The following is a 72,089-nucleotide window of genomic DNA, read 5'->3' as shown; positions in this document are numbered from 1 at the left end:
CAGAGGAGTTGTTTTGTACCATGATGAGACCTTCCATACAGGGCATGAGAATCCAAATGACACTCTGGGAGATGCATGCCTAGGGTTGGTGAGTGGAGGGTATGGATGGTGAACCCCTCCTGCCCACAGTATACGACTCCCCTGACCATTGTCCTCCACACAAGTCTACAGAGAACTTGGGTCATGAAGCCACGAGTCTGCTTTAATTGATCCTAAGAGCTTTCTCCTTCAGTGTTTATCCCAGGAGGCACCAAGACAAACACTTGTCCCTGTTCTCAGAAAATCACAGGTATTTCTGAAGGCCAGTGACCTCTACACAAGGAAGACAGAGGTTCAGAGGGACACTAAAGACTCAGTGCTCACAGGAAAGGAGTCTGTGCTCAGCAGTGTGCTCCTGTGTGGGAGCCATCTGTCACCTGAATTCACTGTGATAGGAAAGGTGAGTGAAACCTTAAATTCCACTGTGTGACTCTTCTGGACAACAGTGGAGCTCCAAACCAAAAGTCTGACTATAAAAGTGACATTTGTCCTACTGTTTGGCCATCAGCACAGAAGAACACAATGCATGTTTTAATGAGGACTGAGTTTGAGGAAGAGTGAGGGGTCAGAGAACAAATTATGATAGACTTGGTTTCATGCCCCCATTGTATAAGTAGCACAATGTCTCACTTCTGATCATAGAGTTTATTCATGCCTGTTATTTGTGCCTTTTATTCAAAGATGGACTTATTCATGTCTGACAGTTGTCACACTAATTTAGAAATGAAACCAGGAAAGTTAGATGAATCTAAGATCTATATTGGTAACTAGATAGGACTTGAATGTTGTCTTCTTGGGCTGTAATATCCACAGAGGGTAGTGAAAAAAATATCACAGAGAGATTTTCATACCCTGTTGTCCAGAGCACACTGTTCTGGGGCAGAAAAGACCTCTGCCCTCCATGGAGTTAAAAACATCAGCCCAGCCCTGCTGGTGCTAAATTGCCTTATTGGATATAGGTCAGGGCTAGCATGACTGGGAGTCGCCTAAAGAAACAATTACAGCTGTCTAAACATAAGTATCAAGAAAAATGATCAAACAAAGACAGGGAAGGCTGTAAGTGTAGATGTTTCCTGTACCAATTTTTCTGAACAGATCATGGGATCGGCAGACAACTCCAGTTCCTGATCGTGGTGAGGATCCCCAGCTTTTTGCTCTTGGTTGAGGCTCAGCTTCAAAAGGTTTTCAAGTCAGTTCTGGTTTCCATGTAGACATATGGCACTGTTGTGAATTTGTCCACAATATCTCCCCATCTGGATACTAGATTCTCCTGTGACCATTAGGTACAAATGGGCACACTAGAAATCAAAATTAAATTCCAAAAAGAGCAGGATGGAATTATGCAAAGAGGGCTTGAGTAGACCAAGTTCATCTCTCTGCTTCATAGTGTGCGTGGATGAGCAGTTGGGAATCATTGATAACTTTCCCCTCTGTACAGCAGTATCACATCTGATGGAAATGATAGGCATCAAACTATTGCTTGTTAAACACAGTGTTGTGAAAAGACTAATTATTGATTCATAGTCTTACAGAAGTGTTATTCTCCTCCACACTATGTGTGCAAATTATTTCTCAGATAATCTGTGCATTTGTTTGTTGGATGCACCAGTATATGGCATGTCCCAGGTGGCCAGCCCAAGAAAAATGGCATTCATCATCCACAAAAGTGATCCCCCACAAACCTCTTCTCTCTGTACTTTATCTTCTATGATGAACTGCAAATGTGGAGTAGGATTACTATCCTACAAACTCAGTACAGAAACTAAGGCTCCTTCATGACACCCTGCAGGGGATGCCTGCTTCGATCCTGATGAGAAGCAGCAACTGGTACCACTTGGTGAGGAGCGCAGAGTGAAGTCAGTACTTTTCCTATGAAGACATACACAGCACATACTCTGCAGGGAGCTGAGACTGTGAAAGTCCTGGGTCTAGTCCAGCCTTTGCCCTTCACAGTTCATAGTCATGATGATCCTCTAATCTCCTCCCCGCTGTTTGTTCTTGAAGAACAAAACTCCCTCCAGTTTGCTAGCCTGTCTCAATGTGGACTTGGGAATCCCAGCATCAAGCACCTGTCTAATGTCACTTGTTGTCCATGTTCTAGGAGCTTCAAGGTTCACAGTCAAGAGCCCTTTATGATGTCTCAGTCTCCTTGGACAGGTCTTTCTTATTCATCACAACACTACAGGATCTTATAGGCTGTCACCACATTGTCAATACCAAGGCCTTGAACCTGTCCTTAGTCCCTTTATTGAGAGTTCATGTTTATCAGGCTTCAGACATTCAGTGTTAATTGTTCTGTTCTTGCTTCTAAGTGTTCTCATAGGACTCGGGGGGAACATGTTATTTATCAGTGTGGTTGATATTAATATGATCAGAAATTTTGGCACATGTGCTACAGAATATTGATGTTTTCTTGTGTTCAGTTTCAGACCTGTCTTCTGCTGTGCACACACTCACATTCCATCTCTCACTTGTGGAAAGTGAATGCAAAAGTGTATGTGTTGACACTGGATTACTCAGGTGCCAATGGCATTGTGACACTGTTCAGAAAACATGTCTCCGTAATAATCCTGCTCCACAGAGGTCGCGCTCTACACTTCCTCAGTGGTGTTTCTTGCCTCCACCTTAAAGCATGTGCTCCCACTACTCTTGATAGGCATTCCATTTGCTCTAACACACTCAGCCACTTTCAAGATAGATGCCAAAGGTTCGGTGAAAGTAATCTTTCTTTACACTTTTCAAGGTATGCTTAAGGAAGTGGCTTGAATTCTTTTTTTTTTTTAACTGTTCAATGCAGTTTACAATACACTTCCTTTATGGAACCCAGTTCCATAAAGATGCAGGGCATTTTCATGATCCTGGATGTCCTCTACACATCTTGTTCAGGTTACGATAATTAAGAGGTAACACAGATGTGCATCTTGTTACAGATCAAGTTGTGAGTGCATTTCCCTCCACATGAAAGCACATAACTTCATTGTGAACAGTTATTGTGCTCAACTTAAACTTTGGACTCCATCCATACTGTTTTCTGTTTATATCTGGCTTTTCTGTGATATATTTTTCTGAATTGGTATTATGAATACCAGTAGCTCCTATGAGTAGTGTCAACCAATGCTATTCTTTATAACAAGTCACTACATATGTTGATGGGCATAGGTTGATATTTAAATACATTCACACAAATTCTCATAAATGTTTACATTTCTGTGACTTTGTCATCTCTACCTTCTCAAGCTTTGAGCTCCTCCCTTCTTGGTATTTGTGAATATATAAGAGTTGGTTGTGGAGTGCAGACACTCCTGATGTAGAGTCCTAGAACTCATGGTTCTGTCCAAATGTGTTTGGTTCCCATCATCCTATCTTCCTTAACACTTATTCAACGTTGCCATTAATCATTTCCATGAATCATTATTCTACTAAGATAGAGTTTTGTATTTGGACATATGAAAGATAAATGTGCTATCTATCTTTCTGTGCCTGGCTGATATTTCTTCACATATTAGTCTCCATTCCCATCAATTTTACTGTGCATGAAAGGGGTCATGCTTTTTATGGTTGAATAGCAGCTAGTTACTTTCCTTGTAATTAGATTTTCATCGATGTACTATTGATACTAGAAAAATTCTATCATGTAGGACATGTTTTCCACAGGTTTTGATTATTTTTAAATCTTTCCCTCTAGCTCAGCCTACAGTCAATCTTAATGAACACTCCCTGTACTCCGAGGAAAGTGTATCTTGGGAATAGAAGTTAATATCACATATAGATTGTAGGTACTACCAGGAAAGTATTTCACAATTACAGGTGTAGTTGGATTAGCTGGCCAGATCCAAAACTTCCAAGAACATTTGAGGAATTCACTTATGTAATTCTGTTTCTGCAGAACCACTTGAGATACTACTAAATATGGATTGGCATTCTCTCTAGTGCAAAAGAATGAGAGGAGGGAAGGGGACGTGATCAGACATAACATAACGTTGTCCACATGATTCTAAAGGGTAAATACAATACTTGAGTATCTCTAGTTTGAAATGGAGGCATCTATAATGTTTAAAGTTCAACATTTACTATTATGTTGGGGAGAAAATAAGTTGTGAACCGTACTATGCAAAATACATGTGAGTTAAAATGTGATCAAAGAAAATGAAGTGGTATAAGGCTGCTGCTATAAGGCAAAGTGGCGAAGTGGTGAGTGCCCGTGGATTCAGTAAATGAAAGGCCTCATTGAAATATTGCTGAAAAACAAAGGATATTTCCAGATTAAGAGCACTATAAATAATTTCCAAAACTAGGCTTATAGATGGGGTAGAGTGTGTTCTCATATGAACTCATGTAGGAACCTATGGAAAAGGCTAATAGGTGATGTCAGATGTACCTCATATGTCAAGCTACAGTGTGTGATTTACTGAAGGGCTGGGGAGAGACGTGGTGAATTTGCACTAGGGACATGGGGCTGTACTCCCCATGTACACAGTCTGTGCTCCTCGGGTGATGGAATAGGTAACTAGGAATGTTGGAAATGAAAAGAATCCAGAATTGATGAAATAGATGAAGATACTGGGAACATGAGGTGTAATGTTGGGAAAGATATAGTTGCAGGCTTTGAGAACCAGTTGGATGAGAGAGGTAGGAGGATGCAGAGCACGATTCTTTGCTCATGGAACGTGAACCTACTGATGACCTATCAAGACTAAAGGTAACATGATCAGCCAGAGATATGGAGTGCCGTAGAATAAGCATCTTGAAACAGTGGGTAGCAGAGAGTGAGCTTCTGTGCAAGGTCATTAACACCACACAAGAACAGCTGTAGACAATGGTTATGACTTCAGTTGTGGGTATGTTGACTTTAATGTCACTGTGGTTCATTGAAAAGCCCCAGAAGTACTTTGTGTTTACAGGCTTGGGTTTTGAGAAATGCTCTCTGGGGTGATAGATTTGAAGTGGGTTGGAGTCAGGATAGCTCCCAGTTCAGAAGTCACAGATCACAGTATATAAAATTCAGAAAATGCATGGCTACTTGGTCATGGAGGATACCATTATCAGGTTGAGATGGTTCCTAGAGCAACCACTCCATATATTTAAACAAAAAAAAGTGCCTGAGAACCTAAGAGGCCAGGTGTGAGGAAAGGTACAAGAGTCTCCTCAGTGTGTTTCCATCAGAAATTGTCATTGTGTGGAGAATACCTGCTGTGGAATGGGGTGTACAGCTGTGTTTCCAGCACTGTTAGAAGACCACAGTGCTTTCAACTGATAGAGGCAGGTCCTGAGTGAGGGATGCCCCACTCCACCCACATGCTCAAGATTAGGGAGGAGCAGATGTCCCTCTTGATTCAAATCTACAGGGTGAAAGTTTCTAGGTGGGAAATCAAAAGTAATAAAACACATGTTGTTTCAAATGGTGTGGTACAGGCAATAAGGGACAAGAGGCTTCCATGAAGGAAATACATTCACTCCTTCCCTTTCTGACAGTGGACAAGTTTGAGACGATCAAGTTTGGAAACCAGATTTTGAAGTGGTAAATTGTGATATTTTCTGAGAAGCCAACAGACACAGCAATGCGGTCAATAATCTCCATCATGATGTTGAGTCCCAACCAGACAATGGTGACAGAGTTTGTGCTGCAAGGGTTCTCAGAGCACCCTAGTCTACGACTGCTCCTGATAGGCTGCTTCCTGACCCTCTACACAATGGCTCTAATAGGCAACATTGTGATCATTGCTTTGGTCACCTCCAGCAATGGGCTACACAGTCCCATGTACTTTTTCCTGTGCAACCTGGCCACCATGGATATTGTCTGCACCTCCTCTGTGCTGCCCAAAGCACTGCTGGGCCTGGTGTCTGAGGAAAACACCATCTCCTTCAAGGGGTGCATGGCACAGCTCTTCTTCCTTGCCTGGGCTACATCCTCCGAGCTGCTGCTGCTCACGGTCATGGCCTATGACCGCTATGTGGCCATCTGCCATCCTCTGCACTACACCTCTAGGATGAGCCCACACCTGTGTGGGGCCCTGGCTTTGGGTGTGTGGTCCATCTGTGCTCTGAATGCATCTGTCCACACTGGTCTGATGACACGGCTGTCATTCTGTGGCCCCAAGGTCATCACCCACTTCTTCTGTGAGATCCCCCCACTCCTCCTGCTCTCCTGCAGCCCCACATATGTGAACAGTATTATGACTCTTATGGCAGATGCCTTCTATGGAGGCATCAACTTCTTCTTCACCCTACTCTCCTATGGCTACATTATCGCCAGCATCCTGCGCATGCGTTCTGCTGAGGGCAAGAAGAAGGCCTTTTCCACCTGCTCATCCCATCTCATCGTGGTCTGTGTGTACTACACATCTGTGTTCTGTGCCTATATCAGTCCTGCTTCCAGCTACAGCCCAGAAAGGAGCAAAGTCACTTCGGTGCTGTACTCAGTCCTCAGCCCAACCCTGAACCCCCTCATCTACACCCTGAGGAACAAGGATGTCAAGCTCGCCCTGGGGAGACTCTTGTCCTCTTTCTCTCATTAGGTGAGATGTTCCTACACATGCTTTCCTGAGAACAGCTTCATGCAGATGAGGTGTACCTGTTGCTGTTTTAGAAAACCATTTTCTAGTGCAAGGACTGGACAATTCCATTTACTGTAACCCCAAAAATAAGATTCTTAGAGGTGATGTAAACAAAACACTCAAGCTTTATTTCCTGATAAATACAAACCATTTCAAAAATAATTAAAGTTTATCTAAATGGAGATTCCATGTGCCTGGACTGGAAGTTTTCAGTGGGTGACAAATGTGACAGTCACAAAATAAAACCCTTTCATCCTGTGCCACCCTCTAAACATCACAGGGCTTTGTTTCAGAACTATGGCTTAGAATCTAAACTTCATAAGGAAACTTGAGGGACAAGCAAGGCCACAGTGTCTAGGGAAGACCAAAGCTGAGTGGCTTGGGTTCTCCATTTCACAGCTTCCTCCTGAGCTGTGGAAGTCAAAGTTGACATGGAGAATGCAGAAATCTACAGAGCAGAGATAAAATTTGTTTCAAAAATGAATTCACATATTTGAGTCCAACTTGTTTATGGCAATGATAACAATCAAATTCATGGAAGTGATTGTTTCCAACAATGTGTTTTGGGGAAACTAGAAGAATGTCTTAAGTGCAAAGGCTAAAGTAGAACTCTTCCTTCGCACCATAAAAGAAAATTGACAACTGCTAGGTGTTGGTGGCACACGCCTTTAATCCCAGCACTTGGGAGGCAGAGGCGAGCGGATGTCTGTGAGTTTGAGGGCAGCCTGGTCTCCAGAGCGAGTACCAGGATAGGCTCCAAAGCTACACAGAGAAACCCTGTCTCGGAAAAAAAAAAGAAAAGAAAGGAAAGAAATGAAGGAAGGAAGGAAGGAAGGAAGGAAGGAAGGAAGGAAGGAAGGAAGGAAGGAAGGAAAGATAGACAAAAATGCTAGGATGAAACTTTTTCACACATATTTTAATCATATTTTCTCCCCTCCCACAATTCCCAGACCCTGCCTGCCTTCTTACCTACAGACTCAATACTCTCCTTTCTCTCAAACAAAATACAAAAAAAGAAAAAGAAAAAACCAAGCCAATAAAACAAAAAATTACCAACACAAGACAAAAAAAAAAAGCACACACTAAAAGTGGAGTCTGTTTTGTGTTGATCCATTACTCCCAGCTAAAATTCTTCAAACACTCTGAGAACAGGACTGAGGAGGCTGAGGAAAGAATGGAGACAGGAAGCGCATCTGCAGCCACCGCTGAGACAATGGTAGGAAGACAACTCAGTGGAGAAAGGGTGGCGTCTGCAGCCACTCCTGCAGAAATGATGCTGGATCCTTTTCTGACTAAACACAGTCTTCATCAACTTCCTTATTCTTCTTAGGTGCTGGACCACACCAGGACTTGTGATGCAAATCAGGTGTGTGGTGTGAATCAACTCTTTATCCTTGTGAACAAAATCCCTTTTCAAAACATTTATTCTGTCTCATGTTTCCAGAAGAATCAGTCCATGGGTAGTTGGCCCTTTGCTTCACCCTATCTATTGTGAGACAGGGCCTCATGGCAGTGGGGGTATGAGATTGAGGTGCTTCTTCCCATCATGGCAGCCCAGAACATATAGAAGAGGAACACCTGTGCTCAATGGCCTTCTCCTTTTCCCCTTAGCCCAAGCATTTTAGTCCACTGTCCCTAGGGTGCTGCTGCTCACATGCTCTTCCGTAAAACTCTTTGGAAACACTCACAGGCTCCCTTCTATTGAGGGGGTGCTGGAAGAATACAGTCAGAAAGGAGGCTGTGCAGTTTAGGAGGCAGCAAGAAGGGTTTTCTTTGATGCCTGCTGCTGACTTCTGAATATGGAGAATAACAGACATGTTCTTCTGCAGATGACAGACTCCAGGGACAGACCCAAGTGTGGTCCCTATGACAATGTGGCTCTTCATCCACATAACAAAGAGGGAGTTCTGGGCACGCCCTTTAGTATCTATTCTCTTGACTCACAAGTTGAATTAAAGAGCAGGTGGGGACATAACCCCATGGAAATAGCTTATGAATATGGGTTGACATTTATGTCAAATTCCTTATCAAACTGTGTATATATCAAGGACCTGATTCTTCTTGGAGACAGAGTTGCCCACGTTCCAGGGAGCTGGTCATGTGGTAATGCTAGGAATGGGAATAAAATCACCAGTGGGATTTGAATAGTGAGATATTGTCATGAGAGGGATTTGCTTTGATGCTGCTGTTGACCCCTGAGTGTAGGATAAAACGTTCAGTGTGTTAAACCAGTGACCGCTTTCCAGAGACACAGTATGCTACCTCTGGCAACACAGCTTGTGATCCATGTGGCAGCAAAAAGTCCTGCACCCCCATGCCAGGAGCTTTATTCTCACTAAGACATCAAACCAGGGTAAGACACCTAGAACACAAGCCTAGCCCAAGAAGGAAGGTTGTTCCTCCTTGGGTCCAGGGCCTTCTAGCTGGACAGAGTATCTCAGGTGGCTCAGATTCTAAGCCACAGCAACTAGGCTCATCCTCAACCCAGAGTCACAATAGTTTTCCATGCAGACAAACAAGGATCTCATGCTGACCCAGGAACACAACTCTGATAGTCACATACCAGTCCAACATGTGCTTGAACCACATGAGCCCACACAGAACAGACAATATGCCTTTGTCAGCTGGAGTATATATGGAGGGAGACACCGTAACCATGCCTCCTAAGGACGGGCTACAGGTGTGCTCAACCATGCCCATCAGAGTGTTGTCAAGGTAATGTCAGGGTGACGGGGGAGAGGTTTTAAAGGGACAGACAAGGCACATGGGCACTCTCTTGCCTTGCTGCTTTTGGCATGTTGTAGCTTGCTGTTGGCTGGCGTTTATCTATTAAAAGTTATCTTAACCTTACGGATTTCATATCAGTTATTCTCCTCGATAACTGGCGCCCAACGTGGGCCACGAACCTATGACCCTGAGATTAAGAATCTCATGCTCTACCGACTGAGCTAGCTGGGCATCCAAGCATGTTGTTTATCTAAAGTTTAGAGTTTCTGTATTGTATCAAGAAGCCAATTGATGTAATACAGAATAAGAGAAGAATTTGGGGACTGTTTTTGTCTTTTCTTGGCTCTTTCCTTCATGGTATATACCCTCTCTTAATTGTTATTTTCCCATGGTTGCCTTTCCCAGTAAGCATACATATACAAGCAAACATTTCTCTGCTAACTCTTATGTTTGAGTCACACACAGCCAATGAAGACCCACCTGACAGCAATCCCTGGACACTCCAGAAAGAAATTGGGTCATACCTCCTCGACTGCACTGGATCCAACTTACTCCATTTCAACTGACACTCCGACCAGAGCTTCGGGTACTGACTTCAATCAAGTTGAGGGTTTCAACCTAGATCTTCAATCAAGCAAATCCCATCTAACATGGACTGGATATAATCCATTCAAAGACTTTCACTATACTAACATTTTCTTCCTACAGGACCCCACAAGGCTATCGCCATCCCATTTCAGCAGGAAGTAACTTAGAGGATGCTACGTCCCCTTTCCCCATTGTAGTCACTTAGGATAGTGTATATACCTAGTTAGGGATAGCTTCCTATTGTTTAGGGTTGGGATTGGAAGGAGGTGTTCAGGCTTGGACACCTCTTTCAGATGACTTTAGGGTTTAGCTGAAATAGACATAGTTAGGATGTGACATAGCAGATTATTGTATCTTCTTCTATTTCACCTTTATGATTGTTAATTTTGGATACTTTACACTGTTAAGTTTTAATCCTCTTTTAGACTAAAAGGGGAATTGTAGGGAGACACCGTAACCATGCCTCCTAAGGATGGGCTACAGGTGTGCCCAACTACTCCCATCAGGGTGTGGTCAAGGTGACATTAGGGTGACGAGTGAGAGTTTTTAAAGGGGCAGAAAGGCACATGGGCGCTCTCTTGCCTTGCTGCTTTTTGGCACACTCTGGCTTGCTGTTGGCTGGTGTTTATCTATTAAAAGTTATCTTAACCTTACAGATTTCATATCAGTTATTCTCCTCGATATATATGTACTAACAATTAGCATAGAAGGGGGTGTCCTGAAACCTAACTTGGACAATTGGAATACAATGAACACTAGGCTTTTCCCTGTGTGTGAGCCATGAGTCTACAGTGGGGGCAAGGTTGGAGCTACAGTAGTGTCTATCCACTGTGGCCCCACAAGGAGGGTACACAGCATGAACAGACTGTTTTCAGCCCACCATAAAGGCCAGTACAGGAGTATCGATCTATCCAAGTACAGTAGTGTCCATCCACCATGGACTCACAAGAAGGGTGCACAGCATGAGCATTCTGCTCCCAGCCACCCATCAAGATCAGGTTAAAAATGAGATGCAGTCTCCTAATGAAAGTCCTTCATCTGCTTCCACAAGATCCTGTCCTGTACTAGAACATAGTGCCAGAGATTCAGGGTGTTAGGTGCTTATTAGTGAAGTTCCCACCACCCTGTGACCCCACCCTGATCCCAGACCACTTCTTACTGTCCCACTAGGGTCTTGTGGAAGGAGAGATGTGGGCAGATTATGTTATGCTGGCTCTGCTTCCATTTACCAATCAGGAAATCAGCATCAATGTGATAAAGATCCCATCAGAACTGGCAGTACACCTCTTCCTGGGGTGAACCTTCATTCTGTTTGTTTCTCAGCCACAAGGCCCTCAGGACACTATCTGTTTGTCCAGGCTGGCCTAAGTTTCATGAAGTCTGTTACTGGCCAGTGGCCAGGGTATGTATGTGGTGTCCCTGAATACCACATGCCTAGATCCAGCTACCAGTTTTAAAAGAAGCCCAGACAAACTTTAGTACCTCTTAGTAAAAGTGTGTCCCAAAACCTGCCTGAGAAATTCAATTATAGAGTATCTGCTACTGATCTAATACATGGGTGGAAGTAGATATCCAGTATTTTCTCTTGCAATGGTAGCTGAGCCACTATCAAATGCCATACTATTTCTGTGCCTTTGAGGCCAGCAGGAATTGGTAAACCTCCCACCTCAAGATTCAGGTGTGAGAGAGGTGAACCACAATGCCATAGAAACTTGACAATTCCTTGATGCCATCTAATTTCACCTCAATACCTACTCTCTAGAGGCGTCAGATATAGTCCAGGGTCATTCTTCCTGCATGGGGAAGTAAGGCGATTCTTTGCATGCTGCCCCTGCTAAAGAAGGGATGAGCTAGACATGGTGTGCAGGTCCTCCAGATAGACTAATGGTGTCACATAAATGGTGACAGACAGGTGAGAGACAGAAGCTGCTGCTGAGAAGTTTTCCTTGCAAGCCCTCTAAACCTCCTCTAGTTCCAGCGTCAGTGGCTTCAACCACTCCTGAATCATAACTGATATGTGTCCCCTGTATCTTTATGTATTTGTGGGTAAGGCACATAAACTCCATGGGGGGAAATAATTCAATTCCAAAACAATGGAAGTCACAAGTGTGAACTTATCTATCTAGAGCACAGGCGTGGGGATGCACATCCAGTAGTCAGTAGACAGAAACCAGATAGATGATAGATAGATAGATAGATAGATAGATAGATAGATAGATAGATAGATAGGACGGAAGGAGAAAGATAGATAACATGAACCATGTGACTTCCTCAGCAGACATCAGAACTATTCACAGATGTGTGTCCATATGTTTTCTGATACATCCCTATTTTTCTGACACAGCCCTCATGCTCTTAAGTCCCAAACTCTGTCAGTACATCTGCTTATGGAATAGCTGGCAGATGAGAGAAGGCCCTGCCTAATTTTAAACATCATCAGTGTACATTAAAAGGTTTTGAAACTAGGAAACTTTCTAGTTGATTCCCTAAATGGCTGTCTTCAATATATTGCAGACGCTCAGACCCTGGGAGAGAAGCCAATCAGGTCTAAGGCCTCTCGGGATCTCACCACACCCTCTGGTTTGTGAAAGGCTTCCATCCTGCCACTCCGAGTTCAGAGGTATCTGGCAACACCAAGAAATATTGACTTAATCTGGACAGCCTTGGCTGTATGATGCAACCCAAGATAACCTCTGTCCCATGGGAGGTCTTCCCCAAGCCCTGGATCCTGAAGCTTTGTACCTGCCTGTCCAGTCCACAGTGGAAATTATTCAGAAGATCATTCCCAGGGCAGGCATGTCACAGGTGTTTTTCTGTTTTCCTGCTGCCTGGGGCCAGAAGCCAGATGCTGGCCCAGCACCAGCACAAACACTCAGGTGTTTGCACCCAGGTCTCAGATGGATATACCACTCATGGCACCCAAAGGTTCTGGTTCACCAGAAAAGGACCTCAGCTCTCTCTAACTCCATGAGTCCATTCATGAGGAAATCTGCCTGTCTCTGGAGCTACAATGACAAAACATGTGGGAAAAGGTCCCCCTACTCTCAGCATCTCAACAGGATGTCCTGATAAGAGTCTGGGCAGACAGGACCCCAGGACCCCAGGCTTCTGTTCCACATGCTCCAGCACCTCAACCTAGATGCCCCTCAACTGAAGAATGGATAAAGAAAATGTGATGTATCTACACAATGGAATATTACTCAGTCAAAAACAAAAAAACAAAAAACAATGGCATCATGAAATTTGCAGGCAAATGGATGGAACTAGACAAAAATCATCTTGCGTGAGGTAACCCAGACACAGAAAGACAAACATGGTATATATTCACTCATAAGTGGATATTAGATGTGAAGCAAAGGATAACCAGGCTACAATCCTCAGCCACAGAGAAGCTAGGTAACAAGGAGGACCCTAAGAGGGAAGTATGGATCTCCCTGGGAAGAAGGGATGAATGAGATGTCCTGGGTGAACTGGAGTGAGGGGAGTGAAAGGAAAGGAGTGGGGGATGGGAACATGAGGGATCAGGATGGTTGAGTTTGGGGGTGGGAAGGGGGGAGAATAATGAAAGAGATATCTTGACGGAGAGAGCCATTATGGGGTTAGGGAGAAACCTGATGCCAGGGATACTATCAGGAACCCACAAGAATGACTCCAGCTAAAACTTCTAGCAATAGTGGAGAGAATGCCTGAACTAGCCTTCCCCTGTAATTAGACTGGTAACTACCTTAATTGTCATCATAGAGCCTTTATCTAGTACCTGATGGGACCAGATTCGAAGATCCACAGCCAAGCACTGGGCCAAGCTCCAGAAGTCCAGTTGAAGAGAGAGGATGGAGGGATTATATGAGAAGCAGGTGGGTCAAGATCATGACAGGAAAACCCACAGAGACAGCTGACCTGAACTTGTAGGAGCTCACAAACTCTGGATGGACAGCTAGGGAGCCAGCATGGATCCAACCTAGGCCCTCTACATCTGTGTAGCTTGGTCTTTTGTGCGGCCCCTAGCAGTGGAACCAGGACCTGTCCCTGATTCATAAGCTTGGTCTTTGGTACCTATTCCCTATAGCAGGATGCCTTGTTCAGCCCTGATGCAGGGAAGAGGAGCTAGGTCCTGCCTCAACTTGATATACCATGCTTTGCTGATTCTCAAGGGAGACCTTAATCCATCTGAATGGAGACAGAGGAGGAGTGGATGGGGGGAGGGGTAGAAGGGAGAAAATGGAAGGAGAGGAGGGAGGGGAAACTGTGATTGATATAAAAATAAAATAAAGAAAAAGGGGAGACAATTGTCTGATATAATTGAAAGAAACAACACACAGAGTCCAATAGAATAAAAAAAATGAATGTATATTACAAATAAAAAAGACAAGACAGGTTCCCACAGCCACCTCTATTGAAAAGGAGATATGTGACTTAATTCACAGAATTAAAAATAGTGGCCATACAATGGGGAGGCCCCTGCACTCCTGGGAGCCTCTGGAGGTGGACTGGCATTTTGCCCTGGTGGGTGGGAGGGACTTCGAGAGCCCATCCCACTTGAAGGGATTCGCTCTGTCTCTGAACACATGGGGAGGGGCCTAGGCCCAGCACAGGAAGATTTGGTGGACTTGGTGGAGCCCTGGTTGGGGGCCCTACCCTGCCTGGGGAGTGGCGGGTGGATGGGGTGGGGGGTAGGTTGGAGGTGGGGGAGAAGGAATGGGGGTGGGGGAGGGAGAGGGAGAGGGAAAGTACATGTGAAAATATTAATAATTTAATAAAAAAATAAAGAAAGAAAGAAAGAAAGAAAGAAAGAAAGAAAGAAAGAAAGAAACTGAAAAAAAAATAGTGGCCATAAAGATGCTTACTGAGGTCTACAGAGCAATCTGTTAACAAACACAATGTCACAAAAATATTTTAGAAATACATATCCTAAGTGTAGGACTATGCACGGAACGTGGGTAGCCTCTAAACACATTACATACATGCATGAATTTCTCAAACAATAAAAAAATATATTTAAAAGACAGCCCCAACTTTGAGAGCCCATCCCATATGAAGGGTTACACTCTGGCCCTGGACACATGGAGAAGGGCCCAAGACCAGCATAGGAAGACTTGGTGGACTTTGCAGAGCCCCCGTTGAGGGCCCTACCCTGCCTGGGGAGTGGTGGGTGGATGGGGTGGGGGTAGGCTGGGGGTGGGGGAGGAAGTTTGGGGGTGAGGGGAGGGAGAGGGAGAAGGGACTTGAAATAAGCTTGTTCCCTAACTAGAACTAATAAAATAATAAAAAAAAAGACAGCCCAAATGAACTGACTTCATCAAAATTAAATACCTATAATAAATCATGGAACTGAAGGTATAATAACTAAACTGAAAAACTCAGCCAAGTTCAACAGCAAGCTAGTGATTTTAAAATCATGTCATCATAAACCATCCAGCCTAAGGAGCAAAGTGAATAAATGTGAGATAGGGTACACTATGTGGTTTATCAGGCATCAAACAGAACCATGTGTGCAATGTCCATACCAGAAGCGGGGAAAGGGATGATAAGCACAGTAGAAAAAATGGGTCCCTGCTTTACCAGAGGTCAGACCAGTACCCAGAACCTCGGAACCCCAGCAAGGGCACCCTACTGGACCAGAGGACTCTCCATCCACCAGAATTGCAGGTCACTCAGGCCAGAAGACCAGAGAGGAAATAGAAACAAAGTGGAAAAAATACCCATCCAATAAAGACAAACTAGAAATCAGCACCTTAACCTATAATTACTCCAAACTCAGATGCCTAGAGGCCAGCAACAATCAGGGTGGTATGTCACCATCAGAGTCCAGCTATCAGCAAGCCCTAGAAGTTCCAGCACAGCAGAAGCACAAGAAAACTACCTTAAAACCAACTTTATGAAGACATCAGAAATCCTTAAAGAGGAAATTAATAAATCCCTCAAAGAAAGACAGAAAAACAAAACAATTGGAGGAAATTAATAAATCTCCTAAAGATAGCCAAGAAAAAAAACAAACAAAAAAGTTAAGGAAATGAATAAAATTATTCAAGACCTGAAAATAGAAATAGAAGCAATAAGAACACATGAACTGAGGGAATCCTGCAGGTAGAAAATCTAGGTAAGCAAACAGGAGCTACAAACCAAAGCATCACCAATAGAATACAAGAGAAGGAAGAGAGAATCTTGGGTGTAGAAGATACAATAGAAGAAATTGATACATTGCTCAAAGAAAATGTTAAATCTAAAAAAATTCCAGACCCAAAATATCCAGGAAACCGGGACACTATGAAGAGACCAAACCTAAGAATAATAAGAATAGTAGAATCCCAGCTCAAAGGTGCAGAAAATATATTCAACAAAATCATAGAAGAAAACTTTCCTAACCTACGAAGGACGTGTCTTTAAGGATACAAGAAGCTTACAGAATACCAAATAGATTGGACTATCTAACAAAATAGACTTCAAACCAAAATTAATTAAAAGAGGACACAATATTCAAAGGAAAGATCCACCAAGATGATTTTTCAATTGTTAAATTCTATGCCTCAAATGCAAGGACACCCACATTTGTAAAGGAAATACTACTAAAGGTTAAATCATACATCGATTCTCACACATGTATAGTGGGAGACTTCAGTTTTCCATTCTCACCAGTGGACAGGTCATCCAGACAAAAACCAAACACAGAAATGCTGGCGCTAACAGACATCATAAATCAAATGGACCTAACAGATATTTACAGAGCATTTCACCCAAACACAAAATAATATACCTTCTTCTTGGTACCTCATGGAATGTTCTGCAAAAATGACCACATTCATGAACACAAGCAAGTCTCAACACATACAATAAAATTGAAATAACCAGTCTTAATGACAGAAATCCAAGTCAGATACGAGGGTAAATGCTGAAAGATCAGAGAAGTAAAGAAGCCAGCCACTGGAGAGAGTTTTTAACTCTACCAAATCCTCAGACCAAAAGACTGAGCTCCTGCCTGGAGGAGCCTTATATTTCCTCTCTCAACCCAGCCATATCACTTCCTGTCTCCAGCTCTCTAGTGCTGGGATTAAAGGTGTGTACCACCCCTGCCTGGCCTCTATGGTTAACTAGTGGCTAGCTCCACCCTCAGATCTCCAGGCAAGCTTTATTTGTTAGGGTGCAAACAAAATACCACCACACCCCCTGCATCCTATCAGACCACCTTGGATTAAAATTATAAATTGTTTTTTCTATTATATTTAGGTAAGTCCCTTGTATCCCTGATCTCCAATTTTTTCATCATAAAAGGGTGTTGGATTTTGTCAAAGACTTTTTTGGCATCTAATGGGATAATCATGGTTTTCTTTCCCCTCTCAGTTTGTTTATATAGTAGATTACATTGACTGATTTTTATATGTAGAATCATCCATGCACCTCTAGAATGAAGCCTACTTGATCACGGTGGATGATCTTTTTGATGTGTTCTTGGATTTGGTTTGTGAGTATTTCTGCATCACTGTTCATGAGTGAAACTGGTCTATAATTCTCTTTCTTTGTTGAATCTTTGTTTGGTTTAGGTGTCAGGGTAACATTGGCCTTATAAATGAATTTGGCTTTGTTCCTTCTGTTTATCTTTTGTGAAATAACTTGATGATTAGCATTAAGTCCATGAGTTTGTAATTTGTTTGGCCCTTTGTTGGGCCTATTTGTCCCTCTCAGAGAATTGAATTTAGTTGTAAAAGGGGGAGCGTTTAACCCCTTCAAAACCAATCTAGTTTATTCTACAGATGGAAATCCAGTTTTCTTTCCTTTTTACTTATTTTAAATTTTGCCAATGTGTACATGTGGGTGCACACATAATGCAGTGTTGTGCAGTGCTGACTTCCCTCAACCTATGCAGACTCATCTGTGAGACCTGGGATTTGAGGACCTTAAAGAATGGGGTGGACTATAATGCTGCAAACAACATGACTTCGGTTTCAGTGTACTTTTATACACACATGTAATAAAGAAAGCAGAATTCCTAGGAAGATTGTTTGTGTTCAGAAAAACATGTAAGTAAACAGCAGTAAGCACATAATAAATTATTAACAGAGTAGCCCTTTCCCAGAACTCTTTCAGAACAAACTACTTTAAACACAATTGCTTGGCACTTATCATAGGTACATCTGAGAAAGCACAAGAGCAAGGCAGAAGGTCATATCCATATTCAGGGTACACTGAGGACGGCACTCCGTGTACCTCTCTTACAGTTCCCCAAGGCTTTGTTCACCAAGCATCATTCTTTGACCATGGTCTGACAAACAGCATGTGTGTGGAAGGCAGGGAGCAGCATTTGGGGCTCAGTTCTTTCCTTCTACTGTGGATTCTGGGGATTGACTCAGGTTGTCAGATTTAGATGGCTACCCATTGGGTTATCTCATCATCCAGAAACCCAGCGGCATCTGTTACAGAGACTTTCTGTCTTGCAAAGTGGTTTTAAACCCTTGTTTAAAAATTAAGTGACTGTAGCTGTGTACAGCCTGAGTCTTCCATTCTATTGCATAGGTCAACATGTCTGAATATCAAAAAGATTAGCCAACAGGATCAAGTAGACTCCTATCTTAGGGTTTCTATTGCTTCACAGAAACACCATGACCAAAAAGCAAGTTGGGGAGGAAAGAGTTCATTTGGCTTACACTTCAGCATTGCTGTTCATCACTGAAGGAAGTCAGGACAGAAGGAAAACGTTTAATTGGGGTGGCAACTTACAATTTAAGAGAGTTAGTCCGTTATCATCATGATGAGGAGCATGGCAGCATATGGGCAGACCTGATGCTGGAGCTGAGTGTACTACATCCTGCAGGCAACAGGAAGTCAACTGTAAGTCACACTGAGGGAAGCTTGAGGAAAAGATACCTCAAAGTCAGTCCCCACAGTGACACACTTCCTCCAACAAGGCCATACCTTCTAATAGTGCCACTCCCTTTAGGGATCATTGTCTTTCAAACCACCACATTCTACTCCCTAGCCCCCAAAGACTTACCATATAGCCATACCATAATGCAAAAAAAAAATGCATTCAGTCCAATTTCAAAAGTCCCCATAGTCTATAACAGTCTCAAACTTGTTTCAAAGTCCAAAGTCTTTTCTGAGACACTTGGCAATCTCTTAACTGTAATCTCCCTGTAAAAATCAAAACCAACAAGCAGATCACATACTTGCAATATATAATGGAACAAGATATACATTACCATTCCAAAACACAGGGAAGGGAGTACAGCAAGGAAATACTGAATCAAAGCAAGACAAAAAAATCAGCTGGGAAAACTCCAAACTCTGTGTCTCCATGCCTTATGTCAAAACAATCTTCAGATCCACAACTATGTTCAGCTTTGTTGACTGCAACATACCTCTTTCTCTTGGGCTGGTTCCCTGTTATCAGCTCTCCTCGTCAGATATCCCACAACTCTGGCATCTCTAACATCTTAGGTTCTCCCAGGCAATGCAGGCTTCAAATTCACAGCTTCACACAATGGCTTCTCTGCTAGGCCTCAATTCAGGGACACCCCTGACACATGCCTGGCCTCAGCAACTTCATTCCATAACCCCTTTCTTCTATCATTAACTCTAAACCCAGAACCATTTGAAGAAAGCTTCCAACTTCTGCTGCTTACTGGGGCTGAAACATGACCCCCCTCATTCAATTACATATTCACCAGCTTCTATCTTTTGTTGCCTAAACTTGGCTGCCCTGAAACTTGTTCTGTAGACCAGGCTGACCTCAGACTCGGAGATCTGCCAGGCTCTGCCTTTCCAATGCTGGGATTAAAGATGTGTCGTCCCCCGCAAGCAATTCCACTCCTAGGCATATACCCCAAAGAAGCACATTCATATAACAAGGACATCTGTTCAACCATGTTCATAGCAGCATTGTTTGTAATAGCCAGAAACTGGAAGCAGCCTAGATGCCCCTCAACCGAAGAATGGATAGAGAAATTGTGGTACATTTACACAATGGAGTACTACTCAGCAGAAAAAAAAATGGAATCTTGAAATTTGCAGGAAAATGGATGGAACTCGAAGAAACCATTCTGAGCAAGATAACCCAATCACAAAAAGACAAACATGATATGTACTCACTCATATGTAGACCTGCTTTAACAAAATATCTCAAGAATGATCTGCTTTATGATACATAGTAGTGACCGTGCTTTATCAGAGCTGTTTTTAATGATGTTGCTCAGAATGGTTTCCTTCCAGATGATGATTGAGAAGCTAATTAAAAAAAAAAAATGGTGCCAGGTACCACAAGAGTAACAGAACTGTGCTGTTTTCTGGGATTTTGTTTTTTACTTTTTTTTTTTTTTTGGAGTGTGCTGGATGTCTCTACAATTTTGTTCAAATGACTGCAGAACCTAGAAAAGCTGCTGCTGCTATTGATGCATAACATACTGCCATTATTGGTCTTTTTATATAAATATAAATATATATATACATATATAATCTGAATTTTTGGAAACTTTAACTGTGCTGTCAACTTTGGAAAAAAGTATCCCAGTTTACTGTGTTGAGTTGGCATTGTACAAAAATTAACAGCCATATTGGTCTAGAAATGTTGAACTTAATTTTTTTCCATTTGTACAGGGGTAACGCACTGTATTAAATATGTACTGTCTTAAAAAAAAAAGAAGAAGGGATTTTGAGAGCCCATCCCATGTGAGGGGATGCTCTCTTGGCCTGGACACATGGGGAAGGGCCTAGGCCTGGCCCAGGATGATTTGGGGAGCCCCTTTTGAGGGCCTTACCTTGCCTGGGGAGTGGAGGGGGGATGGCTAGGGGCAGGTGGGATGGTTGGGGGGAGGGGAGGGAGAGGGAGAAGGGATTGACATGTGAAGCAAGCTTGTTCCTAATTTGAATTAATAAAATAAAATAAGATTTAAAAAAAAAGATGTGTCCCCCATACCCAGCTCTAAGCTTTTCTTTAGTTTCTTTCCACAAGTTGAAAACTTAGCTCAGTGGGATCTTGCCCTTAGGTCACCACTCCCTTTATTCCATTTCTTAATCTGTTTATCTCCTTGAACCCAGGATTTGCCTCCAACCCACTTCCTGGTGCCCATCATCTCCTCAAAATTTTCATTTTGTAATTTACCCTGCTCAGCTTGCTCCTTTTTATTATAAATCTTCACTAGAGTTAACACTAATATCCACACAACAGAGTCTATAGTAGGTTGTTTTGAGATTTCTTCTGCCAACAAAATTAATCCAAAACTCTTTAGCCTCAGGCAGACTCTTCAGACAAGGTCAAAAGCCAGCCACTTTTTTTACCAAAATATCTCAAGAATGATCTTTAGGCAAAATACTAAAATTCTTCTCTTCTGAAGCATCCTGAGTGAGGCCCAGAATGTTCTAATAACTTTTAGCATCTCTGTCTTCCATGCTTCTACTATCATGGTTCATTAAGCAGTGTTTAAAGCATTCCACAGCTTTCATAACCCAAAGTACCAAAGTCCAAATTCCTCCAAACAAACACATGGTCAGGTCTATCAATGCAATTCCCTCAGTTCCTGGTACCAACTTTTGTTATCTAGGGTTAGCATTGCTACCACAAAACACCATGACCAAAAGGCCAGTTGGGAAGGAAAGGGTTTATTTGGCTTACACTTCAGCATTGCTGTTCATCACTGAAGGAAGTCAGGGCAGAAGCTCAAGCAAGGCTAGAACCTGTAGGCAGGAGCTGATGCAGAGGCCGTGGAGGGTGCTACTTATTAGTTTACTTCCCCTGGCTTGCTCAGCCCACCTTCTTATAGTACCCAGAACTACAGCCCAGGGAAGAGATCACCTACAATGGACTGGGCCCTCCCCTATTGATTACTATATGAGAAATTGCCTTACAGCAGAGTCTCATGAAGGCATTTCCTCAACTGAGGCTCCCTCCTCTTTGATGGCTCTAATTTGTGTCAAGTTGACACACAAAACCAGCCAGTATAGCTTCATTCCAAAGATGTGGGGATGGTTCAACCTACATCAATCAATAAATGTAGTCTACCACATAGACTCAAGAACAGAAACTACATGATCATCTCATTTGATACAGAAAAGGTCTTTGACAAAATTAAACATCCTTTCTTGATAAAAGCCCTGGAGAATTTAGACATACACAGTACATATCTCAACATAAGGAAAGCAATATACAGCAAACCTTTAGCCAATATCTTGCTAAATAGAGAAAACTTCAAGGTATTTCCAGTGAAATAAGGAACAAGGTAAGCATGTTCACTCTCCCACCTTCTGTTCAGTATGGTACTCCAAGTCTTAGAGCAATAAAATAATTGAAGGAGATCAATGGGATACAAACAGGAAAGTCAGAAGTTAAAGTAGACTTCCTTGCTGATGATATGATTTTTTACATACAAGACCCCAAATACTTCACCAGGAGATGTCTACATTGGATAAACACATCCAACAAAGCAGCAAGGTATGAAATTAACACACACATGAAAATCAATATCTTTGATGCATACAAATGACAAACACACAGAAAAACAAACTAAGGGAGCAATACTATTAACAATCATCTAGAAATATCTTGGAGTAAATCTAACCAAGGCAGCTAAAAGCCTACCCAATGAAAAATTTAAGACATTGAAAAGAAATGGAAGAAGATACCAGAAGATGGAAGGCCCTTCCACGCTCATGGATTAGCAAAAATAACATTGTGAAAAATGGCCATACTGCCAGAAGCAATCCTCAGATTCAATGTAATCTGTATTCAATTCTGAAGAAGTTCTTCATAGAAATTGAAAAATAATCTTAAATTTCATAGGAAACACAAATAACCCAGGATAGACAAAACAATCTTGAGAAAATTAGAAAAAAAAAAATGTTGGAGGTATTATCATCCCAGATTTCAAACTATACCATAGAGATATAATAATAAAACCAACATGGCAGTAGCATAAATACTGACTCACCTAGCCAAGTGGTGGAAGTGCACTCTTTTAATTCCAGCACTTGGGAGGTAGAGGCAAGCAGATCTCTGAATTCAAAGTCAGACTGTTGTACAGAGTGAATTCCAGGCCAGGCAGGGCTACACAGAGAAGCCCTGTCTCAAAAAACCAGACTCATTTAATAGATTAGAATCTAGGATGCACACATATACTCACACTCCTATAGTCACCTGATATTTTTTAAAGATTTATTTGTTTATTTTCTACACAGTGTTCTGCCTGCCTGTATGCCTGCACACCACAAGAGGGCACCGGGATCTCATTATAGGTAGTTGTGAGCCACCACATGGTTGCTGGAAATTGAGCTCAAGACCTCTGGAATAGCAGCCAGTGTTCTTAACCTCTGATCCATCTCTCCAGCCCCAAGTCACCTGACTTTTGACAAAGAAATCAACATTACACACCAGAGAAAAGACAGCATCTTCAAAAAATTGTCTTTTTGGATAGTCAAACTGGATAGCTACATGGAAGAATGGAACTTAATCTTTAACCTCTCAGTCTGCATAAAACTCAACTCCAAATGCACCAAGGACCTCAACATAAGACCACATATCCTGAATATGATAGAGGAGAAAGTAGTGAACACACAAGCTCATTGACAGAGGAAAGGGCTTTCCGACAGGCATTAAAACCAAGAATTAATAAGTAGGACCCCCGTGGGACTAAAATGTTCCACACAGCAAGAATATCATCACTTGAGTGAAGAGGAAGACCACAAAATGGGGAAGAAGTAGTTACAAACTATACATTTGACAGAGAATTTGTATCTAGAACTCACAAAGAACTAAAACACTAAACATCAAGAAAACAACCAACCCAATTAAAAAAAAATATGACATAAAATTATAAAAAGGTTTCCAAAGAGGAAATACAAATGTCTAAGAAACATTTTTAAAACATTCAATATCTTTAGCCATCAGGGATATGCAAATTAAAACTACTTTGAGATTTCATCTTATTACCCAAGTCAGAATGGCCATGAAAAAACATGACAAATACTGTCAAGGATGTGGGAAAGGGGAAACATTTATTTACTACTGGTGGGAGTGCCAATTTGTACAGCCACTATAGAAATCAGTGTAGAAAATCCTCAAAAAAAAAAAAACCTAAAAATACATATACCACATGATCAGGCAGTAACATTCTTTGGCATATACCAAAAAGATCCAATAGTTATTTGGGCAGTGGTGGTGCATGCATTTAATTCCAGCACTCTGGAGGCAGAAACAGGCAGATCTCAGTGAGTGCAAGGCCACGCTGGTCTACAAAGTGAGTTCCAGGACTGCTAAGACTGTTACACAGAGAAACCCTGTCTCAAACAACAACAAAAAGTTCCAATAGTCTACTGTTTTAATCACTGTTCTATTGTTGTAAACAGATACCATAATCAAGGTAACTCTTACAAAAGAAAGCATTTAATTGGGAACTTGTTTACAGTTTCAGAGGCTTATTCTATTATCATCATGGCAGAAAGGATAGTGGCAGGCAGGTGTGATGTTGGAGAAGTAGCTGAGAGTTAAATTCTGTTCTGTAGGCAGAGAGAAAAACTGCCTACTAAAACTGGCATGGGCTTTTGAAACCTCAAAGCCCACCCCCAGTGGCACACTTCCTCCAACAAGGCCACACCCCCTAGTCCTTTTAATCCTTTCAAATAGTGCCACTCCCTGGTGACTAAGCATTCAAATATTTGAGCCTATGGGGCCACGCCTACTATAGAGATACCTGTTTATCCATGTTCACTGCTGCTCTGCTTACAATAGCCAGGAAATAAAACCAGCCTTCATGTCTATCAATTGAGGAGCAGATTTTTAAAACCGTGGCATATTACATATAAGGAAGTTAAATTGTGAATATTACAGGTAAAATAACACAGCTAGAAACAATCATTCTGATTGAGGTAACTCAGACGCAGAAAGACAAGTGTTACATGTCATTTCTCATTTGTGACTGTTATTTTTTGATCCTCAGATATGTACATTTCATTTGGAATATCCATAGAGGTCAGGAAATTAATAAGAGATCATGTAGGGTGGAGTTCAAGGGAAGGAAGATAGAAAACAGTGGTATAGAAGCTTAAAGGGAATTAATGAACCAGGAAGGTTAAATTGGGATGGGAGATGAGAGGGAACATAGAGAAAGATAACTCAAAAGACCCATTGAAAAGTCACATGGAAACCTACTGTTACTGTAGAAGATAGATAGATAGATAGATAGATAGATAGATAGATAGATATAATTAAAATGTTATGTATAATTAAAATGCATACATAATAAAATAATATAAAATTTAAAATCACATGCATGTAACTAAAATGTAGTTGCCCTATAATGGGACAACTAGGACCTTACTAGACAGCAGAAGCAAGAAAAACGAAGCCCCAGTGCTGCACAGGATTTGCCTTCATCTTTTGGAGCTGTTGACCAGTGAGATCCTATAAACGCCCAAACATTCCAAGCAATTGAGAGTGCTATTGGTTACCTTCCAGAACTTGACAGTAAGACCCTGTTACTGAAGGCACCGTGTACTTGAGTTATAAATCATGGAGATTAAACTGGTGTTTACCCTGAAGTGTAAAACCTACGGGAGAGCTTTCATGGTGCTTGCTGGAAGGTGCTAGCCATGCTACTGGAGAAAAGAAGTAAACAGCTGTGAACTCTGAGAACCAGTTCATGCGCACTGGTGCATGAACACCATGGGGGTAGCCAGCCACTTTATTATTAGACTTAATCCCACTCCACAAGACGAAACCCATACCTGGCACCAATTTTAGCTAACAGCCTGTGAGTAAACAGGTCATAGTCCCCAGGCAAGAACCTACTGCTATTATTCTGCTGAGTGGATGTAATATTAAATGGACTCCCAATGGTTTATTGTTACACCCAAATAGAGTAATGTATGTCTCAACCCTCATCAGGGAAGCTTCTACTTTCTGTAGATAGTGAGTAACATAGGAACCCACAACTGGCACAAAGAATAAGAGCCTCTAGAATGTTCATCCCTAAATGGAACATCTATGCTGCACCCCTTCCTCCCAAGATTTGGGGATCATTGGGAACGAGGAAGCAGAAAGAGTGTAAGAGCCAGAGGCAGTGAATGAATACAAGGGAACAATGCTCTCTAGACGCAACAGAGAAGTTGCTCATATGAACTGACAGTGATTATGCAGGATGCACAAGCCCAAGCATGCTCAAGCCAGCCCAAATCCCAGCACAGAGAGGAGAGGTAGACACGAAATCCCACCCCTAATCAAAGAGCTACTTGGACAGGGAAAGTCCATTTTCTCTAAGAACGGTTGTCACTAGTAGGTGGAGCATGCCCCAGTGGAAGGTGACACATGGGTGGATATAAGAGCAGCACATACTAGACCTGATGGATTTTTTTAAGGAAACAAAATTGAATGGGAAGGAAAGGGAGGTCTATCTTGGAGGAGTTGAGGAAAAGGTGAATATAGTCAAAACTCACTGTACAAAATTCTCAGTGAGCTAATAAAAATTATTTAGACCCACATACTCAAGAATCAAGTTTGTCTGTATGGATAGGGCTCTTCCTTTTCAAATGTTTGTACCATCTGGCTAAAAACCTGTTGGACAGTGTTGCCCACATTCAGGACAAACTTCCCAATTTCAGTTCTCTTACACACATGTCACAGGTCTCTGGAAACACCTTCAAAGACACATCCAGAAGTATAATTTATTGATTTTATTCTTTGGCATCTCTCAACCCAATTGTGTTAATGAACAAAAAAAAATTCCTCACATTTTGTGAGGAGACATACATTATAAAAATATATTAAGTAATGCCGGGTTGTGGTGGCGCACACCTTTAATCCCAGCACTCAGGAGGCAGAGACAGGCGGATCTTTGTGAGTTTGAGGTCATCCTGGTCTACAGAGTGAGTTCCGGAACAGTCAGGGCTATACAGAGAAACCCTGTCTAGAGAAAGAAAGAAAGAAAGAAAGAAAGAAAGAAAGAAGAAGAAGAAGAAGAAGAAGAAGAAGAAGAAGAAGAAGAAGAAGAAGAAGAAGAAGAAGAAGAAGAAGAAACAAGAGTATGCTCTGAGGAGAGGAAAAGAGGGAACACATGGGAATCAGGGGGTGGAAAGTGAATGAGCATAAAAAAAAAAAAGAATGGAGAACAGAGAAATGATGCCAAGAAAAGCAGGAGCCAGACTCCAGCTCCACCAGAAGCCTCCAGATAAGGGGAGGGGAGGATGGAGGTAGGAAGTGATGCTACAACCCCATGGTCACCTGAAGCCTGGGGACAGCAGACAACAATCTATGTTTAAAAGAGAAAGTGGCATTAATAGAAATTATATAAATATAGAAAAATAATAAAGGTTTAGTCTGAATACCAACATTGATATATTTCCCTGATCATTACTCCTGTGGCTTTCAGCCATTAACAAAATGGTAATGTTGTTTCTTCCAGGGAACTACTGTCCTATGATAGCCTGGCCATTGAGTAGAAAGAGCACTTCTAAAACTGAGTTTCTTCAAACTGCCCTTGCTGCTAACTCTGTTGTTTATAAGCTTTGTTTTAGAATCTGTTAGGATTTCTTAGCTGAAAAAAAAATAATCAGACTTCTTTAGCAGTTTGTTTTTCTCTGTAATATTTTGAAATTACTCACATAATTACAAACTTAAAGTTTATATTTTCACAAAAGTTCCCATTAGAAAATAAATCAATAAATATGAATTATAAAAGTCTCAGAAAGATATGACATCTTGAACTCAGTGGTCCCCACCACATTGTTGATATATCTCATAGAGGTGATAAATGGCTGAAAACTTTGGTCTCGGAACATAAATGCCGTGAAATAACATACTAAAATAAAATTTAAAAATCAGAAAGTGAGCAATACCAAAGATATAGGAAAAATCACAAGGACTATCAAAAGCAACATCCAGGGAAATATTCAGCTCCGACGGGGCACACCTGGAATGTTTGTGCTGGGTTTGGAGTAGGTAACCCTGCTAATTAAGCCAGCATGCTTTCCCACTTATGGCAAGTACCACACCACCCTCCTTCAGACTTTAAAGACATTAATAAGGACACAAGAAGTATTTCCTACACAGTTGCATCTTGCCTTGTTCTCTAGCAAGCATGGGCTGGGCTTTGCCTTCCCTCCTGCCCTGGCTAAGCTGTCTATGGCTGATATGTTGTGCAACAACTCCACTGAGGTCTCAGTGCTGAAGCCCACTCCAAACTCAGGATATTGCTAGCTCCTCCATCCCTTGGGTCTAACTCATTAATAGGAAAACATTATTTGTTTCCAGAATGTTAAACAACAGCTCAGACTTGGAGGCCATCTGGCAGATGACAGCACAGCAGTTCCAACTCCTTTGATGTGGAGAACTCTGTCCCCAGGCCAGGCTAGCTTGTTTGCAATGATACTGTGTATTCTGTGATTTTGTTTGACTTGGAAGAGAATTTTGGGCTTCAATCAAGACCACTAATTTTAATGAAAAGCAGTATTAAATTGCAGGTACTTATCCAAAAAAAATTCTAGTTTGGGACCCTTTTAATTGGAAATAGGAATTTAACAATGGCCTGACATTTTATTGTACAAAAACAAGAGCAATTTTACAGGAAAGAGTCCTTGAATCAACCCCCACCTTAATAGCTCTTTAGGTGTCCATATTGTCTTAGGTGCCTACTATTGTTTTAAACCATTGTGGCCTAAGGATTTGTGCCTGAGTGCCATGCTTCCTTGAGTGTAAAGGAATGGAAAGTCGAAGCACCAGGCCTGACATGTGACCTGTCCCAGATGGAGGGGCCAGGATCCAAGAGGTGGATGTTCCTTGGCACCTTTGTGGAATTTGTCCTCTTCCTCATAAAAACTGCTCTGGTGTAAGAGAGTCCACATGACCAGGAACAGGAAACCTGGACAGACTCCAGGATGGGCCAGATATGAAATAAGAGGCAGAGAGAGAGAGAGAGAGAGAGAGAGAGAGAGAGAGAGAGAGAGAGAGAGGCCACTCAAGCACAAAGAATCACTGGGTAGGAAGACTGTAAGCATCAATGTCATTGCTAGAATTCGTTTATAGAATAAAAGAAAATGTGTCCAAACAAATTTAAAGCTAATGTTCTGAAATCCCTAAGTTTGCACATTGTGTGCAGAATGGAGAAGGAAAGTCTGCTATGCTCGTTAATTAAGCTATCCGAGTTAATTAAGATCATAAAGCCTAAACAAGCTCTCAGAGGGAGGGGTAACAACTCGTAGAACAGCAGTAAGCCTTTAGAATGCCGATGTATCAAGGAAGAAAAGGAGCTAACAAAATATGATCAAGCAAGCAAAAGCTGGAAAGGGAACACGAATATCATAAAGCCTAATCGACCAGAGATTGTAATAAACATCACAGCTCTCTTACTATGCAAATTGGGTCTCACTGCAGTAGTTGTACACTGGCTTTTGCAGACACGTCATTGTCGTGTTTTAGTCACGTGTGTAGGCGCGCGCGCGCTTTTTCCAAGGATGCCACTGTACACTGCTTCAGTTAGATGTCCGTATGCTGTGCTCTCCTATTCCATTCTTGCTCAATGTCCTGATTCAGTGCTACAGTAATAATCTCATGTGTTCTGCTTTCCTGTATATCTGTCACCAATTCTCTTACAGTCCACCTGAATGTGGTGCCTTGGTATTAATAAGTTCATGATGTGATAACAGCACTACCGTTTTCCTTGTGTTCTTAACTATTATAGTCCACTGAGGAACTGATGTGCTGCCGTTCTGATGCAAGAGTTGTGCTAGTAAACTCTTAGGCATCATTGTAAATGGAGTTTAGATTTTGCCTCAGTAGTAATAGTACAATGGTGTTTGCAAGTTTTCCATTGTGTGGTGCTTTAATCACTCGTGTTGTTTAGGACTTGATCTATACATGCATGTTCGGTGCTCTTCTATTCCATTCATGTCCAACCAGTGTCGAGTCCACTGCTGTAATGATAATCCTATGTGCCCCCCTTTCCAGTAAATCAGTCACCTCTTGTGTAACAATTAAAAGACTGTCAGCTAAGGTCAATGCTATATGATGGCTACAAATACTGTTAGTTTTCTCTCTTCTGTGAGTCCTAGATTCTATAGAGCTACATAAATTCATATGTATATACATGATATGAACATGGAAACAAAGCTTTGGGCATGAATAGATTAATATGAGACAGTGAAATACAGACAGTAAGAAGGTGTGAGGGAAATAGGTTCAGAGTATTCAAAATACTTGAATGAAAATAGCCTTAGCTGTCCCAGATAATTAAATAGAATAGTAAAATGTTTCTGATGCACTTATTGAGACAAAAATCATATTGCAATATTTCAAATGTGAGAATGAACAAAAACTAGGACAAGATAATGAACATAAAGTATGTGTAGATATGATAATAGTGGAACACTGTGAATACCAGTTTAATCATTTTCCAAGCTCTCTGGCAGATAGCAGAGGACACCTTCTGTGGTGGTTTGGGTTAGGAAAGCAGTGGAATGCTTTAAGAACTGCTTAATGGGCCATACTAGTAGAAGCATAAAAGACAGTGGTACTGAGGGTATTTTGAACTGTGGGGACCTGGCTCAAGAGGTTTTTTGTTGTTGTTTTTTTCCGAGAACCTATCCTGGCACTCTCTCTGGAGACCAGGCTGGCCTTGAACTCACAGAGATCCACCTGCCTCTGCCTCCCAAGTGCTGGGATTAAAGGCATGCGCCACCAACGCCCGGCTAAGAGGTTTTAGAGGAGAATTTTAGTATGTTACCTAGAGATCATTCTTGTGATATTTTAGTGTATGTGGCTGATTTTTGCCCTTTTCTGAAGAGTCTGCCTGAGGCTAAAGTGAAGCGATTTGGATTAATTCCATTGGCAGAGAAAATCTCCAAACAGCCTAGTATAGACTGTTTCGTGTGGTTATTAGTGTTAACTCTAATGAAGATTTATAATGAAAAGGAGCAAGCTGAGAAAGTTAAAACACAAAATGGACAATTTGAGAAAAGGGAACACCAGTAAGTGGAATGGAGCTAAGTCCTTCATTCAAGGAGATAAACAGATTAAGAAATGGTATAAAGGCAGTGGTAACCTCAGGGCAAGATCTCAGGGAGGAGGGTAGAAGTGGGGAGGCAGGGAGCAGAAGAGGGGGAAGAAGGGAAAACTGGGGTTGGTATGTAAAATAAAAGATAAATTTTTAAATAACAAAAGATCCCACCCAGCTAAGTTTCCAACTGTGAAAGGGAACTAAAGCAAAGTTTAGAGCCAGTTGTGGCGGTGCATGCCTTTAATCCCAGCACTCAAAAAGCAGAGACTGGTAGATCTCTACAGAGCAAATTCCAGAAGAGCCAAGGTTAGGCGGTGAAGGAAATTATGTAAAACAGAAAGCTGGTGAAGATGTGATTGAGCAAGGGGCCATGTTCCAGCCCCAGCAAGCAGCAGAACTTGGCAGCTTCAGCCACATGGTTCTGGTTGTAGAGTCAAGGATAGAAGAAAGGGGTTACAGAATCTTATTCCACAACTAAAGAAAGCCATTGAGGCCAGGCATGCGTCATGGGTGTCCCTAAATGGAAGCCTAGAGAAGCCATTGCATGAAGTTGTGGAGGTGAAGCCTAGATTGCCTTAGAGACCTCAAGATGTTGGAGATGCCAGAGATGTGGGATACCCGCCAAGGAGAGCTGCTAACAGGGAGTGGAACCAGCCCAAGAGAGACAAGTGTTCTACAGTCAACAAAGCTGAAAGGAGTTGGAAATCTGAAAAGCATTTTGATATCAGACATGGAGATGCAGAGTTTGGAATTTTCCCAGCTGGTTTTTTGTTTGTTTGGTTGGTTGGTTGGTTTTTGTTGGGTTTTTTCTTCTTTCCTCACTATGCTTCTTTCCCTACATTTTGGAACAGTAATGTATATCCTGTGCCATTATATGTTGGAAGTATGTGGTCTGTTTTTCTTTATTTTGCTTTTACAGGGTATTACAGTTAAGACATTGAATGAATCTCAGAGGAGACTTTGAACTTTAGATTTTTAAATAAGTTTGATACTGTTACAGAGAATGGGGACTTTTGAAATTGGACTGAATGCATTTTTGCATTATGATATGACTATAAGGCTTTGGAGGCCTGGGAATGCAATGTGGTGGTTTGAAAGAAAATGGTCCCCAAAGGAAGTGGCACTATTAGGAGGTGTGGATTTGTTGGAATATGTATGGTCTTGTTGGAGGAAGTGTGTCACTGTGGGGGTAGAATTTAAAGTCTTCTTCGCTCAAGTGATATTCAGTGTGGTACACAGTTCACTTCCTATAGCTGGAGATCAAATTGTAGAACTCTCCGCTCCTTCTTCAACACCATGTCTACCTGCATGCTGCCATGCTTTTCTTCATAATAATTTCCTTCACCGCCTAACCTTGGCTCTTCTGGAATTTGCTCTGTAGAGATAATGAACTAAACCTCTGAATTGTAACCCAGTCCCAGTTAAATGTTTTTTTATAAGAGTTGCCATGCCTGTTTATAAGTCTCCTAGCAATGAGATCAGGACCCATCCCTGGAGCTTAGCTGTCTTTTGGGAACCTGTTCCCCATGCTGGACTACCTCACCCAGTCTTTATGCAAGGGCAAGAGCTTGCTCCTACCTCAACTTGATGTGCCATGCTTTGTTCAAGCCCATGAGAGGCCTGCCCCTTTCTGAATGAAGATAGAGGAGGGGTGCAGGGGGAGAGGGTAGATGGGAGTTGAGGAGGGGGAGTGGGAGGAGAGGAGGAAAGGGAAACTGTGGTTGGTATGTAAAATAAATGAAAATGTTAATTAAATAAAAGAAATTTTTTTTAAAAAGTTGCCATGGTCATAGTACCTCTTCACAGCAATAGAAACCCTGACTATTGGCATCCCCTAACCAATTTTTTTAAATACATTTTTATTTGAATTTAAAAAAATCTTATTATGCATACCAATCCCAGTTCCCTCTGTCTCCCATCCTCCCATGCCCCCCAACAACCCTCATCCACTCCCCAGAGAGTGAGGCCTCCTATGAGGGATCAGAAAAGTCTGACACATCATTTGGGGAAGAACCTAGGCCCTCCCCCGTGTATCTAGGCTGAGAGAGTATCCCTTTGGGAGCCCATTCATGCACTAGGGATAAATACTGGTTCCACTGCCAGAGGTCCCATAGACTTTCCTGGCCTCCCAACTGGCACCCACATCCAGGGGGCCTGCTTCAGTCCTATGCCAGTTCCCCAGCTGTCAGACTGAAGTCCTTGAACTTGCACTTGCTCAGGTCAGCTGTTTCTGTGGGTTTCCCCCCAGCATGGTCTTGACCCCTTTGCTCATCACTGCTCCCTCTCTACAACTGTGAATCTCTACTCTGCTTCCATCAGCTACTGGATGAAGGCTCTAGGATGGCAACCAAGGTAGTCACCAATCTCATTATAAGGGAAGGGCATTTAAGGTAGCCTCTCCATTATTGCTTAGATTCTTAGTTGGGGTCATCCTTATGGATCCCTGGACATTTCCCTAGTGCCAGATTTCTCTTTAAACCTATGATGCCTCCCTCTATTCAGGTATCTCTTTTGGAAATCAGTATGGCAGTTTCTCAGGAAAATGGGGATCAGTCTACCTCAAGATCCAGCAATTCCACTCTTAGGTATGCACATTCATACCACAAGGACATCTGTTCAACTATGTTCATAGCAGCGTTATTTGTAATAGCTACAACCTGGAAGCAACCTAGATGCCTTTCAACTGAAGAATGAATAAAGAAAATATGGTACATTTACACAATGGAGTACTACTCAGCAGAAAAAAAAAAACAATGAAATCTTGAAATTCACAGGCAAATGGATGGAACTAGAAGAAACCATCCTGAGTGAGGTAACCCAATCACAGAAAAAAAAATATGGTATGTACTCACTCATAAGTAATATTAGACACAGAGCAAAGGATAATCAGCCTACAATTCACAACCCCAGAGAAGCTAGGAAACAAGGAGGACCCTAAAAAAGACGAAAGACATACATGGTCCTCCAGAGAAGGGGAAAGGGACGAGATCTCCTGAGCAAATTGGAAGCACTGGGGGAATGGGGAAGGAGGGAGGGAGAAAAAGAAGAGGGGAGAAGGGCAGGAGAAGAACACGATGAATCAGAAAGATTGAGTTGGGGGAAGAATAGAGAAGAAGAGCAAGAAAAGAGATACCTAACCATTTTTTTAACTTTCAGGTTTTCCATAAATTTCTTCAGAAGCTGCCATTCTGATCAGAAGGCAGATAAGAGCCCTGGGGAATGGCAGAGGAAGAACCTCTGTGTCTCTTCTCAAAGAGCAATGACAGCATAAGCAATATCACCAACCTAGAGCAATAAGCAATATCACCAACCTAGAGCAAAGGCCTCAGAATGGACTAGTAAGGCCCATGAAATACCTAACAACAGGAGAAGTAACAGAAGAGTTTCCCAAGAAAATATGGCTGAAAATAACCCAAATTTAATTTAAAACATTCATGTACATATACAATAACCTGAGCAAACTCCAAGTACAGTAAAGAGGGAGGTCCATACCAATACATACCACAGCCAATCTACAGAAGACAGCAACAAAGAGAGACCCAGGTAGCACTGGACCAGAGCAAGGTAGTGAGACACAACAGCTTCCTCCACAGAGTGGAGTCACAGAGGCAGAAAGGCTAGGGACACAATGAAACCACTGAGAGGAAATCACTGTCAATCCAGAATTCTACATTTAGAAAAGAAAAAGCCGGGTGCGTTGGTACATGCCTTTAATCCCAGCACTCAGGAGGCAGGCAGATCTCTGTAAGTTCTAGGCCAATCTGGTCTACAGAATGAGTTCCAGCCAAAGCTACACAGAGAAACCCTGTCTCAAAAAAAACAAGAAATGGGGGTGGAATGGTGTTTTCAGAAAAGAGAAAGTCTCCAGAATCATGAGCAGGCTTGTCTTAAAAGAAATGCTAAAGAAGTCTTTCTGGATAGGATAATGTTTAAGTGGGTTTTACACACCTAATCAAAGGGTGAGAACATAGGTAGAAACAAATTAAAAATCAGAAATAATAAAGAGTATTAGTCACTTTTTCTTTCTTAATGGGATTTAAAATGTGGAAGTTACCTCCTTGGGTCAGGTGTGGGACTCTTGGGGTTTATCTACTTCTTATAGTTTAGATCTATTCTTGGAGGTGTTTCCTTTCCCAATTAAAAGTATCTTGTTTATCTATGCTGGAGAAGATGTGGAGAAAAAGGGACACTCCTCCATTGCTGGTGGGAGTGCAAACTTGTAAGACCACTCTGGAAATCAGTATGGCAGTTGCTCAGAAAAATGGGAATCAGTCTACCTCAAGATCCAGCCATTCTTCTCTTGGGTATATACCCAAATAGTGCATGTTCATACAACAAGGACATATGTTCAACCATGTTCATAGCAGCATTGTTTGTAATAGCCAGAACCTGGAAGCAACCTAGATGCCCCTCAACTGAAGAATGGATTGAGAAAATTTATACAATGGAGTACTACTCAGCAGAAAAAGCAATGGAATCTTGAAATTCGCAGGCAAATGGATGGAACTAGAAGAAACCATCCTGAGTGAGATAACCCAGTCACAGAAAGACAAACATGGTATGTACTCACTCATGTATGAATTTTAGACATAGAGCAAAGGATTACCAGCCTACAATCCTCATCACCAAAGGAACTAGGAAACAAGGAGGACTCTAAGAGAAAAATGCATGGACCCCAGAAAATGGGTAGGGGCAGGCATGAGGGTAGGGAAGAGGGAGCTGGCAGAATGAGAGGAGAAGAGGAGGGGAGAAGAGGAAATGGAGGAACAGAAAGGTTGAGTCCAGAGAAGAATAGATGAGAGCAGGATGAGAGATACCATAACAGAGGTAGCCATTATAGATCCGAGGAGAGATCTGCATTAGGGAGATTTCCAGAGATCTACAAAGATGACACCAACTGACAATCTAGGCAATGGTGAAGAGGCTACCCTAAATGCCCTTCCCCTGTAAGAGACTGACAACTACTTTATATACTATCCTAGAGCCCTCACTCAGTGGCTGATGGAAGCAGAGGCAAACACCCACAGCTATACACTGAGCTGAAATTGGGAATTTAGTTGAAGAGAGGAAGGAATGAAGAGCGAAGGGGTCTGTACCAGGTTGGAGAAACCCACAGGAACAATTGGCCTGAACAAGGGAGAGCACATCGACCCCAGATGCTGTCTGGGAGGCCAGTAAAAGACTGATCCAGACCCCTGAACATGGATGTCAATAAGGAGGCCGCTGCACTCCAGGGAGCCTCTGGTAGTGGATCAGTATTTTTCCCTGGTGCAAGAAGGGACTTTGAGAGCCCATCCCACGTGAAGGGTTACACTCTGGCCCTGGGCACATGGGGAAGGGCCCAGGACCAGCACAGGAAGATTTGGTGGACTTTGCAGAGCCCCCGTTGAGGGCCCTACCCTGCCTGGGGAGTGGTGGGTGGATGGGGTGGGGGTAGGCTGGGGGTGGGGGAGGAGGGATGGGGGTGAGGGGAGGGAGAGGGAGAGGGAGAAGGGACTTACATATGAAACAAGCTTGTTCCCTAACTAGAACTAATAAATACATTTTTTTAAAAGTATCTTGTTTTTGGCTTTAGTTTTAGGTTTTTGTTGTTATTGATGTTCTTTTGTGAGGGGTCACAAGGTTGATGCTCTGAGATAGAGTCTTTCTATGTAACCTAGGCTGGCCTTGAACTTATGGAAATCCTCTTGCCTAAGCATCCCAAGTGCAAAAGTATCTTCTTAATAGTAGGCATGTATTTCCAGCATTTGTGGGCAGGAAGATCTGAAGTTTAAGGTTACCCTGAGTTATATAGTAAATCCCTGTCTTAACTACCCCAGAGTATCCTTCTAATATTTATAAACAATACTTTAACTCCAGCAAAGCTTCTATCTATTGTTTTACCAGTGAGTTCTACCAAAGTCCAAACAGTCTCCTACAGGTTAAAGCATCTGAAAGCATAGAGAGAGAAAGAGTGTATTTCCACAATTTCTAGAGTTAGCACAATTTAAAAATAGGAACACACAAAGCCATGGCTCAGTTTTACTTATGGTACAAATGCAAGATCAACAGCAATACTTTTAACAAGTTGAGCCTATTCACCAATTAATGGTAGCATTCTGTGAAGTAGGCATAGAAGTGCATTTACGTAAGACAATATTTCCAGAATAAACAGGAATATCTAGGAACAAAAATTGAGCTGGACCAAAGGAGCACATACCTTTAATACCAGCACTTGGGAAGCAGAGGCAGGCAGATCTCTGAGTTTGAGGCCAGCCTGGTCTACAGAGTGAGTACCAGAACAGACAGGAACACCCTCTCTCAAAAACAAAAAAAAAAAAAAAGAATGAAAACAAAAATTAAAAGACTGTATCAATCAAAAAACATCATCATCTTAACTCTCAATTAGCACTATTAGTACAGATAATTCTGGTAGTTGAGTAAATAAAGAAGAAACCTCTTCCAATGCCATCATCTCCACTCTGTACACTTAGCACTATAAATGTGATGAAATCATGACGAAACAAACTCTTCTGTGGCACTAGGCACAGTCACTCTGTCCAACTGATTGTCTGACCTAACCTACAAGGTTCAGTCAATTGAGCAATTTGCAAAGAAAATAAAAGCCATCACTTCAAACAACCAAATACACAAAATGTCAATTATTTTCAAAAGACATGAATATTTGTACTTATTACCTGATGTTGTTTGGGCATCCAACATTATAGACAGAAATCTCTATGTCACTCAACTTGGCTGCAGACTACACCTGCATTTGGTGGCACTCTGACTCTCAGAATGTGTGTGTATTCAGGTGAGCTGTGCAGGTGCATGCATTCTCAGCCATAGGTTCCAGAGGCTTGCTCTACCCCTACACCTTCATGTTTCCATTCAGTCCACCAGATCCCAAGATTGATTCAGCCTGAGCAGAGAGCACTGTGCCTCTCCAGCACCATCAGTAGGGCCAATTTGGGCCCAAGACAGGAGAGCAGGTGCTAATAGTGAAGACAGCCTATTTTATACCCTTGGAAAAGGGTTATGCCACCCAGAAAGCATAGGAGAATCAGGAGGAGGGGACACAATGACCCACTACTCTACAAATCACACCATCGAGTCTCCTCTCATTAAGAATTGATCCTGGAGACCCTGCTAAAGATGACACCTGTCCTTGACCCATCTAGCCCCTACAAATCTTACTCCCCCTCTTCTGAGGGGTTCCCCAAGCTCCAAGGGAGGGACCCAACGGAGATCCCCTATTTGGACTCTCACTCTGCCTACTGTGTAGCTCTGGGTTTCTTCATCTGCTCCCATCAGTTGCTGAAGGAAGCCTCTCTGGTGATGATTAGGTTAATCGCTGATCGTGTTTGTCATTCTAAGTCTCGGTTACCTCATTCAGGATGATTTTTTTTTCTAGTTCCATCCATCTGCCTGCAAATTTCATGACGCCATTGTTTTTTTACAACATAATATTTTTATTGATCATTGAGAATTTTACATCATGCACCCTGATAATGCTCATTTCCCAGTCCTCCCATGTCCACACCCCTACCCTTGTAACATTCCCCAAAAAATGAAGAAAAAAAAACAAATCCAATTTGAGTTGTCCACATACTCACTAGAGCATGGTCAAACACTCAGCAGCCAGCCCCCCCCAAAAAAAAACAGAGTCCCTCTCTGCCCACACCCCCACCAGAAGCTATCAGCTGAGGAGAGCTACACTTCCACGTCCCTATCACAATTTTTAAGAGTTCTCTTTGATGGCTTCCTGTCCAGGCCATTACTTTTGGAAGGACTCAGGGGTAGGACTCTATGTCCCTCTTTTTCACCTGTGTGTCTGTAGTCATCGATACCACTGCAAAAGTAGCTTCCTTATCCTTTACAGTCAGCCAGAGCACAGACCACGGGCTTCCACAAGGTTTCTAGCAACAGCACGGACCTGGAACATCCACATGCTCTCCAGCATCAGCATGTGCCAAAGACCTCCATTTGGTCTCTGGTGGAAGTACAGACCATGGGCATCAACATGGCCCTCTGCCTAAGCATGGGCCACAGATACCATCTAGCCTTCAGGGGCATCACAGACCAAGAACAGAAACATGGTCTCCAGGGTAACATGGGCCATGGATACCAGTATGCATTCTGGCAGCAACCCAGCCCCTGAACATCAGCGTGGCGTAGGGTGGCAGACTAGAGCTATCAACATGGCCCCAGGTGGCTTCACAGGCCACCCACATCATCAGGGCCCTGTGTAGCAGCACAGTCCACAGAATTCCACATCCACAAGACTTCAGAAGGAGGCACAGACCACAGACATCCACACAGGCCATAGGCATCAACAGCAGCAACAGAACCATGGACCCAAGCATGGTCTTTGGAGCAGCACAGATCATGGATATTGTTGTGGATTATTCCTTTACACTGTGTGATAATGTCTCACTATGATTGGTTTAATGAAGAGCTAAATGGCCAATAGTTAAGCAGGAGACAGTCTGGGAAGAGAAAAAGGCAGAGTCACCAGCCAGACCTGGAATAACCAGGATAGGCATAATAGAGATGAGGTAACAAGCACATAGAAGATCATAGATTAAGAAATATGGGTTAAGTTACAAGAGCTAGTGTAAAAACAAGCCTAAGCTAAGGCCAAGCTTTCACAATTAATAAGTCTCCATGTCATTTTTGGTGAGCTGGTGGCCCAAAGAAAAATAAATCTACAGGACATTAATGTAACTTCAGGTGCTGGTACAGACCACGGATATCCACATGGACCTCTGGCTTCACACAGCCTGAGCCAGCAGCACAGACTATGGGCAACATGGCCTCTGGGGGAAGTACAAACCATAGAGGTCTTTTGAGGAGGTTCAATACATAAAATGAACCATTCTTCATGTTGGACATCCTGTCATTGATCAGAGCCAGGGCAACTGTGTACTTGGGTAGCTTCTTCAGCAGATGCATCTTCTAAAGCTCAGGCTGCTACACACACACCCCTGCCCACCCGCCGTATTGGGCAACTACATGTTCCTCCATTGACCTCATCCTTCTCTCACACCTAACATACTGTCCCATCTCTAGTTCCTCCTCTCTCCACTCCTCATGCACCACTCTGTTCCTCAATCTTTCCCATCTCTCCATCACATATCCATTCTTCATAGCGACACTGGAAACTGTGGTGTGTCACACTATAGTTATTTGCAAATAGTTATTGCAATAAGTCATTGGTGTGGTTCAAGGTTTCTGGGTTCTGACATCAATACTGGACCATTGCTGAGATGATATCCTGCTGCTGCTCAGCGTCATGGTGATCCTGTGACTCTGGTTCTGCAGGACTGGTTCCTTCACACAGTCTAGCAACTCATAGGCAGAGTAAATGTTGGTATGGACCAATCCAAAGTGCTGGATCTGGGCCCAGGCAGTAGTTGGGTTGGTCATCCCCTGCCAATGGAACACTGCCCATGTCATTGTTTTTAACAGCTGAGTAATACTCCATTGTGTAAATGCACCACATTCTCCTTTTTAATTTAACTTCTTTATTAACTCTTTGGGAGTTTCACATCATATACCCCAATTCTGCTCACCTACCAGTCCCCCCAGATCCTCCCCTCACCCCTGTAACATCCCCTACACACAAAAGAAAACAAAACAAGCAAGCAAGCAAAAAAAAAAAAAAAAAGAACAAAAAACAAACAAAAAACCTCTTTGCTTCTCCTTCTTTCTGGCCTCTCCAACCCTTCTTAATTCATCCTGGTCGCTCTGGGAGCCTTGGTGTGTCATATAGCATACCCTTTTGTCCTATCAGCTTTACTAGCAAATGTTCATTGCAAGGCCTCTGGTTTCTGGTATACCATCCTCCCTGGATTCTCACCGAAAGTCCTCTGGGATATCCTGTGGCTACTCTGAGTCTTGGAGATCCTGCAGGTATTGTTCCACAGGACCAGTCCCTTCACAAGCTCCAGTAGGTCCTAGACTGGGTAGATGCTATGGTGGGCAACCCAAGACCCAGCTGTGAGTCTTGGTGGTAGGTAGCTGGGCTCCTCAGTCTGGGCCACCGGGGCCACCCACCTCAGGTGAGGGGGTGGAATCAGCTCCCCTAAGTCCATGCCCTCAGGGTCAGTTCACCCTTGCCTGTGGTGAGGGGTGAGGCCATCTCTCCTGAGTGCAGGGAGTAGTGTCCCGAGTGTAATGTACAGCAAGAGACAAAGTCAGCTTTTGCAGGGTCAGCAAAGGGCAAGACTGGCTCAGCATAGCCCTCTGATTTCATCTAGTGTGGTTCCTAAGGCCTCCTGAGGTAACACAGGCCACAGACATCAACACAGACCCCAGCTACAGCTGGACCACGGACCCAGCCATGGCCCTCCATAGCAGCTTGGGCCCAGATAACATCCTGGTTCTGGGTAGAAGCAATAGTAACTCAGGTTGGGATGGTTCTTTCCGCCGCATGACCTCTGAACACCACCAAGGTCTCAGGTTGTGGCCCCAACTCTGGGTTTCTATGTGACCTTTGGTGGCAATATGGGACTCAGACTTTAGCACAGACCCCAGCCGTGGTAGGACCAGGGACCTAGACATGGTCTTGACAGCAGCTGGGTCTGGATGTCACCATTGCCCCAGGTGGCAGTATAGGCCACTCAGATTGGCACAGGCCTCAGCATCAGCTGAGCAGTATGGCTCTCAGACACCAACATGACCCTGGATCTCAGTGTTTGCAAGGTCTTTGACAACAGGTAACAGGAGCCTCCAACATTAGCACAGACCCTGGCTGCAGTAGGGCCACTGACCCTGACATGGCAAGGTCAGCTGCAGCTCTGGCCCAGACATTACCATGACATTGAGTAGCAGTGCAGGCCACTCAGATCTACATGTATTTTAGCCCTTGGACACCTCCCTGGACTCAGGTGACTTATCTGGATCCTGGGCATCCTCATGGCCCTCAGTGCCAACAGGAGCCACATACACCAATCCAGACCCTGGCTGCTACAGGGCCACAGACACAGACATGTCCCTCAGCAGCAGCCTGGGCCCAGATGACATCATTGCCCCAGGTGGCAGTACAGGCCAGCCATATCTGTACGGCCCCTGCTGTGGCATGGCCCCCAGACTCTAACCAAGCCGCAGGCTCTGGCCCAGATCCCAGGCCTCTCTGTGGGCCCAGTGACAACTTGGGCCATAGGCTTCAACAAAGAACCCAGCAGCAACTGGGCCTCAGACCCAGACATGGGTCTGAGTAGGCAGCTCTGCCTGGTCAACATCCTAGCTCCAGGTGGTAGCTTCAGTCACTCAGATCATGATGGCTCTGTCAGCAGCATGGCCCCTGGACAGCAACAAGGCCACGGGTGCTGCCTAGACCCCAAGCTTCAGTAGGCTCATGGACTCAGACATGGTCCTGAGCAGCAACCTGGGTCTTGTCACTATGGCCCCAGTTTACATGCCACCCAGATGGCAATGTTGTGACCCTTGAACCCGAACACAGTCCCAGGAGGCAATCAAGACAACTGGATTCAACATGGCACTCAATGGCAATAAGAGCCACGGACATCAACACAGACCCTAGCTACTGTAGAACCAGGGACCCAGACATGGCCCTTGGCAGCAGCCAGGCCTGGACATCACATGGCTGCAGGTGATAAGCAGACCTCCACCCTAGTCTACTCCTCACTGTCTTCACCATGGCCCCAGGAGGCAACTAGGCCTCCAACATCAGCCTACTCCTCACCATCTTCATTTCTTCCTGAATCTTTCCATAGCACATGAACCATTCTGGTTCTCTTTCTCTCCCATTTCTCCAACACATATTTGCTTATCATAATGAAGCCCTCCTGCTCTATGCTGCAAGGCACCAGGTGGGCCCATACATGTCTTTCCATCAGCCAGGGCCTTGAGGACCCCAGCTGGCTATTTCCTGTCTGAGCTGAACTGCATCAGGTGGGGCGGTACCACGTTTTCTTTATCCATTCTTCTCTTGAGGGACATCTGAGTTGTTTCCAGTTTCTGGCTATTATGAATAAAGCCAAAATGAACATAAATGAACAAGTATCTTTTGCGTATGATGGAGCATCCTTTGGGTATATGCCCAAGAGTGGTATAGCTGCATCTTAAAGTAGATCAATTCTCAGTTTCCTGAATCAACCACCATATTGATTTCCATAGTGAATGTACAAGTTTTCACTCCCACAAACAATGGAGGAGTGTTCCCCTGGCTCCATATCCTTGCCAGCATAAGCTGTCACATATGTCATTGATCTTAGCCATTGTGACAGGGATAAGATGGAATCTCAAAGCACAGCCCACAGAATCAACTAAGCAGCACTCATAAGGGCTCCCATAGCCTGAGGCAGCAATCACAGAGTCTGCATGACTCTACAATACAGTCCTCTGCATATATGCTATGATTATTAGCTTGGTGCTCTTCTAACAGTGGGAGTAGGGGTGTCTCTGACTCTTTTGCCTGTTCTTGGGACCCTTTTCCTCCTACTGAGTTGCCTTGCCCAGCCTTGATATGAAAGTTTTGCCTAGTCTTATTGTATATCCCTGAGAGGCCTGCTCTTTTCTAAAGGGAAACAAAGGAACAGTAGATCGGGGTGGGGATGGAAGAGGGACTGGGAGGAGCAAAGGGAGGGGAAACTTCAGTCTAAATGTATTGTATGAGAGAAGAATTTTAAAAAGTTGACACCTGTTCATGATATGCTTGGGGAGTTAATTAATGGGCAGAGAGCAAAATCACAATTGTGGTTAAAGGACAGAACAGTCAACAACACTAATAGCTTATTCAGAGAACATTTGGGTTAAAATATGTATATGGTGTACAATGACATTGTTAATTAATTATATTTTTCATTTGTTTTACATTCTGACTGCATTTTTTCCTCCCTTCTCTCCTCCCCTCCCCCCTCGCCTCCCCTCTGGTCCCCCCCCCATCCACTCCTCTGCTTCTGTTCAGAATGTTGCAGGCCTCCCATGGGTATCAACAAAGCAGGGCATATCAAGTTAAGGTAGGACTAAGATCCTCCCTTTGTATCAAGGCTGGGCAAGACAACCCAGATGAGGAATAGGTTCCCAAAAGCCAGCTCAAGGGTTAGGGACAGGCCCTGATCCCACTGCTAGGAGTCCCACAAATAGACCATGCTACACAACAGTTACAAGTATGTAGAGGGCTTAGGTCAGCCTCATGCAGGCTCTTAGCTTTCAGTCCAGAGTCTGTAAGCTCCTATGAGGCCAAGTTAGTTGTTTCTATGGGTTCCCTCGTGATGACCTTTATCCCCTTGGCTTGTACAATCCTTCCTCCCTCTCTTCAACAGGATTCCTGGAGCTTGGCCCAGTGCTTGGGTGTGGATCTCTGTGTCTGTTTCCATCACTAGATGAAGGCTCTCTGATAATGATCAGGGTAGTCACCAATCTGATTACAGATGGCCAGTTCAAGCACCCACTCCACTATTAGCCGGGCTCATCCTTGTGGATTTCTGGGAGAGTCCCTCGCATCAGGTTTCTCCCCGACCCCGAAATCCATCCCCACCCAGGAAAGTAATGAAACAGTGTCATTTTACATGGGTAAAAGCACCATGAGGCTTAAAATAACTCAAAATCCATGACTTAGATCTACTGTCATGTTTTCTAATGCATCCAAAGATGCACAGCTTACAGAAAAGAATATAAAATAATGATGCATAAACTAAGATATTTTCTGTATTAACAGTTAGAAGACAAAGTGAAAAAATATCTCTTCATTTTTAAAATGCACGAAGGTCCACAAAATCCCTGGAAGACATAACAGAAAGGTGGCTGTGAGACTATACGAAAGAAGTAATCAGTGTACTATATGCATTGACATCTTACAATGTGGTGGAGCAGCATTGCACTCCTGAATGAACAGACACAGAGAGTTTACAAGCACAACTTCTTCCAAATTTAACCCATTGATGAAACAAATCCAGTAAAAGCCCTAACTTTTTTTTTTTTTCAGAATTTGACAAACTGTTTTAAAAAACATTTTTCATTTACTTATTTACAAATGAGTGGGACTTTTGAGGACTGGCAGACCATCAAAGTCAGTGGCACACTTGCCTTGAATGTGCAAGGCCCTTGGCTGGTCCTCTGCATTACAGATATTAGTATATACATACAGTCAGAAAAAAATCTTAAAATTGTTTAACTTTACTTACTGCTGAGTTGGGGTTTGGGGGGCTTTTTATTTATTTATTTGTTTATTTATTTATTTTTTGCTTCCACTGAATTTTCTAGTTGATTTGATAATGTGAAATAGAATTCAGAAGTAGATTCCCTGCTCTGCCCTCAATTTCCACGTGGTGGACCAAGAGCGCTACAGTACCAGATCAGAAGTTAAGTGTTTATAGCCTGGTGCTGGCATTTGACCTGGAATGGGCAGTACATGGTTGGTACTGCCTTGCAAAAGCATTTCCCCAGCAAACAAACACATGCAAACATGATCTGAATGCATGCTCACTATGCTGATCAGTGTTGAGGGGGAGGACAGCCTCCCACCCCCAGGACTGGCCTATTGGTTGGTAAGGTATCCCTGTATGCACTTACCAGGACACTGGCAGGTGCCAGTAACCAGAGTGTTGACAGAGCCCAGCCTCCTCCATATCAGATCATGCAACTCCTAAGAGGCAATCGCTACAAGGGTCAGCCTTTGAAACGATGGCCAAGTGCAGCTAATAATAAACCAGTATCCTGGGCCAAGAAAGAAGAGTGTGTTATTGGCTGATGAATCACCCTCCTTCTCAATGACATATTATAAAATCTTGGTTTTTCCTCAGGAAATTTTCACAAGTTTACAGCCAGAGCCCAGAAGCACCATGGCATTTCTTGGTGTCACCATTGCCTTGCTGGTGTGGGTGGCCACCCTCCTGATTATATCCATCTGGAAGCAGATCTACAGCAGCTGGAACCTACCCCCAGGACCCTTCCCACTTCCTATCTTGGGAAACGTTTTTCAGCTGGATTTGAAGAATATTCCCAACTCCTTCACCAAGGTGAGAGAAATGACTGCATCAAGAAAACAAGTTAAAGATTAGATATGATGCATATATATTAACCTGTCAGTTGCTATCTGATGACAGATTACCATGATATTTACATTGCATTTATTTTACAATCCAGTCTGGCTTGGGCATGGAGCACTCACAGTGAGTCATGCCATGCAGGCCCAGAGGCCCCGTGCAATTGGAGTTATTAAGAGATACTGATGTTACTGGTATCATTATGTGTCAACTGTGATACAACAACAGGTGTACCCTAGCTGGTGTCAGCCTGTGTCAAAGAACAGACTGAAGAGGGAAATGGAAACATTGAGCCAATTGTGATTCACCAAAACACAGCATCTGCCTTTTTCTAATTCTATGAACATTGCATGGGCTAACCAATACCATAATGCTACCAGGCATGGAGTCAGTGCTTGGTGTCTGTGTTACAGATTGCCTTTGCCCATGGCAAGGTAGCTACAGGATTCAGGAGCATTGATTCCAAGTTAGCTGGCAGTATCCTGGCATGTAGAGCCTCAACTTTGGAACAAACAAGGTGGTTAGTGTTGGCATTGATTAAACAGCCACAGAGGAGAAAATTGTGTCTAGTGGAGGGAAGGGTCCTGCAAATCCAGCACCTTTAGGTAGAGAGAATATCCCCACATCAGACTGAACAAAAATGGCCTTTCCCCCAAGCTCCTCTACCTCTCTGTGAATAGTAGGAACAATAACAGGAGAGGAGGGCAGTCTGGAGCAGGCTGACTCCTGCCAACCTCCTGCTCTACTCTGTGCATTGATCTCTGTAGTTGGCAAAGCGCTTTGGGCCAGTATTCACACTGCACCTGGGCTCAAGGCGTATCGTGGTCCTGCATGGCTACAAAGCTGTCAAGGAGGTGCTACTGAACCACAAGAATGAGTTCTCTGGCCGAGGGGATATTCCTGTGTTCCACGAGTATAAGAACAAGGGTGAGTTGGCTTCTTGGGCTATTGGAGGGGGCAAACTAACAGGGAGAGTGATGTACATACCATTTGATCCCCGAAATATTAACAAACTGTAGTAGCAGTAATAGGATGAAGGCAGAAAGGCAAAGACTCGGGTGATGGCTTGTGCCTGCATGAAAGCTGCTTTGAGACTTGTACTGAGCAGGCACTGTAAGCTTCATGAGAAGACCTTCAGGCCCCCACCCCTTACCCTAGCACTGATCAACTCACAGAGAAAGACAGAGAGGCTATTTCTGAACCCAGGAAGTCTTCCCTAGAGGATCCATCCATCTTTAGTATCTTGCATTTTTCTGCACTTCTTGGAACTCTTTGCACACAGCCCAACTGTCAACTGAGGAACAGATGGTCCCATACACCCAAGTCCTTCCAGTTAACATGAGGTATCTAAACCTGCCTGGAACTCTGTTTGCAGGGATGGATCAAGCTTTAGGGCTTTGCTTTCCTCTATTGTAGCTGGTGATCTGAATGGAGGGAGAGAGGGGGAGTAGGGAGGGAAGGAAGGAGAGAGGGAGAGAGAGAGAGAGAGAGAGAGAGAGAGAGAGAGAGAGAGAGAGAGAGAGAGAGAGAGAGACCTGTGCTACCCTGAATATTGCTCACCTGTTCCCTCCTGCAGCAGGGAAGTCCAAAATGCAGGCTGTTTTCACAGTTCTACCTTCTATTGAGTGTGAGCACCTAGAACTAAGGATGCTCCCAGCTCACTGGTGCCACCTGCTTGCCAAGCCTCCACCTTGTCTGTACCTTTTTGCTTCCTCTTTGTAACCAGGTATCCCAAAGCAGATGAGAGAAAGGTGACCCATGATTGTGCCTGAGTCAACTCCAGTGATAAATTTCTACAAACCTTTTTCCTTTTGTGTGGATTCCACATCAAAGCATGCTCAACTTTAGGTCTCATCCTAGTGTCTAGCTTGGTTTCCCAGCCTGTGTTTCCAAAACTACTTCACTCGAGCAGGAGCATTTGAAGTTCCCTACTGGGGCTTTCTGTACAAACAGAATTAACTATCTCAGTCCTTGTCCTTGCCATGGAAGTTACTGAGAGGTACCAAGCAAGTGACAAGGACCTGCTGGGAAGAGCACAACCCTTTATGTGGGGCCCTTACCTATCCTCTGGCCCCGCTCAGACAACGGAACAGTGCAATTAGGGTCTGTATCTCCACAGGCTAGATTCAAAAGGCATTTGCTGCCTCTGTCTTGGGGCCCCAAAATCCTATTTTTATGCATCCCACACAGACCAGAATGGTATGTAAAATCAGTGGGACCTTAAGTAAGGGATGACTTTGAGTCTCCAGTGTTCTTTGTGAATGTTTGTTGTACTAACATTAAGATTAAGCACAGGTATGTACCAATGTACCAAAATAACTGCATACATCATATAAGTAAATGTGGAGAAAACATGGTCCCACCTGAACAGTCAACCTAGAGAAAGTGGTAGGCTATCAGCTCTGTCACTCTCTCAGTCATCAGGACATGCCTCTAACCTTCAGGATAAAACTGATTCATAGCTCTTAGCTCATATCACATACTTCCCTTTCCCCTCCCAGGCTGGCCATCTCTTGCTCTAGGAAGTTCTTTAGCACCATAGTAAGCATATGTTCCCTGAGAACTTGCACATGTTCTGCAGGGTGTTCCACTAGGCATCTCACATTTGATTAGGCAGTTAATATGGGAGAGATTATGAGATGCAAGCACTGCACCCCAGGTAGATATAAATCATTATTGTTTGTCTCAGAATGCTCAGAGCCTAGACGGTACCTTAGACATGGTAGATATCAAAACATTATTTATTGAAGAAATGATGAAGGGAAAAGTAAGAAAAGAAGTAGGCAAAGAAAGAGAAAGGACTTCTGGAACACAGAGAGGCCAGAAGGACTTTGCTAAGCAAAAGCTGGGTAGAGCTGGCCCTGGATACTTCGAACTGGCTCCAAGGGGGATCCAGGATCTTCAAGCAACAAGTAACAAGCCATCAGTCAGGATGACTTAGATTCAGATTTGAGGGATGAAAAATGCTCACAGAATTAGCTGAGCTAGAGATGGAAGAGAAGAAAAACTAGTTTCAGACTTGTTGATTCCCAATGTCTCATCAAGTCATGTTGTAGGAGGAGAAACAATACATTTTGTTTGAAGGGAAAGTACTCCACAACATTTCATTGAGTCTTTATATCTTAATTTCTTCAAAATGGGAAGACCTGTGACCTTTAGATTTTAGTAAAGGAGGTTGCTTTGGAACCAGAAAGCTGTGAGTTGAAGTGTTTGTGATGCGAAGGTTAAAATAAAACCCATGAGCTCAGAAATGCTGCTAAGAACTCTGTCACTAGGCAGAAAAGGGGAGGGTGCTCTTTTGGAGTGGCTGCCTACAATTGATTCAGCATGGAAAGGTTCAGAGCAAAGTATGAAACCAAAGAAAATGTACTGGTGCCAAGAGAAACAACTATGAAGCATGGCCTTCCGTTCCCTTCTCTGTGCTTCTTCTGCGCCTGCACTTCTCACCCAGGACCCCAAGACATTTCCCCCTCCTCTGCTACTTCTCCAAGAACTGAGGATTTGGAGTAACCCTATTGGTCCCTTTTTCTTAGGGATTATTTTCAATAATGGACCCACATGGAAAGACGTTCGGCGATTTTCCCTAAGCATCCTCCGTGACTATGGGATGGGGAAACAGGGTAATGAGGCCCGCATCCAGAGGGAGGCACACTTCCTGGTGGAGGAGCTCAAGAAGACCAATGGTTTGTATCTCAGTAGTCAGAAGGGATCATGGCTAGGTTCCCAAGGACACTGAACAAGCTGGAGGCAGTTGGCAGCTAAAGGAACCCTAGGGAAGGAAAAGGTCAAGCTAATCCCCAAGCACTGCTTTCTCAATTTGAGTCCCAGTTCTTCCCAGAAGAGCAAGAGTGGCTACCCGGTGTGACTGTTGTACCCTAGATAGCATTAAAAAAGTAAAGACACTTGGGGGCTCAGAAATTCATGATGTCTTCCATGAGAACTCATGGAAGACTGAGTTGGCTAGGGAAGGCCACGATGAGGTGCTCACACTCTACCTGTTTTCCAGGCCAGCCTTTTGATCCCACCTTCCTGATTGGTTGTGCACCCTTCAATGTCATTTCGGACATCCTCTTTCACAAACGTTTTGATTACAATGACAAGAAGTGTCTGAGACTCATGAGTTTGTTCAATGAAAACTTCTACCTGCTAAGTACTCCCTGGATCCAGGTGACAGTGCTCTTCCTTTTCCATGAACCTTCGGTTGCATTGTTTACATTAGAAGAAAAATCCAGGTTGTGTGGGAGAGACAGGCCTAGGAAAGCAAATAACAGGAGAATACAGGAGGGTATTTGACTGGGTTGGCTCAGTACTTCCTACATCAGTGACCGTGTCTACTTGCATGTACATGCTCCCATCCACACTACCCCCAAAAGACAGTTGAACCCAATATTCTAAACAGTATGAAAAAGACAACCATTAAAAAAAAAAAAAACAACCATAAACTCATTGTTTGGAGGTTCCTACCAGTTACACAGTTTTTGTTCTCCTTAGGCTTACAATAACTTTTCAGATTATCTACGATACCTACCTGGAAGCCATAGAAAAATAATGAAAAATGTATCTGAAATAAAACAGTACACACTTGAAAAAGCCAAGGAACAACTCCAGTCACTGGACTCAAACTGCCCCCGGGATGTGACGGACTGTTTGCTTATAGAGAAGGAGAAGGTATGGACAAGATGACCTTGCTGGGGTGGGGCAGAGTGGACACCTACAGTACTTACATTATGACCAACTCACTGGTGTTCAGACTGAGCGTGATGGCTGCATTTTGATAAGCATTGTTTTTCATAAACATGCTTGGCTTCAGCATGAACACCAAACTCTTCTCTGGTCTCTTTTGGAGGTGAAGTCCCTCTGTTCAGCTCCCTCCTGTTCATGATGAACTGCAACCCTTCAGATAATCTGATCTTGTCTGAAAAATAGAAAACTTCAGCAGTATTATTAACCAATTTTGTTTGGCTTTCAGGGTACTAGGCCTCCCCACTTTCATATTCCTGCAGTCTCTGGGACCATTTAGATTGCTACCCTACCTTCTTTTTGTAATGGCATATAAAATCCTACAGGGATTTCCTCTAGATAATTTCCATTTGAGAATCCTTACCTTTAGCTCAGTTTCTCCCTGCTCCTGGTCCAAAGGCTCAGCCTTGAGCCTGAAAAGAGGCTGGGGCTAGCCCCTGCAGCTTAGAAGGCCATTATCATTATTAGGCAACTCTGGCACTGATGAGCAGGCCAAGACCCTGTGACCTGGGTAAGAAACCTTTCCTGTGCTTTCCTGGGAGCCTCGGTGTCCCCAATCATGAGCTAGAGAGGGTTTTCCTGGTGACACAAGAAGAGTCTGACATAACCTGGTCCCTCCCTGCTGAAGAGCAAATAGGCGTCACCTTCTTACACCTAAAGAGATCTATCTCATCAGGGCCCTATCTGTCTCCAACTTCACAGGAAAAACACAGCAAAGAACCCATGTACACAATGGAAAATATTTCTGTGACTTTGGCGGACTTGTTCTTTGCGGGGACAGAAACTACCAGCACAACCCTGAGATATGGGCTCCTGATTCTCCTGAAATACCCAGAGGTTGAAGGTACATGAATGAGAAGCTGAACTCCCATGTGGCACAGCTGAGTCTGTCAGGATCACTCTGTGCAAGTCAGGCTTTAGCTGTTGTTCTGTGGCTGCTTACTGACCTTCTCAGTGCTTCTGGATCACTGAATGAACTTGTTTAAGGGCACAAGACCATATGTGCCAGGGCCTAGTATCCTAAATGCTGGCTGTTCCCACATACACTCCACTGGGATGCCTGTGGCCCAGTGATGAAATGGAGAGGGGAATGAGTCTGTGCTCTGCTCTGTACATAACTTATTTATGATGAGAAAATAATGTTCCAGTTTCCCCTGACAAAGACTTTTTGAAGTGATAAGCTGAGACAGGGATAGGGACCAGGCTGGGGTCATCCCAGAGCATCTTACTCCAATGGATTCTGAACGGAGATTGAGAGAGAAGCAGTCAAGGCTGCCCCAAATCCACTTCACTTCCTCTTCAAGGCAGGAGGAATTCTATGCCTGAAGCAGGCATAGGGGTCTTAAACAGTATTCAGGGGGTTATACATATACTTGCCAGATAGAGGCAGTGTGATGATCCCGACATGTAAGTCGAAGGAGATCACCTTTAGTAGAGGAATTGAGGGGGGTTACAACCTAAGACGAAGATACTCAAAGGCCTGAAACCCTGCCATTCTCCAAGCTGGGCATAGATCTGGGCAGGTACTATGTACAAAGCAATGCTTTCCAAGAAGGTGGTTATGTATCTATCCAGGGCCAAGATTCGAGCTCCAGCCTTCCTGTCAGCAATGCCTTTGACTTTTCACATCAGAAAAATGAAAACGGAAGATGGTTAAAGTCCAGGGAGGAAAATATACTAATTACAGTACCTAGAACTTTGACTACTGTACTATGGAAACATGAACTGGAAAATGTCTTAAATTATTAATTTAATGAATTTCTAACATAGACAAAGAGAAAGTAAATACGACAGGTACCCATATATCTATTGCTAAACTGAAAATCTATTAATATTTTGTTCTGTTTACTTTGGAGCTCTTAAAAAATGGAACATTATATGGCTAGCCAGAATCCAGCTAACAGACACTTCCCTGCCTCACTCCTCAGATATGGCAATATTTCAGGGCTACTATGCAGCATTCCCATGTGACTTGGACATTTAATATTAACAAAATATCAACACATAACTCATTGTTTTAATACATGCCTTAATATTATACCATACCATACACAACTTAATGCCACTTGCTTTTTTCACTCCACATATTATTATTATTTGATGTTGAGCCTTAGGTGCCACATTAGAGACAGAAACTCATCAAGATGTTAAGTCTTCATTGTCCCAATGAGCAGAGGGGTACAGCCTTCTTGGAAAGGACTTACACATGGCTAACTCCAGTTACTTTATTCAAACAATTACAAGGCTAATTGGGGCTGGGAAAGGTTCCAACTACCAAAATCATCTTACTCTTACTGTCCATGAGAACAGACAATCCATACAAATCTCAGTCCCTTTTGACTGTGTCAAGCAATAATCAAAAGTAAGAACTCTGGGTCTGCCAGGAGTGTCTTAGAACCAAGGTCAGTGTAGCTGCAAACTCTCACATAGCACCAAGTGCAGACTCTCCAGATAAACAAATCTTCAATGTTTAAACAGTGTCAAAACAAATTCCCAGCCTCTACTGATTTACCTAAACATAGCAAAGGTTTTGCTGAAACATTGCTCTCAAAGACAAACACCAAGGCTTTACTATACATTTCATTTAAAAAAACAGACATAATGGCTTTATTTAAATATCACTACATATTATAGAGTCCCATAGTGAGTTCCAAACACAGAAAGACTAAAGAACTTAGCAAAGACTGCTATTACCTCTGTCATAATCACAGGGACTTTTAGATTTCAAAAAACTGTATTCTAGTCTGTAACTCTCTTCCTATTTCTCACACTAGTAAGCCCTTCTAAGGGTGATAATGCAAAGATTTCCCTTTAAGAAGAAATGGCCAAGACCCTTTTGTGATCTCTACTCCTAATATGAAGAGAGTTGGAAAAACTACCACCAGTTATGACAATGGATGCCCAAACTTCCTGTCAACTGTGAATAATCTGACAGATCTTAGCTTTCACTGACAATTCAAAGTACCTGGGGATTTATAAACTCAGTTTAAGGTGCTCCATAAGCATGCAATGGGTGGCTTGGCAGGTGAAGAGAAGGATAATTAGATAACTGTGTGGGTGCATGGAGGGACCAGGGGATAGTTGGGTAGATGGATGAGTAGGTAAGTGAGAGTGTAGAGGGGTGGATAAGTCAATGGGTAGGTGAATGGGAAAGTGGGTGAGTTATATGGGCAGATAGGTGAGCAGGTGGGTGGAAGTAATTATATATATGGATGGATAGTAAGTGAACATCAATTCTGAAATTAACCCTTTAAACTGATCTCATTCATATCTTGGCAGAGAAACTTCATGAAGAAATTGACAGGGTTATTGGGCCAAGCCGTGTTCCTGCTTTCAAAGACAGGCTGGAGATGCCATACATGGATGCTGTGGTGCATGAGATTCAGAGATTCATCAATCTTATCCCCTCCAACCTGCCCCATGAAGCAACCCGAGATACCATGTTCCGAGGATATGTTATCCCCAAGGTAAGGCACAAGCTGGAGAGCCCTCCATGGGCATTGTCTGTTAGTTTATCATCTAGGTTACCCTTCAGGATTGGGACTCAAGGGCACCCTTACCATAATATGCAGCTGGATATGGAAATCAAGCCAGCATTCTTGTCCTGCAGAACACTTCACCCACAGTCACGCCGATAACCCTATGACCAAAGAAATGGAGGGAATCATGGAAAATGTCTCTTCAACTGGCCCATAGGACTTGTACAACATTATAACACTGAGAACCCATGGCAGCAGCAACCCAGCCTGGGACCCACCTTATAAAAGATATGGGGCCTTCCTCTTCATTTATACCTGATCCCTAGCTCTTTTCTATGTAGTCTTTAAATAACACTGCAAATCAAAATATGCTCTCATGCATAATGTAAAATTCCAATATCCCTCTGATGGGGGAAGTCCTTATGTGTATATGTTTATCTTATCAGTTGCTGAATAAAGCACTGTTGGCCAATAGGGAAGCAAGATAGGTGGAACTAAGAATCGAGGAGGATTCTGGGAAATGTAGTAAAGAGAAGTCTTATGATCCAGGCAGGAAGTTACATAGCAGGCAAACTCAGAATATAAGCAGGGACAAGCAGGAAATCACTCTTCCTCCTCCTCTCTTCTCTGTGAGTCGCCATGTAATCACCGGCAAGAGAGGACACATACGGCTGGCGTCCTCAATAAGATAAGTCTTTATAAAATATATAGATTAGTAGTTATGGTTGATAATTAAGACTGAGCTAGCATATAAGAAATCCTAGTCATTGGCCAGCAGCATTGTACCTACTTTATTAATCTGTGTGTTATTTTGGGTGCCCACGTGGCGACGGGGCTGGTGGATAGATTTATCATTACATCCCTCTTCACTGGGGTCTTCTAATTGAAAGCCTATGTTTTGTTAACTTAACTGATAGAAACTTCTACTTCTTCCAGGGTACAATTGTGATTCCAACTCTGGACTCCCTTTTATTTGACAGTCAAGAGTTTCCAGATCCAGAGAAGTTTAAACCTGAACATTTTCTAAATGAAAATGGGAAGTTCAAGTACAGTGACCATTTCAAGGCATTTTCTGCAGGTAAGCAGAGTTCAGGGGTCACACCATCCCCAGGAAATTGTCTTCTCCAATACTATGTCTACTTCCCATGTGCTCTTCCCCCATCCTAGAAGAGGACTGCCATCCCAACTCCACCATGCCATTATAACACATAACCCAAGTATGTTCCTCCTTGTTCAAAGAAGTCAGATGTCATATTTCATCAGAAGTCCTGAAAATAAAATGTTTTGGGTTGATTGATTTATCAAAGTGAATAACATTTTTTCTAGTTGTTAGGCTGTTTGTTAAACTGTTTCCACTTTAACCAGGGCAGTAAAAAGCTCTCAAAACTATATTACCTACTTCTTCATAAATTTCCACAAGAATTGCTAAACTCTATTCTTTAGCTATCTGGACTCTTCTTAGCAAGCATCTGTACCTTTTAGATGGTCCCTTCTCAGGGCCTACCTAGGGATCCAGTAAAGGGAGATCCCACAGCCAGTTTGATAATTTTAACCACCTATGTTTGCACCTGTCCCACTTTCCTGAAATTATGGCAAAGAAGCTTTGAGTTCATTTCCCTAAACTATCACTTGCTTACGTAGCAGAGTTCTGAATGAGTCATTGCCATTGTTGTTCTCTGACATATGACCACTGGTGTACAGGGGCCAATGAGCACTGACAGTGAATCTTTTTAGGTGATTTACCTAAAGCCTCCTCCCACACTCCCGATACCTCAATGTTGGAAGTGTTGCTCCTCAAGAACCCCTCAGTAGCTCATCAGCACTGTTGTTACTTCTAGGAAAACGTGTATGTGTTGGAGAAGGCCTGGCCCGCATGGAATTGTTTCTGCTCTTGTCTGCTATTCTGCAACATTTTAATCTGAAGTCTCTGGTTGACCCAAAGGATATTGATCTCAATCCTGTCACAGTTGGTTTTGGCTGTGTCCCACCTGAATTTAAACTTTGTGTCATTCCCCGCTCATGAACCTGGAAACTGCCTGTCTCAAGTGAAAAGTCAACAGAGATGTCCATTATTATCCCTTAAAATGTGACTTTGTTTTTTAAAAATTCCAAGCATACAGAGTTCCTATCATTAAATGAAGCAGAAAAAGAGTAAATAAAATCTCAACTAATTATATATTAGTTGGGAATTTAGTGAGGAGGACCTTTTCCCCTTGGCTATGTAAAAGTTCCCCAGTGAGTGAATACCATTCCATAGCCAACAGCATAACATCTTCCAATCAGTCTGTCCCTGACTTCTCTTGAGGATTTGTTTGGATATGTGGGATGATCCTGTGGGATATGTGAGGGAGAGAAAAGAGGTTAAGAGACTCAGAAAGAAGACAGAAGAGAAGAGGGAAACAGAAAAAATCCTTTCTGCCCCAGGGGAACAGCAGGAAAGAGAGGGGAAAGAGAGCATAAGTGGGTGGAGGTCTTTCTTTTAAAGGGGTCCTTTGCACCTGGGCTGACCAGGGTACAGCCTGAGTGCATTCTGCCAGGTGACAAGGGCAGGCCAACATAATGCCTGAATCCTTACAGATCCTGGTTATCTGCCTATCTCAAGACCCTGAATTTAATGATACATTCAAAGTTCTCTGATGGGGAATGTCCTTCTGTATATATGTTTCTCTTATTGGTTGATGAATAAAACACTGATTGGCCAGTAGCCAGGAAGGAAGTATAGGAGGGGCTACCAGATCAGAATAATTCTGGGAGGAGAAAGGCAGAGAGAATCCACCAGAGAAGACACCATGTAGTTTCTGGGAAGACACTGGAGCATTCTCCAGTTAGATAAGACCACGTGGAAATATATAGATTAATAGTTAAGGTTTAACAATTAAGAGAGAGATAGCCAGTAAGAAGCTTAGCCATTGGCCAAACAGTTTAACAATAATAAGTCTCTGTGTGTTTATTTGGGGTTAAACGACTGTGGGACCAGGTGGAACAGAACCTCCATCTACAGTTCTCTTATGGATTAGAGTACATATTCATAGGTTCTCAGGATTATAATGTAGATGCTTTAGGCTGACCCCACTTTCCAGATCATCTACTTTGGGACACTACTGAAATCCAAAGTTAACAAATGCAACAACCCCCACTGAAGGCAATTAGATCATCATAACTCCACAATGGCAAGACTACTTCTCTAGAAAAACAAGGAAGTAAGAGTATAATTTTAAAATTTGCTTTGGGGCAGAGAGGTTTCAACTTAACAGATTGCCATTAGGATAATTCTGAAGTGACAGGGAAAAGAGAGGGTATGTGTAGCTCTAAGAGCCATTAACTAATTATAACCTCATCTGAGTTTGACACCTGGTCAACAGAGTCACTAAATATATTCACTTAGTGGTGAAGCTTAGGGTAGCTCAAATCTGGTTGTCTTTTCAAGAAAGTAGCATCAACTAAGTAAAGTTGCAAACCAAGCAAGGTGGCACATATCTTTAATCCCTGCATTCAGGAAGCAGAGGCAGGCAGATCTCTGTGAGTTTGGTGTCAGTCTGGTCTACATAGCAAATTCAAAACCAGACAGGACTACACATTGAGACCCTGTCTCAAAACAAACAAAACAAAACAAACAGGAGTGTAGTTCTTTAGGAGACTTAGTCTTGCCTTAAGGAATTTACTATTGCTCTGTAGTGTACATATTTCTTCTGGGCTTGATAAGCCCATACCCATCTTGAATATTCAGTAACTATGGCAACCTGTGGGAAACCTTGTCCCTGAATCATGGCAATGAAATAAACCCCACAGCAGATATGAGAACAAGGATGTTGGCACTCACTTCTGCATGCAAGGGAAGGGTCACAGGGCCCGTCGGAGACCCTTACAAGATCCTCTTCTAGGATTCCATTCAATACTCCCTCATTCTGCAAGAGGGAAAAGACTGACTGGGGGCAGGACTTTTCATTAAGAGGTATAGCCATCTCTGCATCATTCATGATCTTGTAAATCACCCCACTAACTCAGTTATTCTCTAAGTTGGATTGATTAGACAAAACCTTTCTTTGTTGTCTCCTTATTTATTTGAGGTGAATATACACTTTATTTGCATCATGCCAAGAAAACCACAAAACAAATGGCAACCAAACAAGGACATAATAGAACCAGGGATGAATGGGGAAGGTACACCCAATTATGGCCTCCCCAAATAAATGAGCATTTTTAATTTGGGGTGTTCCTGCAACATTGTCTTGCTCATGGACAATACAGACTCAAATTACATTTATTTTCCTTAAGGAATGGGGTGGATTCTAGCATGAGGTTAAGAGCTGGTGATATGCCTTCCTTTTGTTTCTAAGTCAATGCTATCTGGGCCTCTATGAATTAAATTATGGGTAGATTCAGATCCTGTGAGAAGGTCCAGATCTGTATCCTTCTACCCAGGATCAGAGAGTGTGTCAGATACTAAAGGTGAGCAAGAGATAGGGAAAACATTTACTAAGGACCTGCAGTGTGGACCCTAAGCTTGTCAAGAATCAAAACTGAGCCAAGACATCTCCAGGTTCAAAGCGGCTTCCATTCTTCCACCCAGCATGTACTCAGACAAAGCAAACTATACAAAATGGCCCCACTGTTTCAAAAGGCCCCAAATGATGAGTTTGGGGTCAGTATGTCTTCCAGGTCAAAGAGGGCATCAGTTCCTGCTTGGTGGACGCTCTTGGTCTTTCTCTTCATGGACTTCTAGGGGCTTGGGACTAGCCTGTGGGAGGTAAAGGTCCAGGAATTTTTCCCTGCTCACATTATTTCCCCTTCCACCTTCTGCGCCCATGCTACCATGGATTTACACCTTTGCCGTATCTGTGCCTCCTGCAGTAAGAATGCCCTTTCCCACAGACTGTCCTCTGGGGAATGCCACTACCCTCTTTCCCTTCTGTCCCAGGATTTACCATCCTCCATGGGTTGTCTGCTTCATCTTGCATGCTCTGAATTTGAGCAAGGATCTGTACCCCATGCTTTTCCAGTTCTTCTTTCAGCCTATTAAGGAAGAGTGGACAAAGAGAATGGATGCAGGAAAACCAAGAATGAATGAAGAGACACATGGGCAGAACAGGGGAGGCAGCTGTCATTCATTTCCCTGAGAGGATTGAGGACACAGGAGCTCCACACCCACCTCTGCCGTTTCTGCTGTAGCTGTTGGCACCTCTGCTGCAGCTGATGGTGGTGCTGAGCTGCAGCGTCTAACAGCTCCTCAGCTTTCTTGTTCTCTTCCTTGAACAGCAGCCTGAAAGTGGGGAAAGGATTCAAGCACTGGGCATTTCCTCTTCCTGCCCCACCCTGCATCTTACATTGTTGCAGCTGCCTCATGGCTTCGGAGGAAGAGCTTCTCATTAAGAGTGGAAGACTCAGGCCCACACAGGGCAGACAGCCGATGTTTCACATCCTCCAGCTTTACCTCGATCAGTTTCTCTACACAAAGAGAGTAGTGAGCAGGTGAAGGCAGGCTGGAGCAGGTGAGGGCACGCTGGAGCAGGTGAGGGCCACCCTTCTCCCCCCGACCCCACCAGCCTCACCTTCCTTGAGCAGCTGCTCCTTGCTGCTGTCCAAAGCGCACGTCTCCTTTGCCAGATGTTCAGGCTTCTGAGGGGTGGCACAGAAAAAAGATCTGTCCAGGTTCCCTGCTTCCTTGCGCTTCAGAGAAGCACGTATAGATCTGGTAGTTTCCTTCCTTAGTAATATTCACTTCCTACTTCCCTATCCTTCAATGAATGCCAGCCATGGCATAACCTTGGGGACACTGATCCTGCCATTCTCTCTCCTTGAACCTTTTAACCCTGGGAATAGGTTCAAGGGAAATTATTTGAAACCCTAAAATCTGCAAATCTACAATCCTAAGCTACTCTCTGGAGAGTCAGATACTGGAGTTTCTTCCCCTCGTCTCTCCTCCATGGCCTCCTCACTGACCTTCTCTTCTGACATTAGCCATGTTCCTACTGGGGTCCAAGAACTCTCAGGGTGAATGTTAACTGTCTGTTCGATGATGTCTTTCCTGTGTCTAGGACAGTCTCACACATTGTAGATATTGTCAATGGATGACTCCATTGATGCTATCATGGCATCCCCAGAACACTGAATAGACACAGCAGCATGGGTGAATGTGAAAGACCAACAGTGAGGACATCAAGTACCTCAAGAGTGGTCATAAAGGGCTGGATTTAGGGTGACAGCAGGACCACCAAGGATTACACAGGAACAAAGTGTGATAGGTGGCATAGCTTTGTATGACTCACATGAAACTCCAAGAGGTCCTTGTGCTGGCTCATCAAACCCTCCAGCTGTTCTTCAAAATCCAACCTAGGAGCCAATCACAGAGCCATGAAGGCCATGAGCTACCACAGAGGGGCTTTGTTTATGCCCACTATTCCGCAGGGAACACATTCACCCCCTTGACTATCCAGAACTAAGATTAGCCAGCTCTTCTGGACCATCCTGGGTATGACTTGTACCTATAGCGCATCTCCAGCCTAAGCATCATGCCTTTTGGTTTACCTCATTTGTCTTAGTTTTTCCTTCTCCTTGTCCATCTGAGAGTTCAGGAAAGAAATTCTCTCTTTACACTCCTGTAACATGCTGTGCTTTCTGGGAAGGAAATCAACACTTGGTCATGTGCTTTGAATGACTCTCCCAGAGAGAGAGTTGGGGACTTCTGTTCCTCTCTATTCAGGTCTGTGTCTAACACAGTAGGTGATATGGAAGGTAACATAATACTTAGGGAGGCCACTATAGGCATGGTATCTTACCTTTGTGCCTCGCATTCCTTCTCCTGGCACTGTAGCCGGATAATCCTCAGAGCCTCTGTAAGGATAACAGAGCCCTCTGAGTGCTTGTTAAGGCATCATGTTTGCCAGATGGAACAAAACAGGTCACGTCAAGTCTATGGACACTTGATTGGACTTGGACATTTTTTGGGTCTTGTAAAAGCCATAGGAAGGATACAGGTCAGGGGGTCTTAAGGTTCTAGAAACTAGAGAGAATAGGCTTAGGAAGGGTATCACAAAGCCTAGATATGAGAAATACGGGAATACCTTGCTTTTTGTTCAAGATATCCTTCAGACGTACTTTCTCTTCATGTACTAGAAAACATGATGAAGGCTTAGGCATTAGGGACCAAATGCAGAAATTTCAAGGGCAGTAATATGAGAGGCAAGGTATAGCTGTGACCCTAACCCAGATGTAGTTTCTTTGAGGTGAGTTCCCATCCCTATGGTACCATGTGTGACACCCATTAGGACTGGGAAGGGCTATATGACCAGGTAAGACAAGATGATTAAAAAGACCTCTTCAGAGCTGGTGCTGTGAGGCAAGAACTTGTGTGATCTGTGGAGAATCATCTCTGCAAAGGACCCAGAGCAGAATTGTCTTCAAAGGCATTTCCAGAACTCTCCTATTAGAAATTGGGAATACTAGAAGAATATGAGGTTGGGGAAAGAGGAGAATCTTGATATTGGTGAGGATGTCAAGTGCCTACAATACTGCATTGGGAGTCGTTTAAGACATTCTGGGAACCTCTAGTGAATCTCAGTTAACTTACATGAGTCCAGGTCCTTCTGCAGGGTATCCCAGACAGTCTGGGCCTCTCCAAGCTCCTCACTGGCTTTCTTTTTTGCTTTACCAAAAGAGTAAGACAAACATTTGGTAAGGATGACATTTCATATTTGTCTCCAAGAAAACCTAGAGGGCCCCAGATTTTATAAAACAGCAAACAAGGCTTTCTAAATCTGGGCCCTTCTTTCTGGGCTCAGGTGGCAGCAGGGACTATGGCAATTACATACAGAAATGGCCTGCACTTATGTTCTCATGCAATAACTACAGGTATTTAACAGGGACACCTGTATTTCCACTTTTTACTGGGCCTAGCCTGAAAAAACATGTAGTTGGTCTTGGATAGCAGTCAGAACTGAGCTCACCTTGCTGAACCTCATTAATGCGGTTAATCAGGACTTCAACCCGGGGCTCTAGACTTCCCACTGCAGGGCAGAAAGGAAACTCACTGTTGATAGTGTGACTGCCTGGGATTCTGCAGCTTTCCCTTCCCATAAATCTACTGAGCACTGAATATGTACAGGTGTTACATCATGGTCTCAAACTTGGAGTGTGAGGGCCAATAGAGATGCTGAGTCAGGCTGTGGTAACTCTGTCATGAGAAATGAAGCTCAGGAAGTGCTTCTCAGATGTGAAAAAGTGTCTTGTAAGAAAGGAAGGCCCTCAAGCTCTCTGGGTAAAGTGAGGGATGCAAAATGCAAAGGCCTGTCCTGAGGAGGAAATGGGAAAGAAAATGATGGATACGATAAACAAGTAGAAGGTGGCGGGATGTAAGATGGAAGAAGAGATATGGGTAAAACCTGGATCTAACAGAGTTGTGCAGTCAAGGGAGACTTGGGACAAGGTTTGGGGAAAACATTTTGCCTTCTATTCACTCATGCTTTTTTAATTCTGAATCACTGGGGCTCTATTTTTAGTTCAAAAGTTAAAATTTAAGGGGCCAGTGAGATGGTGCCGTGGATAAAGGTACTTGCCACCAAACCTGACAACCTGAGTTTGACCCCTCAAACTCACATGGTAGAAGGAAAAAACTGACTCCCTTAAGCTAACCTCTGACTTACACATTCTTTGAAATGGTATGCGTATGTGAGCATGAACCACTGTGTGCTCACACACACACACACACACACACACACACACACACACACACACACACACACACATTAAATGTTTCTTAAAATTAAAATTTAAGTACAAAAGCATCTACTTGTATTTTATGCATGAGTGCTTTGCTTGCATACATGTAAGCCCATCACATGTGTGCCTGGTGCCTGCAGAGACCAGAAGAGGACGTCAGACCTCCTAGAACTGAACTTACTAATAATTGTGAGACACCTTATGAGTGCTAGGAAACAAACCCACTCCTCTGCAAAAGCAGTTAGTGCTCTTAACTGATGACCTCTCTCTCTACACACACACCCAAATTTACGTTTTAAAGAAAGTTAATGTGAATAAAATAATGTCTTATTTTTGTGAATTGTGGTGCTTGGAGTTGAATCTACATCTGCCTGACTTCAAACCTCAGGGTAAGCCCATTAGCAAAAAAGACACTGGACCTTTCTTCAACTTCTTCACCATTTCCATTAAGCCTTCAATTTTCTGTGTGGTCACATTCTGCCCTGTGGAGACAAAACCAAACTTTCAAATTCAACAGGATAAATTGCCAGATGGATCCAGTACCTAAACTGATACTGAGACGAGCTGAGGACAGATCTCTAACCAGAACAGAGTTACTGATGGTTGTCCCAAAATAGATAATACAAAAAAGTGAGTTGGGCCCCTCCATGGACAGCCTTTTCCTACATGGTGCAATTAGAAACACAAAACTCAAGGTTAGGGCAGTGCTATATTTGGTTCACTTGTGCTGCTGATTGTTATCAAAGCTAGGTCAAGTTCACAAAGACTAGGGTACTAGGTGTGGTGGCATATACCTGTAATCTTGGAACTTAGAGAAAGTGGCAGGAGATCAACAGTTTGTGTCTACCCTAGCCTTTATCACAAGGTAAAACCCACCTTAAGCTACATAAAGATCCTTTCTTAAAACAAGCAAATGGCTAAGGCTGGGATTCAGTGGTAGGGAGCATGCTTTGCATATTCAAAGCCCTGAGTTTAGTCACCACTGGGGGAAGAGGGTGTTGCTAAAATACTGGAAAGTAGTTGAAAAATCACCGTAATGGATTGATAGCATTATCAATTAGGAAGTTCAAGAAAGTCTTACCCAAAATACATTGACTATAAACAAAATGTATTATAGTAAGGGAGCTTGTTAAAACATACATTCAAATAGCTTCTCAATATATAATTGATACTGATTATAAAGCTTCCATATAAAGTAATATTTTGTATTCATTTTGTTTGTCTTGTTTTGTTTTTCAAAACAGGGTTTCTCTGTGTGGCCCTTATGGCTGTCCTGGAACTCCATTTGTAGACCAGGCTGGCCTTGAATTCACAGAGATCCGCTTGCTTCTGCCTCCTGAGTGATGGGATTAAAGGTGTGCACCACTGCTGCCCAGCAATTTTTATAGCCAATATGCACCTATTTTAAATTATCTGGTGAACTGGATGTTAGAAATCACTGTTTGTGGCATTACCAACATAATAAAGGAACCAGACATTATGAGTCACTTAATTTTAAAAATGTCCCCTATTAAGAACTCTTATAAAACTGATGCTAATATTTATTAACTAAGTATTAACTAAGTATTAACTTATTAACTCAAGTTCTAAAAAAAAACAATTAAGGGCTAGAGATCCCCCGTAAACGTGCATGTGGCACCATACAGACTGGGAAACTATATAGAGAATTTTTTTTAACATCAAGGGGAAGGAGGTAGGGGAGAAAGACTCCTCAGGAATGATAAGGGTCTTAAGAGACACATCTATTTAATCTAAAAAAAAAGAAAGAAAGAAAGTGGTCTGTAAATAGGTTTTGATCCAAATAAATGCATTGTATAAAAAAAACTAAAACAATTAGCAATTTTTAAAAAATCAACTGGATATTTGCTAAGATAAAGAAATTGTTGGCACTATTATATAGCTCTAGCGATAGTGTTATTTTCCTCGGGTACCTGTCTCTATATACATACATGGGACATTCAGGGGTTGCACTACTGTCTGTGGTGCTATGTCATCAAACAGGGACCTGAGTGGTGGGAGAAAAGATTGACGAACGAGTCAAAACCGTCCACGCTGGAGCGTAGCCTCACGGCCTAAGCCCATCGCCTCTCTGTTTTACTGAACCAGTACACAGACACTAAATCGTTTGTGCAGAAAGGTTTCGAGAACAGTAGTTTTGTTCAGAGGTGAGCCGCCCACCCACACGCTAGGCGCGCTGGGATGGCGTCAAGTTCTAGACAGCCAAGGGCGACCCCGGCTCCCGTGGGGCCACCTGACTTCAGGCCTGGTGCCACAGGGCCTGGTGCAAGCCTGCTCTGAAGGTGACGGGAGGAGTGTGCCCTGCTACAACCCCACACTAGGCCTGGCCTCACAGGGAGGCGGCCAGCAGGCCCTCAAACGTCACAGGCCTCGTCAGTCAGCGCGCCCACGCCGGGTTCGCGCCCACCGGCCCAGATCGCCTCAGGCCTCGACAGGAGGCCCTCTCACCCCACAGCTCGCCAGGACAACCCAGGCTCCCTTCAGCCACTACCTCCGGCCCCCTCAGGCCTGTGGAGCGGGTCTGCTGAGTCCTTGGGCTCCATGCCCAACGGCTGCGGTCTGGTGGCCACGCTGCTCCACTTCACTCAGCGGCCACAGCAGCCGGGCAGCTGTTGCGCACTGCGCCTGCGCAGTACGCTGCGCGTCCCTCTGGCCTACCACGCGGCCAGCTGCTGCGCATGCGCAGAAGGTTTTTTGTTGTTGTTTTGGTTTTGGTTTTTTGTTGTTGTTGTTGTTGTTGTTGTTTTGCTCCACCACCACCACCACCAAACACTAATCCCATTTGAAGTGAAGACTTCCAAGGCAGTGATTGGTCAGTTTCGGAGGCAAGTGCCTGACCGAGAATGCAGGCCTATCTCTCTACAAGGTTTAAGATTATGGTTGTTAGTGATAGAGTTAGGATTAGCGTTAGAACGTGGAAATTTCCTACTCTTGGACAGAACAGTGGTATTGAGCAGACCCATGATGCCTACTGAAAGAACCTCAAGGGCCTACGGTGGACACGGTAAGCAGCTCAGTTCCCAGTTCCCAAGACACCGTTCGCCACCCCTCCAAAAAAAGCCTGGCGTCTCCCTCTGTGCCGTGCCTAAACCATCTGCCAGGACAGCCCAGGTGTGAACACTTCTGGCTGTGTTCCACACCCACCGGGCAAACTACTCTCACCTTGCTTGTCTGTGGTAGTCTCTGTGACCCAGGCACAGACCTTCTTAGACCAGAATAACCCAACAGTTCTTGTCTGGTAGTTTGCTGGCCCCTGTCCCGGTCTGAGGTATCAAATACCTAGCCTGGAACACACTGGGTTCTCACAGTACATAATGAGGGGAAATCTGGTGAATTCCTCCCCTGAACAGATATTTAGTAAGGCTCCCTGGATCCCACTCAGCAGTCACTCTAGAAGTGAGAATGAATGCCAGGTTCTCAGATTGTTACTGATAACTTGTAGAAGTGCTTTTGGTTGTGAGCCTAGCCTTTAATGGCTGAGCCATCTCTCCAGCCCGTAGAGGTGCTTTTATGTACACTGTGTTAATAAATAACCCAGCATGAGGTGGCCACAGGGAAATAGTATATATTAAGAATTATGTACTCTGTGTTTTGAGAACCAAGACTAAAATGCTCTTATATAATATACATAATAATATATAACATGTATAATACTATATACAATCAATATATGATGCCTGTTGCTATCTTATGAGAGCCATGTATTTTTTTCCTAAGAAATATGAGAACGTGCTGAGTGTGGTGGCGCACACCTTTAATCACAGCACTCAGAGGCAGAGGCAGGCAGATCTTTGAGTTTGAGAGCAGCCTTGTCTACAACACAAGTCCCAGGACAGCTCTGTTTCACAAAGAAACCCTGTTTCGGAACAGAAAAAAAAAAAAAAAAAAAAAAAAAAAAAAACAGGAAGGAAGGAAGAAACGTGAGAATATAATACTTACATGTTTGTGTATTTCAAAGTACAGTAAATAGACATAAATGTCTTTCCTACCTGTGATGGTTAATCTTCATTGTCAACTTGATTGGATTAAGATTACCATGGATGCAATATGTATGCCTTTAATTTCCTTCTCTTGTGTTATTGCTTCAGCTAGGACTTTGAGCACAATATTGAAAAGAAGTGTGACTAATGGACATCCCTGTCTAATTCCTGATTTAAGTGGGTGACTTCAACCTTTCCTTAATTTAGGATGATGTTGGCTATGATTTTCTCATTTATAGCTTTTATTATGTTGAGGTATGTTCCCTCTAGCTCTACATTCTCTAGGACTTTTATCATCAATGTATTTTGGATTTTTGTCAAAGGTTTATTTTTTCTGCATCTATGGTGATGTTTATGTGGTTTTTGTCTTTAAGTCCATTCATGTGATTTATTACATTTATTGACTAGTGTGTGTTACATATCCATAAATTTCAGGAATAAAGTCAACTCGGTTATAGTGTGTAATCTTTTTGATGTATTTCTGTATTTTATTTGCAATGTCTTAATAAACATTTTTGAGTCTATGTTCATCAGGGATATTGACATGTAGTTTTCTTCTTTTCGTGAACTTTTTCCTGGTTTGGGTATTAAAATGATACTAGCTTTGTAGAGGGAATTTGGGAGCCCTCCTTCTATTTCTGCCTTTTTTAATAGTTAAAGAAAAAATGCATGTAGATCTTCAGTGAAAGAATTCCACTGTGAATCCATCTGACCCTTGACTTTATTTTCTAACTGGAAGGCTTTTTATTCCTATTTCAATCTCCTTATTTGTTATGTGTCTGTTTAGGTTGATGACTACTTCTTCACTTCCAGCTTAATGGGGCACAGGTTCTTAAAGTATTACCCTACGATATTCTGGATTTCTTCAGTATCTGTTGTAATGCTTCCCTGCTCATTTCTGATTCTGTTAACTTGGGTCCTCTTTTTCTTTCTTTAGATTAATTGAGCCAACAGTCAATGAATCTTGTTTATCTTCTCAAAGAATCACCTCTTAGATTCAATGATTTTTTTGTTTTCTTTATTTCTATCTCATTGATTTCTGATCTGAATTTTATTGTTTCTTGCCATCGTTTGAGTTTAGATTTGATTGGTTCTTGTTTCTCCAAATTTTTGAGTTGGCATCATTAAGTTATTTATTTGTAATCTTTCTGATTTTTTTTTTAATGTAGGCACTTAGAACTACAAATTTCCCTTGTAGGACTGCTTCCAAAGTATCCCAGAGGTTTTGGTGTGTTGTGTTTTCATTTTCATTAGCTCCAGGAAATGTAATTATTTCTTTCTTGATTTCTTCTTTGAGCTACTAAACTTTCAATAATTAGTTGTTTAGTCTCCACGAGTATGTGTGTATTTACCAGAGACTTTTGTCTGTCAGTTTTAAGTTTTATTATATTGGGGTCATATAGGATGCAAGAAGTGATTTCATTTCTTTTGAATTTGTAAAAATTTGTTTTGTGTCCCAAGATGTGGTCTACTTTATGCACTTCTGAGTAAAATGTATGTTCTTTGGTGTTTGGGTGAACTATTCTGTAACTATCTGTTAATTGCATTTGATAGATGATGTTAGTTATTTCTGATGTTTCTCTGTTTATTTTTTGTTCGGATGAACTGTCTATTGGAGAAAATGGAGTATTGAAATTATCTGTCATTAATGGATTGATGATAATTTGTGACTTTAAATCCAGGAGCATATTTTTGTGAAATTGGGTGTTCCAAGTTTGCTACATATATGTTTAGGATAGTAAAGTCTCCTTGGTTAACTGTTCCCTTGATTAGGATTAAGTGCCTCTCTATTTCTCCTGATTATTTTTAGTTTGAAGTTTATTTTGTCCAATGTTAAGATAATTATGCCTGCTTGCTTCCTGGTCTCATTTTATTGAAATAGTTTTCCACCATTTTACATTAAGGTAGCACCTATCTTTAAAGCTAAAACGTGTTTTATGTAGACAGCAGATAGATGGATTTTGTTTCTTGATCCATTCATTCAACCCATGTCTTTTGATTGGAGCATTGAGGCCATTGATACTTAAAGTAATTATTGAAATGTGTATCAGTAATTGCTGTCATGTTGTTGATATTTGTGCTATTGCTTGTGTTATCAGTGGTACTTTGTGTTTTGTTTTGTTTTTAAGTCAAGGTCTCTAGGTAGTTCTAGCTGACCTGGAACTCACTATGTAGCCCAGACTGGACTGAAACCCATAGAGATCCACCTGCTACTGCCTCCTGAATGCTAGTATTAAAGGTATGCACTACCATGTCCAATGGTATTTGGTGCTTATATGAGAGGATTTGAACAGAAGGCTTATATGAGAGTACTTGAACAGAAGAAAGGGAAAGGGAAAATGGTGTTACTGTAGTATAATTCAAGAAATAATAAAAACTGAAAGGTTCAGGCATTATGCTGGCCTGCCCCTGTTACCTGGCAGAACAGGCAGTACCCTGGTCAGCCCAGGGTTCCATGGGAACTAAGTCTGCACACAACTGCAAAGGACCCCTTTAAAAGACAGACCCCTGCCCATTTACACTCTCTCTACTCTTCTCCTCTTCTCTGTCTGCTTCTGCTTCTCTTCTCTCTCTCTATGGCGACCAGCCATGGCAGTCAGCCATTAACCCTGTTTCTCTTCTTTAGTCTCCCTACTCTGCTGGGCCTATAATAAACTGCTTAATATGTCTAATATGTCTCTTAGTCTTATGTCTCATTCACCTGTTTTCTTCTTTATTTCTAATTTAAGCAAAAGTTTAACAAAAACTGTTGATATATTAATTTGTAGTTAACAGTTTCTTATTGCCATGTCAAATTCACTTATTGGAATTTTGAAAAAGTAGCATAGTATAGACAGACTTTTCTTTCCCACCCACCAGTTCCCAAATAACTGACACAGAGATTCAATATTAACTATTAATGCTCTGCCTATAGCTCAGGCTTATTACTAACTGGCTCTTACAGCTTAAATTAACCCATATTTCTTATCTAAGTTCTACCATGTGGCTCATGTCTTGTTACCTTATTACATGCACATCCTTCTTCCTCTGTGTCTGGCTGTCAATTCTCAAGACTCCTCCCTTCTCCCAGCACCCTCCTAGTAGACTCTCCTGCCCAATCTCTTCCTGCCCAACTACAACCCAATCAGCTCTTTATTAACCAATAAGAGTAATACATATTTACAGTGTACAAAGATTGTTCCACAGCAACACAGTTTATTGTTGATTTTAGGTATGTGTGCCAGATAATTAAATGTTACTTTCAAAGAATCTTCTTTTATTTTATATTTAATTAGATGTTGTTTTCTCTATATATAGTCTACTAAATACGTCAACACAAAGCCTTCAAATTCAGACACTCAAAAGTATGTATGGTATTTAGTCACCATTTAAAACATGTATCTTGTCTAAGTTGTAGGTCCTATTCTCTGAGGAAGTCATAGCAGAGGATGAAAAAGACTATCTAAATGAGACACCAACATGTGAGAAATGTTTTTCACTGATGAGTTTTGAAGCTACTTCTTATGTGGAAAAGATGATGCACAAGGAACTTTAGTTTCTGTTTAGGTGTGAGTTAGCTTTTTATTCTGATAAGAGAAATTTTTCAGAATCAACACCTGAGAAGAATTGACCTCAGTCTCTAATTTGGTTTGTTTTCCTTTCTCTGTGATAAAATACCGTGACAAAAGCAACTTAAGGGAGAAAGTATCTATTTCGTTTTAAGTTCTAGGCTGTATAGTCTATCATTATGGGGAAATCACAGTGACAGGATCTTGAGGCAGCTGGTCACATGACATCCACAGTAAAGAAGCAAAAAACAACAGATGAATGCATGCACGCTTACATCAGCTCCCTTTATGACTCTTATAACACTTCAGGATTCGTAGACCATGGCCAAGTCTTCCCACCTATGCTGGTTAGCTTGCCTCAACTTGATATAAACTAGGTTACCTAGAAAGAGGGAACTTCAGTTGAAGGATTATCCACATTATATTGGCATATGGGCATGTCTATGGAGTATTTTCTTCTTTCATTTTTATTGACAATAGACTCTTTTCTCATACAAAATATCCTGACTATAATTTCCCCTCCATCTACTCCTCCCAGATCCTCCCCACCTCACCTCATCTCCTATCCACTCCCTTTCTGTCTCTCATTAGAAAAGAACATGCTTCTAAGAAATAGCAACCAAGCATAACAAAACAAAATAAAATGAAGAAAAAACTTTCATATTGAAGTTGGACACGGAACCCAATAGTAGGAAAAGATTCCCAAGGGTAGGCAAAAAAAATGTCAGACCCACTCATTCTTAGTCAAGAGACTCAAAAATACTGAGACCATAGCTATGTTATATACAAAGAGAACTTTGAATATCTTTTTCCAACCTTTCACCCTGAGGTAATGTCTGTCCTTGATGTTGAGGTGCATTTCTTGTATGCAACAGAAGGATGGGTCCTGTTTTCACATTCATTAACCTGTGTCTTATTAATGGGGGAATTGAGACAGTTGATATTGAGAGAGATCAATGATTATTGATTCTTGTTATCTTGTTTTCTCGTGTGTGTGTGTGTGTGTGTGTGTGTGTGTGTGTGTGTGTGTGTGTGTGTGTGTATTTCACTTCTTTTGGTTTTGCTAGTATCATATTATTTATTTCCTGTGTTTTCATGGGTGCCATTAACCTCCTTGGGTTGGAGTTTTTCTTCTAGTACCTTTTGTAAGGCTGGATTTGTGGATAAGCATTGTTTGAATTTTACTTTATCCTGGAAGATCTTATGTTCTCTATGGTGATTGAAAGTTTAGCTGGGGCTGGGCATTGGTGGCGTACGCCTTTAATCCCAGCACTTGGGAGGCAGAGGCAGGCGGATCTCTGTGAGTTCAAGGCCAGCCTGGTCTCCAGAGCGAGTGCCAGGATAGCCTCCAAAGCTACACAGAGAAACCCTGTCTCAAAAAAAACAAAAAAAAAAGGAAGGAAGGAAGGAAGGAAGGAAGGAAGGAAGGAAGGAAGGAAGGAAGAGCAAGAAAGGAAGGAAGGAAGTTTAGCTGGGTATGGTATTCTGGGCAGGCATCTGTGGTTTCTTAAGAGTCTATAGCATTTCTTTCCAGACTCTTCTGGCTTTTAGAGTCTTCATTGAGAAGTTGGGTGTAATTCAAATAGGTATAACTATATATGTTACTTGATCTTTTCCTCTTGTAGCTTTTAATTTTCTTTCTTTGTTCTGTATGTTTAGTAGTTTCATTATTATGTGGTGAGGGAACTTTTCTGGTCCTATCTACTTGGTGTTCTGTATGCTTCTTGTCCCTTTATAGGCATTTC

The 72,089-nt window shown here is 42.8% G+C and overlaps 3 protein-coding genes across 3 annotated transcripts; 2 read left to right on the top strand and 1 right to left on the bottom strand.

Moving 5' to 3' along the window:
• The first annotated feature begins 5,612 nt into the window (after positions 1 to 5,612).
• On the top strand, positions 5,613 to 6,554 carry LOC100766188 (olfactory receptor 13A1). The gene has a single exon (XM_027409208.1). The coding sequence runs from the start codon at positions 5,619 to 5,621 to the stop codon at positions 6,552 to 6,554; it is 936 nt and encodes a 311-aa protein (XP_027265009.1). The 5' UTR covers positions 5,613 to 5,618.
• A 39,106-nt stretch (positions 6,555 to 45,660) lies between these two features.
• Positions 45,661 to 56,106, top strand: LOC100765891 (cytochrome P450 2E1). Its single transcript, XM_027409042.2, has 9 exons — positions 45,661 to 45,837; positions 46,632 to 46,791; positions 49,398 to 49,547; positions 49,871 to 50,031; positions 50,356 to 50,532; positions 51,307 to 51,448; positions 53,884 to 54,071; positions 55,020 to 55,161; positions 55,922 to 56,106. Exons 1-9 carry the CDS (start codon positions 45,661 to 45,663, stop codon positions 56,104 to 56,106), a joined length of 1,482 nt encoding a protein of 493 aa, XP_027264843.1.
• A 2,649-nt stretch (positions 56,107 to 58,755) lies between these two features.
• Syce1 (synaptonemal complex central element protein 1) lies at positions 58,756 to 65,380 on the bottom strand. Its single transcript, XM_027409206.2, has 13 exons — positions 65,308 to 65,380; positions 63,218 to 63,280; positions 62,027 to 62,086; positions 61,651 to 61,725; positions 61,145 to 61,192; positions 60,860 to 60,914; positions 60,609 to 60,698; positions 60,350 to 60,413; positions 59,633 to 59,699; positions 59,408 to 59,528; positions 59,233 to 59,343; positions 59,009 to 59,096; positions 58,756 to 58,821 (listed from the first exon to the last, which is right to left on the bottom strand). The coding sequence occupies exons 1-13, from the start codon at positions 65,357 to 65,359 to the stop codon at positions 58,756 to 58,758; spliced, it is 960 nt and encodes a 319-aa protein (XP_027265007.2). The 5' UTR covers positions 65,360 to 65,380.
• Between the last annotated feature and the right edge of the window lie 6,709 nt (positions 65,381 to 72,089).

This window comes from Cricetulus griseus, chromosome 3, assembly GCF_003668045.3.
Source record: "Cricetulus griseus strain 17A/GY chromosome 3, alternate assembly CriGri-PICRH-1.0, whole genome shotgun sequence".
Lineage (NCBI taxonomy): Eukaryota > Metazoa > Chordata > Mammalia > Rodentia > Cricetidae > Cricetulus > Cricetulus griseus.
The sequence above is the reverse complement of the archived record's forward strand: the minus strand, read 5'-3'. Positions and strand labels throughout refer to the sequence as shown.

Coding starts and splice junctions, on each gene's coding strand:
- Syce1 (XM_027409206.2), bottom strand. CDS start 65,359: ATGGAGCCCAAGGACTCAGCAGACCCGCTCCACAGGCCTGAGGGGGCC. Junction 60,915..61,144: donor TATCTTGAACAAAAAGCAAG/GTATTCCCGTAT, acceptor TTATCCTTACAG/AGGCTCTGAGGATTATCCGG. Junction 59,344..59,407: donor CATGAGGCAGCTGCAACAAT/GTAAGATGCAGG, acceptor CCCCACTTTCAG/GCTGCTGTTCAAGGAAGAGA.
- LOC100766188 (XM_027409208.1), top strand. CDS start 5,619: ATGATGTTGAGTCCCAACCAGACAATGGTGACAGAGTTTGTGCTGCAA.
- LOC100765891 (XM_027409042.2), top strand. CDS start 45,661: ATGGCATTTCTTGGTGTCACCATTGCCTTGCTGGTGTGGGTGGCCACC. Junction 50,533..51,306: donor TGCTTATAGAGAAGGAGAAG/GTATGGACAAGA, acceptor CCAACTTCACAG/GAAAAACACAGCAAAGAACC. Junction 55,162..55,921: donor TTTCAAGGCATTTTCTGCAG/GTAAGCAGAGTT, acceptor TGTTACTTCTAG/GAAAACGTGTATGTGTTGGA.